We start from the raw sequence: 72,089 nt of genomic DNA, 5'->3' as shown, positions 1-72,089 counted from the left end.
TGTTAGGTGAGCACTCTAACATTAAGCCACAACCCCAGCCCCCAACCAAGAATCTTAATCCAGCAAAATCAAGCTTCAGATTTGAAGATGAAATTAAAAACCTTCCATGATAAACAAAAATTAAAAGAATTCACATCTAGAAAGCCTGCACTACAGAACATTCTCAGCAAAATATTTTACAAGGAGGAAATGAAAACCAGCAAAGACAGGAGCTACACTAAAGGAAAAGCCAATCAAAGGAGAAACTTAGTCAAGTTAAAAACCAAAAATAAACCGAAGTGACCAGGAATACAAAGGATATCTCAATAATAACCCTGAATGTTAATGGCCTAAATGCATCAGTCAAAAGACATAGACTTGCAGATTGGATTAAAGAAAAAAATATGCTGTCTTTAAGAGACTCACCTCCTAGGAATAGACATCCACAGACTGAGGTGAAAGGTTAGGAAAAAATATATCTGGGAAAAAACATATCGCTCATAAACAAGCTGCATAAACAAGCAGGGGTTTTCATCCTCATATCAGACAACGTGGACTTCAAACCAAAGTTAGTCAGAAGGGATAAAGAAGGATATTTTATACCGCTTAAGGGAATCGTATGTCAACAAAACATAACAATTATAAATATTTATGCCCCAAACAATGGTGCATCAACATACATCAAACAAATCCTTCTCAATTTTAAGAATTAAATAGGCCACGACACAATAATACTAGGTGACTTTAACACACCTCTTTCACCACTGGATAGATCTTCCAAACAAAAACTAAACAAAGAACCTATAAAACTAAATAATACAACCAATGATTTAGACTTAACAGACAATATATAGAGAGTATTTCATCCATCATTGAGTGAATCACCTTCTTCTCAGTAGAACATAAATCTTTCTCTAAAATACACTATATGTTATGCCACAAAGCAACTCTCAGCAAATAAAAAAAAAATAGAGATACTATCCTGCATTCTATGAGATCATAATGTAATGAAACTAGAAATCAGATAAAATAAAAAATAGAAGCTACTCCTCCAACACCCGGAGACTAAATAATATGCTATTGAAGGAACAACAGACAGCCAAAGACATCAGGGAGGAGATAAAAACATTCTTAGAGATAAATGAGAACACCGATAAAACATAAGAAAATCTCTGGGACACTATGAAGGCAGTGCTAAGAGAAAAGTTCATTGCATTGAGCTCATTCATTAAAAGAGTAAAAAAGTCAACAAATAAATTACCTAACATTGTATCTAAAGCCCTAGAAAAAGAAGAACAAATCAACACTAAAAGTAGTAGAATACAGGAAATAATTAAAATCAGAGCTGAAACCAATGGAATTGAAACAAAAGAAACAATTAAAAAAATTGACAAAACAAAAAATTGATTCTTTGAAAAAATAAATAAAATTGATAGACCCTAGCTACTCTAATAAAGAGAAGGATAGAGAAAACTCAAATTATTAAAATTTGTGATGAAAAAGGAAATATCACAGTGACACTATTGAAACACAGAAGATAATTAGAAACTATTTTGAAAATTTATACTCCAATAAAATAGAAAATATTGAAGACATCAACAAACTTTTAGAGACATATGCTCTCCACAAACTGAATCAGGAGGACACACATAATATAAATAGATCAATTTCAAGAAATGAAAAGCCTACCAACCAAGAAAAGTCCAGGACCAGATGGATTCTCAGCAGAGTTCTACAAGACCTTCAAAGAAGAATTAACATCAATACTCCTCAAATCATTCCATGAAATAGAAAAGGGAGGAACTCTTCCAAACTTGTTCTATGAGGCTAGTTATCACACTGATACCAAAACCAGAAAAAGACATAACAAGGAAAGAAAAATTCAGACCAATATCCCTGATGAGCACAGATGCAAAAATTCTCATTAAAATTCTGGCAAATCACATACAAAAACATATTAAAAAGATAGTGCACCACAATTAAGTGGAGTTCACCTCAAGGGTGCAAGGTTGGTTCAACATATAGAAATCAATAAACATAATACTTAATAGATGTAAAGACAAGAATCATATGATTATCTCAATAGATGCAGAGAAAACATTTGACAAAATGTAGCACCTCTTCATGTTCAAAACACTAGAAAAACTAGGGATAGTAGGAACATACCTCAACATTGTGCTAAGCCCAATGCCAACATCATTCTAAAGGAAGAAAATTGAAAACATTCCCTCTAAAAACTGGAACAAGACAGGGATGCCCTCTTTCACCACTTCTATTTAACATAGTCCTTAAAAATCTAGCAAGAGCAATCAGACAGAAGAAAGAAATTAAAAGTATGCAAATAGCTAAAGAAGAACTCAAACTATCACTGTTTGCTGTTGACATGATTCTATATTTAGAAGATTCAAAAAAATTCCACCAAAAAACTTCTAAAACTAATAAATAAATTCAGCAAAGTAGCAGGATATAAAATCAATACCCATAAATCAAATGTATTTCTATACACAAATAATTGAATCCACTGCAAGAGAAATTAGTAAAACTACTCCATTCACAATACCCTCAAAAACTAAATAAATAAAATACTTGGGAATCAATCTAACAAAAGAGGTGAAAGACCTCTACAATGAAAACTACAGGACACTAAAGAAAGAAATTGAAGAAGACCTTAGAAGATTGAAAGACTTCCCATGCTCTTGGATAGGCAGAATTAATATTGTCAAAGTGGCCATACTACCGAAACTGTTTTACAGATTTAATGCAAATCCTATTAAAATCCCAATTACATTCTTCATAGAAGTAGAAAAAGCAATCATGAAATTCATTTGGAAAAATAAGAGACCCAGAATAGCCAAAGCAATCTTTAGCAAGAAGAGTGAAGCAAGAGGCATCACAATACCAGAACTTAAACTACACTATAGAGCAATAGTAACAAAAATGGCATGGTATTGGCACAAAAATAGACATGTAGACAAATGGTACAAAATAGAAGACACTGAGACAAACTGATATAAATTGGGTTATCTTATTACTAGACAAAGGCACCAAAAACATACATTGGAGAAAAGATAGCCTATTCAACAAATAGTTCTGGGAAAACTGGAACTCTATATGCAGCAAAATGAAATTAAACCTCTATCTCTCACCCTGCACAAAAACCAACTCAAAGTGGATCAAAGACTTAGGCACTAGGACAGAGACCCTGTGACTAAAAGAAGAAAGAGTAGGCCCAAATCTTCATCATGTCAGCTTAGGACCTGACTTCCTTAACAAGACTCCTAAAGCAAAAGAAGAAAAAATAAGAATCAATAAATAGGATAGATTAAAACTAAAAAGTTTCTTTTCAGCAAAGGAAACAATCAATAATGGAAATAGAAAGCCTACAGAATGGGAAAAACTCTTTACCACACACACCTCAGACAAAGCACTAATCCCCAAGATATATAAAGAACTCAAAAATATTAGCACCGAAAAACCAAATAACCCAATTAATAAATGGGCTAAGGAATTGAACAGACACTTCACAGAATAAGAAATACAATCAATCAACAATCATATGGATAAATGTTCATCATCTCTGGGGCTGGGGTTGTGGCTCAGTGGCACAGTGCTTGCCTAGCATGTGTGAGGCACTGGGTTCGATTCTCAGCATTGCATATAAATAAATAAAATAAAGGTCCATGGACTACTAAACAATATTTTAAAAAATGTTAATCATCTTTATCAATTAGAGAAATGCAAATCAACACTACTCTAAGGTTTAACTCACTCCAATCAGAATGGCAATTATCAAGAAAACAAGCAATAATAAGTGTTGGTGAGGATGTGCTCAGTGGTTGAGCACCCCTAGGTTCAATCCCTGTAACCAATAATAAATGTTGGTGAGGATGTGTATCAAAAGGTACACTCATACACTGCTGGTAGGACTGCAAATTTATGCAACCACTTTGGAAAGCAGAATGAAAATTCCTCAGAAAACTTGGAATGGAACTACCATTTGACGCAGCTATCCCACTCCTCGGTTTAAAATCAGCATACTACAGTGATGCAGCCATATTGATGTTTATAGCAGCTCAATTCACAATAGCTAAACTATGGAACCAACCTAGTTGTCCTTCAACATATGAATTGATAAAGAAAATGTGGTACTTATACATAATGGAATATTACTTAGCTTTAAAGAAAAATGAAATTATGGCATTTGCAATAAATGAATGGAACTAGAGAACCTCATGCTACATGAAATAAGCCAATCCCAAAAAGCCAAAGGCCAAATGTTTTCTCTGATAAGCAGATGCTGATCCATTGTGAGAGGGGGAGATAGGGAAGAATCAAGGAACTTTGCATTGTGCAGAGTGGAGTGAGGGGAAGGGTGGGGTTGTGGGGATGGGAAGAACAATAGAATGAGACAGACATTATTACCCTATATATGTATGATTACACTATTGGTGTGACTCTACACCATGCACAGACAGAGGAATGAGAAATTGTATTCCATTTGTGTACACTGTGTCAAAATGCATACTACTGTAATGTATAACCAATTAGAACAAATTTTTAAAAAATAGAAAGGAGAGCAGCAGAATAGAAGAAGGGATCAGGGGAGGGAGGAGATGGAAAGGGGAGGTACTGAGGAATGAAATTGTTCAAATTATACTGTTTTATTGTGTGCACATATAAATATATTAGAACAAATCCCACTGTTATGTATAATTATAATGTGCCAATAGAAAGAAAAAATGATTATTATTATAATAAAATAATAATTCATGAGTTGAAAACTTAGAACACCACAAAGATTGAAAGTACAGTGATAACCAGGCATGGTGGTGCATTCCTGTGATTACAGCAGCTTGGGAGACTAAGGAGGAGATCCTCATCTCAGGTTCAGGGCCAGCCTTAGCAACTGGGTGAAGCCTTAAGCAACTTAGTGAGACCATGTCTCAAATTAAAAATGTAAAAAGGGATGGGGATGTAACTCAGTTGCAAAAAAAGCACCAGTGTTCAATCCCTGGTACCAAAAAAAAAAAAAAGTACAATGATAATTACTCATCATTTTTTATTCTAAGTATCACTTTGGCCATCTAACACAGCTTTTGATAAATTGTGTTTTTAGTTCAAGAAAGTAGGCAATTTCTGTTTCTACTTCTTCATTAACCTAAGAATTATTCATTTGATTGTTTTTGTTATTTTGGAAGCAGAATTTAACCCAGAGCCACATCTCCACCCTTTATATTTTTTTGTTTTTAGACAGGGTCTTACTGAGTTGCTTGGGGCCTCCTTGGGTTGCTGAACCTGGCTTTGGATTGGCCATCCACCTGCCTCAGCCTCCTGAATTGCTGAGATTACAGGCATACTCCAATACTAGCATATTCCAATACTGGTGCTAAGAATTATTTAGAGTTAACATATTCCAAGATATATGTTTAATTATTTTGATTATATTTTTATTTTTCATTTATTACACTGCATTTGGTGAACTTGTTTAAACAAGCTAAAATTTCCTTTATAAAATAGTACAACACAATTCATTAATATATAAAAGATCTTGTTTCTTATACTTGACCAAAAAACAATAAGATTTGGGCTTAATTCATAATTATTTGATTAGTAACAAGATTAAACAAGTTTTAGATGCAAAAAAATATTTTGAATATGTTGGATTAAATATATCATTAAGATAAAAAAAAAAAGAGGTGAGGCCTAGTGGAAGATGATTAGATCTTTAAGAAGGATTAATGCTTTTCTCTTGGGGGCATGTTTTACTCTTGAAGGACGTTCCATAAAAGAGGGTTGTTACAAGGGAGCCAGGAACTTCCCCTGAATCCCTTTTGCTTCCTTGCTTGTATACATGCTCCTTCCATATATTGCCCATTCCCTCTCCACTTCTTTGTCATGTTATGATGCAGCCAGGGGCCCTTGCCTGGACCCTCTCACCATGAGAATATGGAGCCAAATAAATCTCTTTTCTTAATAAAGTACCCAGCATTGGGTATTTTGTCATAGCAAAAGAAGATGGACTAAGACACCAAGGTACATGTATAACAGAAGTTCAGTCATATCAACTTTTTTCTATTATACAATAACATTTTATTACTTAGGTCTCTTCTCTATTACAGCTCACCTTGGATTGGGGTGGGAGATATTTGAATTGAGACTTGCTGCCATCAAATTAGTGCTAGTTAGATTGATGGGTGGCATTATCATACACCCTCCAGCATGTGGATCTTCTTTCATACCACTGGAGTTAGTGCTGGGATTGACAGGGTTTGATGGCTCATTGATTATAGGTTTTGTATCTTGACACACAGTGTGAGCATTTTCAGTTGCATCCTGTTGACCATGTCCACCTTCATACTCCATCTTTTTCAGTTCTGCAATATCTCCTTTTCCTCCTTTAACTTTAATAACTCTGACCTTGATCTCCTTGGGCTTTTTCTCTTTTTCTACTTCCTGAAATATACACATCCAAAATATGAGTCATGAGAATTTTTTTTCCATTAGAGGGATAATTATAAATCAATTATGTTGGCTGAAATGAAAAGCAAAGTTCTTACCTTTCCCAAAACTGAAGTACTTAGGAACGTATTGCTATAAATTGCTTTTCTTTCATCTTTCACAAGTTCGTTTTCTTTAGAATGCTCTTTTGGTTTTATGAATGAATTGACTTTTGCTTCTTGTAATAATTTAGCTCTCAGCTCTGGCAAGAATCTGATAAAACAAGCAATATCAACAATAATCGTTCTAAAGTTTATGTTGATATTTTATCTTTCAATAATCATTTAGCCAATTATTTCACATTTCAAGTATAGCATAAACAACGCTACATGATTAAAATGGGTGCTAAGAACTGCTTTGGGAGGCTAATGCAGGAGGATCATGAGTTTAAAGCCAGCCTCAGCAACTTAACGAGGCCCTAATCAACTTAATGAGACCTTGTCTCTAAATAAAATATTTTATTTAAAAAGGGCAGGGGACTAGGGTTGTAGCTCAGTGATAGAGTATTTGCCTAGCAGGTTGTGAGGCACTGGGTTCGATTCTTAGCACCACATAAAAATAAATAAATAAAATAAAGGTATTGTGTCTATCTATAACTGAAAAATAAATAAATAAATAAAGGGCTTGGGATGTGACTCAGTGATTGAGCACCCTTGGGTTCAATCCCTGGTACCAAAAAAAAAAAAAAAAAAAAAAAAAAGCACTCAAAGAGATGGCTCAATATTCACCTCTGAAATCTGCTCCCTGGGGGATGGGGATGTGGCTCATTGGTAGGATACTTACTTAGCATGTGTGAGGCCCTAGGTTCAATCTCGAGCCAACAAAAAAAGTAAAAATTTAAAACTTTGCTAGCCAGGCATTGTGATACATGCCTATATAATCCCAGCTACTCCAGAGGCTGAGACAGGAAAATCACAAATTCAACGCCAGCCTGGGTAACATAGCGAGACCCTGTCTCAAAAAAACAAAAATGACTGGGAATATAACTGAATGAAAGAGTGCCCCTGGGTTCAATCCCCAGCATTAAATATATATACATCTGCACATATATATGTATACACACACACACACACACACACACATAATTTCTTTGCTATTGGAATCTACTATGTAAAATTTTTACTAAACAGGTGATTTAGATTCCTTTTGTAATACAAACTCTATTCAATAAATTAAATTTTATTAATAAAAATTTAAAATTAATTTTTCATTTATCAAAAGTAAAGTTTTAATAAATATCTATTCTTTTCAAGGTCAATTCAGGCCACTTTGTGGTTTTTGTGGTTCCTTAAAGTAACAGGACTTAAAAGATGAACTACCTAGTTTCTGAAATATTACTCTGGAGAAATATTTTCAGTACAAAGTTACATAATACATCAAAAATGAAGGACGATTGTTTTGATTTTAGTTTGACTTTCTTTCTTTTGAGAAGTTATTCATTTTTTAATGGAAAATTTATTTCTATGGTTCAAAATTCCAAAATCGATATTCCAAAAGCCACTACTGCCATTGGTTTTGGAAAGTTTTGAAATACTAGTCCATAATGAATTGTTCCCTAGTCCAGTCCACTCTTGTCAGCTGGGCGTTGCACATGTCTAATAACAGGCAGTGTGAGGAGATGTAAAAAATCTCCTATTGGGGCTGGGGTTGTGGCTCAGTGGTAGAGTGCTCGCCTTGCATGCATGAGGCACTGGGTTGGATCCTCAGCACCACATAAATGTAAAAATAAAAATATTATGTCCACCTAAAACTAAAATATCCTGTATGTGCATATCTCCAGTGTGTGCCAGGTGCAGTTCAATCCCCAGTACCAAAAAGAAAAAGAAAGAAAAAAAAATCTCCAGTATGATTAGTTTGACTAAATTAGAAAATGTCACACTTCTGTTAAAATTCCTTGCACAGATGGGTGCAGTGGCGCATGCCTGTAAGCCCAGTGGCTTGGGAGGCTGAAGCAGGAGGATCACCAGTTCAAAGCCAGCCTCAGCAACTTAATGAGACTCTAAGCAATTCAGTGATACCTTGTCTCTAAATCAAATATTAAAAAAGGGTTAGGGATGTGCTTAGTAGTTAAGCACCCCTGGGGGTTCAATCTCTGGTACTTAAAAAACAAAGCAATAAAAACTCCCTTGCACTGAAGAAGGTCCACAAAGGAAAGAGGCGTCATATCAAAGGAAAAAGTCTTACCCAAACATTTTCTGAGAGTTCCATAATTTGAACTCAAGTTGCTTTCACCCTGTAATAGTAAAATCCTAATAGCTAAACACCTAGGAGATATCAACTTAATCTATATGGAATTTATATGAAGCAACTTTCTTATGTAATGATTGGTACTTTTTACCAATGGCATGTTCATTAATAAATCTTCTTATTTTTTGTTTTAGAGTAAAATTCTTAAAATGCTTGAAGTTCTAGTTACTCTCAAGGATTCTCTTTTCTTTGCCTTTTTTCTGTTTAGTGGCAGTTCTCAGACTTTTTCATCCCTGACCTTAACTCCATCACATTTAAATTGCTGTCCACATTTCTGAATTCATGTCCACAGGCAAACTGAGTGATTCTGCAATTAATAAGAAACCTTTCTTGTTTCTTTCAAAACCCAAATACAAAATAATGATTTTTAGAAATAAGGCTGAAGAATGAATCTTAATTGTCCATGTGTGACACACAAGATCTAAAGAATTATGGTCCCTATCTTCAGGGAACTTCAAATTTAGTGGGTAGGATCAGAAAGCAAGTCTCACAGCAGAGAATAAAGAAATAAAAAATAATTTGGGAAGTGCTAATTATAGTATAAAGATCAAAGATGCTATCAAAAGAGGAATAACCAATTATTTTATGACTGAGAGGCCCAAATGGGAGCTAAAAGGTATTGATTGTCTATTTAATGTTATTTCTGCTCTCTGATGACTCTGAAATTGTAGAATGGAAAACATATCACACTGCTTAGAATATTGTAAATGTGTTATGATGTCAGCTTTCATTAATTTTATTTAAATTTTCATCCATGATACCTGTAAGTCTATCATATAGTCTGTACCTGCAACAATAACTCATTACGCTTTTGTTAAGTTATTTCATAACATTAACCTATCCAGCAATTCTCCTGCTAGTAAAATTTCCTAAAGTATCCAAAACATTATTATCCAAAGTACAGGTATGAAGTAATGAACTGGTGTGAATATACTGTGTATACAACCAGAGATATGAAAAATTGTGCTCTATAGTGTAATAAGAATTGTAATACATTCCGCTGTCATGTATAAATTTTTAAAAAAACTTAAAAATACTTAAAAGACCACATTCACTCAAATGCTTACTTTTCAATAAATCCATCTCTAGTAAAATACTCATGATGCAAAAGATCAGTAGAGGATGTCCTCTCAGCAGGATCAATTTGTAAACAAGCCTAGAAAATAAAAAATATTTTGATAATCAGTGAGTTCTAACAGGGCAAAAATTAAATTTATTTGACAAATGATTCTTAGAAATAGTCAATTACCCAGAGATGAGAGAGAAAAGATGAAATTAAAGCTCAGGAATTTCTGACTGTATGTTCTGATCATTTATTTCCCTAAGAAATTTTTACTTGCAAAGCATTATTACAGGTTAAATATTCAATGATTCTAGCCAAAGCAAAGCTCAGTGTATTTCTGTGATGAACAGAAATTATTTAGCTCATTTTGGTCCTCTTGTCAGCCCTGTATGGTAGAAAGTTCATGGGAAATAATTTGCATTTGACAGATCTGGAAACATGATTAGTGATATGCTAAACTGGATAATTTTTTCTGTATATATGATACAGGGGATCAAACCTAGAGACTCACATGTGCTAGGCAAGTGCTCTACCACTAAGCTATATCTCCAGCCCTAAAGTAATATTTTTAAAAAGTATTATAATTTATGCAGATTCTCAGATATACATTATTAATCTTAACATACATGAACTATATCTGCCAGCAATCCATTAAGCTTTGGATATTTTTTCCTTGCGTTTTCGGGGTGTTGAACTTGAGGAAGGACTACCCCAGCAAAAATAGGACTCCTAGTAAAGATATTCTGCAAGTGAGGTGTCAAACTGCCTGAAAAGAGAAATACATACTTATAAGAAAACATAGAAATTATCTACAATCAAAATAATCAAATTGCCATGTGATCTCCACTAAATTACTAAAAACCCAGACAAGAAAGAGTAACAGTTTTTAAAATTTTTCAAAGTTGAACAAGAAATTATCTGAATGTCATAAAAAAATTGAGGTTTCACTAGTAAACTGTTAATAACACACAAGTAGCATAATATGGCACATCAGGTTTGTTTTCTTTTCCCAAACTGTAAGACATGTACTATTACCCCAAAAAGCATTTTTAAACTTTTACATATTTCCTTATTGGTATCTAAATAGTTGAACTACAATTTCATCAGCAAAACAGATTACAGCCTTACTCAAAACAGCTAAAACATTAAAATTATTTTAAAATCAAAATATTACATAAGATGAAACAAGACTACAGACTAGTAGTAGAGTGGAAAGAACTATAAATAAGAGTGGAGAGAACTAAGTCTAGCATCCGTTTTGCTATAACTAGTTCTGTGACTGAGCAAATCTCTTTGTTTTTTATGGCTGAATTTATCTGTAAAATTACGGGATTAATCTAATTTTCTCTAAGATTCCTTCTAACATTAATCTCCTAACCAGAACTTTAAAGAAGACACAAAAGAAGTTGATGTTTTAAGGCTCTGAACAGTATCTTAAGTCAGTATTTATCTAGATTTCATTGTTTTCATAATTGTTCCCAGTTCCTTCCTCATAATCCTGTAAAATTATGTTTATGTATATCTTTCCTACCACACAAAGCGCTCCTTGAGCTCTTCATTCAGAAATATTAAAAACAAATTGTTGAAATACCCTGTGCAAGGCTAACCACCAAAATATTTGAGTAATTAAAGCAGATCATCAAATAGTTAAAACTCTCATCAAATATATTTCTTTAATTTTTGTTTGTCATCAAATATATTCTTTTTCTGAGTGTTGTACTAGGGATGGAATCTAGGGCCTCATGTATGATAGACATGTGTTCTAACACTGAGCTATGCCCCCAGCCCTCATCAAATATATTCTTTTTATATCTTTATTTTTATTTATTTTTATGTGGTGCTAAGGATCGAACCCAGTGCCTCACACATGCCAGGCAAGTGCTCTACCACTGAGCCACCACCCCTGACCTCAAATATATTCTTGAATAATTTATTTTAACTACCCTGAGGTTTTTTGTTTTGTTTTAGTTTGGTTTGGTTGAAAAGAATGGTTTCTAAATAAATAATTGGTGTTTCTATTTCCAAATGCTTTAAAAAATTTTGACTCAATTCTATTGTTCAAAAGATCTTATTTTAAAAGTACAAATATTTGTAGAAGGCAAAAATTAACAACAACTTTTAGACAGTCTGAAATACATTCCTTTTGTACTGTTTTTCTTAGCACCAACCATCAACATATGGCTTAGCTATCTGCATCCTGGAAAAGAAAATATTATTTGTAAAAACAGAAAATTTTCTACCTTCTCTATCAGCCCCAGGCATCCATCTGCCATCATTTATCCAAACAATATGCTTCCCTGTTTTTAGGCAGAAAAACTAACTTTGAAAATCAAACAGAATTTATCTGGTAATATTTATTTAGGCATGTAATAGAATATTTCATTAATACCTACCTACTTTTAAAACAATTTTATGAAGTAAATCTAAGTCAGAACTGCTAGGAAGATAGGGATTTCCAGTGGCCATCTCAATGATCATACAGCCCAAAGCCCAGATATCCACTGGCCTGAAACAAACCCAACTAAATTACTTTTTCATCAAGATCATCTATTTTAAAAATACTTTTAAAATAAGATCAAGGCCAAAGAAACAAGAATGTTAAGTGGTATCATTAAAATTTTCACTGTAGCATCATATGCTAACTTTAAACATTAAATATTATCGCATTTTATTAATAACATTAAATAACTTGTATTTAAGTTGCACAAGAAGCCCTGAAATAATCCAGATAAAAAGTAACTAATTCTAAAATTTTTTCATATACTTATATAAGCATATTATCATAAGCGGTTTATGAATTAGATTTGAATACTAAAGTCTCATGTTTTTTTTTTTTTTTTCTGCAATTGCAGCTCCTATCTGACCCCTTGAGGACAGACAGTTGGAGACAAGGGAAGACTGAAGGGGGGGGGGCGGGAGGGGACACTGGTTTCACACCCTTCTTCTTTTTTTTTTTTTTTTTTTAAAGAGAGAGTGAGAGAAGAGAGAGAGAGAGAGAGAATTTTTAATATTTTATTTTTTAGTTCTCGGCGGACCCACATCTTTGTTGGTATGTGGTGCTGAGGATCGAACCTGGGCAGCACGCATGCCAGGCGAGCGCGCTACCGCTTGAGCCACATCCCCAGCCCCAAGTCTCATGTTTTAAAAGTAAAAATTAAAAGTCTCAAATATTTTACCCTTATTATTTTATTTATCTTAGCCCATTGTGAGTCAGCCATAATCCAAATTTTTTTCCACATGATGCTTTAAAAAAGATTGTTCTTATTCATAGGACTTGTAAATAAATAAAAGATACTCAATCTCACATTTAGAAGAAATATAAATAACCACTATGAGATTTATTTTTCACTGATCCAAATGACAAGGATTATAATAACTGATATGTATTATATTTGTGAAGCTATGGGAAATGAATATTTCCTTGTACTAGTCCAGGAGAGAAAACTTATACAACTTCTTTGGAAGGAAATTAACAAAAGATAACAAATTTTAAAATGTATATACTTTTGATTATATGACTTTATTTTGAGACATTTATTCTACGATATGTTCATCAGGGTAAATTACATGAAAATTTCACTGCAGCATTTTTTGTGGTAGAAAAAATATTGGAAGCAGCCTAAATATTCATCAATAAGGGAATGACTAAGTAAATTTTTGCAAAACCACATAATGAAATAATATTCTTCTCTTTAAAATGATGAAGTAGGTCTATCCATACTTGCCAAAATGGAATTATCTCCAAATTAAACTGGCAGGCACAACAAAAGCAAAATTCATGAAAGAAATCAAAGAAGATCAAATAAATGAAGATATATTCCAGGTTCATGGATGGGCAGACAATCTTACCAACATGTTATTTATTCCAAGCTTTATATAAATATTCAATGCAACCTGAATAAAAATCTAGCAAATTAAATAATTAAACTAGTACTATGGTACACACCTATAATCCCAGCTACTCCAGAGGCTAAGGCAGGAGAATTGTAAATTCAAGGCCAGCCTCAACAATTTAGTGAGAACCTCAGGAAATTAGTGAGACCCTGACTCAAAATAAAAAATAAAAACAGCCAGGGGTATAGCTCCCTGGTAGAGCACTCCTGGATCAATTCCCAGTTTCATACACCAATATAAAAAGATAATTATGTGGGGCCAGGGTTGTAGCTCAGAGGTACAACTGAGCGTTTGCCGGGCACGTGTGAGGCAATGGGTTCAATTCTCAGCACTGCATGTAAATAAATAAAATAAAGTTTCATCAATAACTAAAAAAAAAAAATTCAATAAAAAAGATAATTATGTGAGGTGATACATATGTTAATTAGCTAAATTTAGTTGTTCCACAATGTATATGTACATCATGTTATTGTCTATGATAAATACATATAATTTAATCTATCAATTTAAAAAAAATAATCTGTAGATTTTAACAAATTAATTGTAAAGTTTGTATGGAAAGGAAATAGACCCACCAGAACATTTTAATACAATGTTGAGAGAAAAGAATAAAGTCAGAGCATCAACTCTGCTGGACTTTAAGATATACTGTAAGGCCATCATATACTGTAAGGCCATCATACTGGTAAAACATACCAGTTTGAGGTATTGGTTAAAAAAAAAGACCAAGGTAACAGAATACAGAGCCCAGATACAGAACTCGCACAGAAATATAGTCAACTGGTTTTGGTTTTATTTGGTTGAGTTTTTTGTTTGTTTTTTGAGTTGCTGGAGATCAAACCCAGGGCCTTACATGTGCTAAACTACACTCCCAGCCCCTCAACTAGTCTTTGACAAGTAGTGCAAGACATCCATATGAAAAGAAGAAAACAATTTTGACTAAGATCTTGAAATTTTCCCCAAAATTAATCAAAATAGATGATACACATAATGTAAAAGGCAAAACTATAAAACCTCTAGACAAACATATAGGGAAAAAATCTTGGAGACCCTGGATTTGGTGATAAGTTTTTAGATATAAAGCATAGTTCACTCAGTAAAACCACTGATAAATGGACTTCATTAAAATTAAAACTTCTATTCTGTGAAAGATACTGTTAAGATAATGAAAAGACAAGCCATAGGTTGGGATAAAATATTCACAAAATTTCTGATTAAGGATTTGTATACAAAATATACCAACAAAACTCTTAAAACTCAACAATAAGAAAATAAACCAGTTTTACAATTAGCAAAAGATATAAACACATACCTCACCAAAGAGGACATACAGATGGCAAATGAGCATATTACAAGTTGCTCAACAGTATATACCATCAAGAAATTGAAAATTAAAACAACAGGGGCTGGGGTTATAGCTTAGTGGTTGAGCTCTTGCCTAGCATATGTGAGGCACTGGGTTCAATCCTCAGCATCATATAAAAATAAAAAATAAGGGGCTGGGGTTGTGGCTCAGTGGTAGAGCGCTTGCCTAGCACATGCAAGGCCCTGGGTTTGATCCTCAGCACCACATAAAAATAAATAAATAAAGATATTGTGTCCAACTAAAAAATAAATATTTTAAAAAATAAATTAAATAAAGGTATTGTGTCCTTCTACAATTAAAAATCAAAAAATAAGAAAACAGCTGGACACAGTAGTACCTACCCGTAATCCTAGTGATGCAAGAGGCTAAGGTAAGGGGATCGCCAAGTTTAAGGCCGTCTGGGCAATTTAGTGAGATTCTGTCTCAAAAAGTGAAAACGATTAAAGATGTGGTGTAAAACACCTTTGGTTTCAATCCCCAGTAGCTAAATAAATAAAACAATGTGATATCACTATATACCTATTAGAATGGCTAAAATCTAAAAATACTGACACCTCCAACTGCTGATGAGGATGTGGACCAACAAATTCTCATTCATTGTTGGCAGGAATGCAAAATTATGCAGCCTCTTTGAAGGACACTTTGGCAACTTCTTACAAAGCTAAATATAGTCTTAGCACACAATCTAGCAATTGTACTCCTTGGTAGTTAACCAGCAAGTAAAAAGTTTAGATTCACATAACAACCTGGACATGGATATTTATAGCAACTTGCTTCATAATTGCACAGACTTGATAGGAATTGAAGTGTCCTTCAATAAGTTAATGGATAAATTGTGGTATATGTATGCAATGAATATTATTTAGCAGCAAAAGAGAGAGAGAGAGAGAGAGAGAGAGAGAGAGAGAGAGAAATGAGCTATCAAGCCACCAAAAAAAAAAAAAAATCATAGAACATTATACATGTTGCCAAGTCAATGAAGCTTGTCTAAAAACTCTACATCCTGTATAATTCCAACTATATGGCATTCTGGAAAAAGCTAAAGTAAAATAATGATAAAAAGACCAGGGTTTGCTAGTTAAAGGAGAAGGAGAAAATAATAAAAAGATAGAGGTACAAACGGGGTGCCAGGGTGCCTGCTTGTAATCCCAACAATTTGGAAGCCTCAGAAATTCTTCTGCCTCAGGCTTCCAAATTGTTGGGATTACAGGCAGGTACCCTGGCACCCCGTTTAAATCCTAATGTAAACTATGGGATTTAGGATAGTAAAATTCTATCTCAAAATAAAAAAACATAATAAAAGCTAGGTGTGGTGGTCCAAGTCTGTGATCCCAGAGACTCAGAAGAAGGCCGAGGCATTAGGATCGCAAGTTCAAGCCAGTCTCAGCAAATTAGCAAGGACCTATACAACTTAGCAAGACCCTGACTTAAAATATACAAATAATAAAAAGGGCTGGGGATATGGCTCAGTAAAATACTCAGTTAAATACCCCTGAGTTCAGTCCCTAATACCAAAAAAAAAAAAAAAAGTAAGAAAGAAAGAAAAAGAAAACATAATATAAAGGGCTGTGGGTACAGTTCATTGGTAAAGTGCCTGTGAGTTCAGTCCCAGTACCAATAAGAAAAGGGAAAAAAAAAAGGTAAAATAAAACTATTCTCTATGATACTGAAGTTATGGACATGATATTATATATTTATCAAAACCCAGAAAGTTCAACACAGAAAGTTAAATCCTAATGTAAACTATAGGACTTAGTTGAGAATAATGTATCAGTATTGGCCCATTAATTGTAACAAATATACCATATAATATAAGATGTTAATAACATGGAAATGTAACCAGGTGCAGTGGAGCACACCTACAATCTCTGCAACTTTGAAAGCTGATGCCAGAACATCAAAAGTTCAAGGATAGCCTCAGCAACTTAGAGAGACCCTATCTCAAAATTAAAAAAAAAATTATAGGGTTGGGAGTGTACTTCAATGATAAAAGCCCTCTGGGTTCAATCCCTAGTACCAAAAGAAAATAATGATGATGATGTTATTGGTGATGATGATGATGATAATAATAATAATAATATTGATGAGGAGGAGAAAGAGAAAAAGGAAATGTTGTAGTAGTGAGGTATGAGGTGGAGGGGGTATATGATACCTCTGCACTTTCTGTTCAACTTTTCTACAAACCTAAAACTGCTCTAATTAATTTTAATGAGACACACACAACACTGGGGAGACAGCATGCCCACTGGCATCTGAAGGGTTCCCAAAGGGAACCTGAGAGGACATGGGGCCCTCTAGTTTAGGAATTTTATTATGGGGTTCAGCTCCAGAAAGCTAGATCCAGTTTTGAGGTTGTTATATACAAGGCTTAAGGTCCATTATAAATGTTTGTTTTGTAGAAACTGGAACTGATCATTTATAGGCTCCAACTCATCATGAGAAGTGGAAGGTATATGCTAGGGTACAAACAGACTCTGAAGATTATCAGACAAGGCAAAGCAAAATTGGTCATTGTGTTTGTCAGTTTTCTGTTGCTGTGACAAAATATCTGAGATAAACAACTTTAAAAGAGGCTAAAGATTAATCTGGGCTCATGGTTTCAAAGGTTTCAGTCAGTTGCTTTGGATCTGTGGTAGTGCAGCATATCATGGGGATGGAACACGGGTGTAGGAGATCTGCTCACCTCATAGTGGCCGGGAAGCAAAGAGAGAAGAGGAGGACAAGGGTTCCCATATCCCCTTCAATGGCACACCCCTAATAATGTAACTTCCTTTTACCTCCTGAAATTTCCATGACCTCCAAATAGTGATACAGATGGGCAATTAACACTTAGACATTAACACTTCAGATTTTGGGGGACGTTTCAAAGCTAAACTATAATAGTCATTCCTACCAAAAGCTTCCCAGCTTTGAATATATCCAAAACAGTACTACATCACATTGGCCAAACTAGGATCCATCGCTATGATGGCGATAATATTAAATTTGACACAAGCTGAAGAAAATACTTTTAAGTATGCACACTGGCTGAAATTCATGCAGGTGATTTTGATATCATGGAAACATGCTGAAATAGACTGGTGAAAAGTAAATTATACAAAATTTTTCTTTAATAAAATTTTCTAGAGCTTGTTTTTAAAAAGAGAGACAGATAGACAGACAGACAGACAAGCTTGGTCAATAAAAGCTGATCCAACCAAGCTTTGGTCTAACATGCAGGGGTGAGGGGGGATTAAAAGAACTAAAGCCAGGCACAGTGGCACTGCTTGTAATTCCAACATGAAAGACTGAGACAGGAGGACTGAAAGTTCAAAGCCAGATTCAGAAATTTAGTGAGACCCTCAGCAACTAAGTAAGACCTTGTCTCAAATTTTAAAAATAAAAAGGGCTGGGAATATAACTCAGTGGTAAAGTACTCCTAGGTTTAATCAAAGAAGAAGAAGGAGGAAGAAAGGAAGGAAGAGGAGAGAAAGAAGAACAACAACAATAACAACTGGGGATGGACTTCTTGCATGATATAATGAACAGGTCAGCTGGGCTACTCCTCATTGAAACCAGTGAAAATTATCTTTCTAAAAGTACAACTAGGGCTGGGAATGTAGTTCATTGTGGTCCTAGGCTCAATCCTCAGCATGCAAAAACAAAAACAAAACCCAACAACAAAACAAACAAAAAACTATGAAAATTCAGTAAGGAAGTAAGTGTATTCCCTCCTTCCCCAATCTCAGCTCTAAGTCTAGAGCTGTCTGGCTACCTCTTCACTAGCTCCCGTTTGAAGTTCTTTCTTTCCTGGAGAAACAGAACTTCAGCATTGCTCATACTTTTCCCAGCTATCTGTTGCTGAGGCTAAGTCCTGGGTGAATAAAGTTGAGAGATGAGGGTCAAGGGCTGGGATTGTAGTTCAGTAGTAGAGCACTCACCTAGTATGTGTGAGGCATTGGGTCTGATTCTCAGCAACACATAAAAATAAATAAATAAAATAAAGATACAAAAAAAAAAAGACGAAGGTCACATCTCCCACCAAGCCCCAACTCATGGAACAATGGCTGTACATTGGGTGTAGTACACCAAGAATACTAGGGCCACTCAACCTGGCTGGTGGGGTAGTGATTTCATGTTGGGAGAAGCAAGCTAAGGGGACCTCAGGCTGCTGCTCCTCCCAGTCACTGAGCACTCAGCTCCTAGAGGAAAGAGTATTGCTTAGAGATAAAATTTGCTTTAATCCAAAATAACTCCAGAACCCTACACTTCAGAGATTTTGCCTGGGAAAAGAAGAGGGCCATAAAATCAAAGGCTTCTGATCTCTTCCAAAGGAGTTGACTTTATTGGCTTCTCTCGGCCCGGGCCGAGCGAGCTGGCTGAGCCCCGTTCCTGCAGCTGCTATCTCCGAGCACTGCCTGCGGCACCCCTGCTGAGCGATTCCCTGCTGAGCTGTCAGTGCACGTGGGCTTGCAATCTTGCAACCCGGTTGGGCACAAAAACACAAGCCAGTCAAACTGAGACAAAGTTTTATTTTGAGAGAGGCCGTGTGCGTCCCCTAACAAGTGGGTCCACCACGTGTGTTCTACCTGAGCCGGGGGGCTTCCACTTCCCCCGGAACACCCTCCTATCATCCTTTCCCAACCAATGGGAACTCTCCCATTACAAGAGTGACATGAGTAACCTGAGTCCTGAAATGGGCCCAGCTAAACAGCATGAGTCCAATTACCATATGAATGTGAATTGCTGGCTGGCAGTCATTAAATCCAAAGGTGCCTGTATCAATATTTTTGCTGTGGCTCCTAACACCACCAAGCCCCAACTCATGGAACAATGGCTGTACATTGGGTGTAGTACACCAAGAATACTAGGGCCACTCAACCTGGCTGGTGGGGTAGTGATTTCATGTTGGGAGAAGCAAGCTAAGGGGACCTCAGGCTGCTGCTCCTCCCAGTCACTGAGCACTCAGCTCCTAGAAGAAAGAGTATTGCTTAGAGATAAAATTTGCTTTAATCCAAAATAACTCCAGAACCCTACACTTCAGAGATTTTGCCTGGGAAAAGAAGAGGGCCATAAAATCAAAGGCTTCTGATCTCTTCCAAAGGAGTTGACTTTATTTGCAACTAAGTGTAGAAAAGTTCAGGCCTAAAGGTGCTCTCTAGAACAGTGGAGGATGCAGTGAAAGACAACTGAGTAGAGATTCCTGCATTAAATGACAATTCAATCTAGACTATATCTCAGATAGTTTGTGGGAAAGAGCCATCAAATGAGCCAGTTGAGAGAAGCCTTCTCAAAATCAGAACAAACACTAAATACTGACCATCACAGAAATTATTCCTTCAAAGGAGCCACAGTGTGATTGGAATAGTTCATTGTGCAATTTAAGCCCCATGCCAATTCTGAAAGCAATAGAGCAATCAGCTTATCTTGTGGAGTTCAATGGCTAGGAACAGCAAGGGGAAGACAGAAAGATAACATTACTAATTCCATTGTCATCCCAGAGTGACCATGACTTATCCAAAGCTGTGACTCCCTGAGGAGCAACTATACAGATTTAATACTTTTGTGGGAGGAAACAGATTTCACTAAAATTCACAAAAATAACAATAGCAAGACCCAGAGTGGAAAGTCCTGTACCCAGAGTTTTTAGAATATGTTATCTAAAATACTGAGGTTCCAGCAAAAAAATTCAAGGCATGTAAGAAATCTATGAGAAATTATTCATATGCAAGAAAAAAAAAGCAGGCTGTCCAAACTGACTATAAGAGTAAACATATGTTGGATTGAACAGAAAAAGATTTCAAAATAAATATTAAAAGTGCATTCACACAACTAAGGGAAAGCATGATTAAAGAAGCATGGGAAGATACAATGACAATCTCATATCAAATAGAGAATATTAATCAAGAAACGAATTATATATGGAGAAAGAGGCAGGAGGGTAAGCAGGGAGAAATCTTGGAATTGAAAAGTACAATAACTGAAATTAAAAGTTCACTGGAGGGGCTCAACAGTAGGCTTGAACAGGCAGAAGAAAGAATTCATGGACTTAAAGACAGATCAATGGAGATTTTGCAAGCTGAAGAATAGAGAATAAAAAAATGAGAGTGGGGAGAAGAGACTCAAATGTGCAACACTATTAAACATACATACATATGTATCTGGGAATACCAAAATGAAAAGAGAACGAAAAAGAAGAAAAATATTTAATGAAATAATGGATGACAATTCCCAAATTTATTGCAAAATAATAATCAACAAATCCAGAAAGCCAAACAAACTCCAACTAGGATAAATACAAAGAGATCTACCACAAAGGAATATACCATAGTAAAAATGCCAAAAGTCAAAAACAAGAAGAAAAGCAAGAGAAAATGAATCATCACTTACAAGGAGATCCTCAATCAGACTAAAAGGAGACTTTTCAGTACAAACAATGGAGGCCCAGAAGCAATGACATAATTCAGAGTGTTCCGAAAAAACCCTGTCAACCAAAAATCCCATATTGAGGAAACCTATTTTTTGAAAATGGAGTAAAATTAAAATTTTTTTCCAAGATAAACAAAAAGTTGGAGAACATGTTGCTAGCCAACCTACCAAACAATGAGTAAATTAAATAACTTTGATTAAACAGATTGTTTCCTAGGAAAACACAAACTACTGAAACTGGCTTAAGAAAAAACAGACAATTTTAATAAACCTAAAACAAACAAAAATATTGAGTAAGTAATCAAAAACTATCCACAAACAAAAATCTAGGCCCAGATGGTTTCACTATGTAATTCTACCAAATATTTAAAGAACTCTTTAAGAACTATCAAACAACCTTTCAAGAGCAGGCATGGTAGCACACACTTGTAATCCCATCTATTCAGGAGGCTGAGGCAAGAGGATTGCAAGTTAGAGGCCAGCCTCAGCCATATGAGACCCTTTCTCAAAATAAAAAATAAAACAGGGTAAGAATGTAGCTTAGTGGTAGAATGTTTGTCTAACATGTATGAGACCCTGGACTCAATCCCCAGTACCACAAAAAAGAAAGGAGGAAGAGAATGAAGGAAGGAAAGAAGATAAGAAATGAGAAAGAAGAGAGAGGGAATATTTTCCAATTCATTTTTAAAGGACAGAATTACTTTGATACTTAAACCAGATAAAGGTATCACTAGAAAAGAAAACTACAAATATCCCTCGTGAATAAGGACACAAAATTCTCAATAAAATCTGTCGCGACCCCTTGCCCGCAAGGAAGACGCAACTCGGGAATCTTCTCTCAGCAGTTTATTCAGGTCCTTGATACTTTTTCTTCTTCCTCGGATGCCCCTCCCAGCCTTAATAAAGCACCTCAAGCCCCAATGCGAAGCTGCCACGTGGACTTTTCTCATAGGGTGCCAAGTCACAGCGTGCCAACTCATTCTGATAAGGAGTTGTTTGTCACAGACTACAGGGGAAACCAGCGCCATCTTGTAATGGCGGCCACAGTTCACAGAAACGGCTCACCACAAAAATCCAATAACACCTAAGAAGAATTACATATGACCAATTGGCATGTATTACAGGAACATGAGGTTGGTTTAATATCCAAAAATCAACAAATGCAATACATCAATAGAATAAAAATAACATTCATATTTTGATGATCTTAATAGACAAAAAAATTGATAAAATATAAAAGCACTCAACAAACTAAGAATAAAAGAAAATTATCTCAATTTGATAAAGGGCATCTATGACAATCTACATCTAATATCATAATTAATTATTGAAGACTGGAATCTTTCCCTCTAACATTGTGAATAAGACCAGGATGTTTGCTCCTGCCACTTCTATTCAACATTGTTGATTCCTTTTTGTGTGTGTGTGTGTGTGTGTGTGTGTGTGTGTATCACACATATAAAATTATAAGACAGGTACAGGAGCACTCGCCTGTAATCCCAGCTACTTGGTACAGGACTGAACTCTGGGGTGCTCTACCACTGAGCTATATCCTAAGCCTTTTTTATTATTTTGAGACAAGGTCTCACTAAGTTGCTGAGGTTGGCTTCAAACTTGTCATCCTCCTGCCTCAACCTACTGACACTGGAATTACAGGCCCTTACCATTGTACCCAGCTTCTCTCCAACATTGTGCTAGAGATTCTGGTCAGGGTAATTAGAAAATAAATGAATAAATAAGCAGTGACCCAACCAGGAAAGAAGTGAAACTGTTTCTGTTCATAGATGACATGATCTTCTGTATAGAAAACCCTAGGAAATTCACTAAATAGCTATGAGAACTAATAAACAAATCTATCCAGGTTGCAGGAGATAAGATCAATATACAAAAATCAGTTGTAATTTTACATATTTGTAATGAAAAAATCTGCAAATGAAGAAATCAACTCCATTCCAATAGCACCAAACAGAATGAAATATTTAGATATTTAGAAATAAATTTAACAGAAGAAGTACAAAATGTATTCTGTAAAAAGTACAAAATGTTGAAAGAAATTAAGGAAGATCTAAATAAGTGGGAAAAAATCCTCTGTTCATAGACTTACAATATTGTTAAAATAGCAATAATCTCCAAATTGATCCACAGATGTAATTCAATCCCTATCAGAGTCCCAGTGGCCTCTTATGCAAAAACTGAAGTTGATCCCAAAATTCATATGGATTTGCCAGGAAATTAGAATAGCAAAAACAAACTCATTTAAAAAAGGGAACAAAGTAGAAATATTCACACTTTATGATTTCAAACTTTCTATAAAGCAACAATAATTAAGACAACATGGTATAGACATATAGATCAAGGGAATAGAACCCACAGTTCAGAAATAAACCCTTATATCCACAGTCAATTGATTTTCAACAAGGGTGCCAAAACTATTCAAGAGAAAAGAAAGTCTCCTCAACAAATTGTATTGGGCCAAATGAATAGCCACATGCAAAAGAATGAAGTCGGACCCTTGCCTTATATCATGTACAAAAGTTCACTCAAAGTAAATGAAAGACCTTAATACAAAAGCTAAAGTTATAAGACAGGTACAGGAGCACTCGCCTGTAATCCCAGCTACTTGGGAGGCCAAGGCAGGAGGAAGGCAAGTTCAAGGCCAGCCTGAACAACTTAATGAGACCCTATTGCAAATAAAATATAAGAAGGGCTGGGTATGTACCTCAGTGGTAGAGTGCCCCTGGATTCAATCCCAAATACTGAGGGGAAAATCATATCATCAAGAAGAAAGTGTTGAAAATTCACAAATGAAGGAATGAAATGATTGGATCATGTGATAACTACGTTTAATTCACAAAAATATTTGCAAGTCATGTCTGATAAAGAATTGCATAAAGAACAGAATATATAAAGAATTCTTATAACTCAATAATAAAAAGACAATCCAATATACTCAAAAGATTCTGAACAGAAATTTCTCTGATAGCAAAGAGTCCATAAGCCCAGAAAAAAAAGGAATGTTCAGTATCATTAGTCAATAGGGAAATGTAAATCAAATATACAGTAAAATATGAGCTGCTGAGAAAAATAAATAAATTCCCCAGGATCTCTCTGTATTGAGTGGCAGAAACTTGAGTTTCTCCTAGCCCTGTGGTATCTCTAAGAATGATTTAGTTTATAGGTCTCTAGAAGATATTCTTTCATTGGCCTTATAAATTCACCCACTGTCCACTTTGTCAATTTGAGTAATTCAAAAAGCAGATTCCAAGAAGGGCATTTGACATGTAAGAAGTTTATTAAAGTAAATGCTATAAAGAAAAATGAGACAGGAGCCAGGGGAAGCTAGACAGTTATATGATTGCAATGCAGGTCTGACCCTTGTGAAAGAGGGATAAGAAAGAAAGGCTGAATGGAAGATATTTAAAGGCATTCTGCATTTCTCAAAAACAGGACCTGCCTTCCTATTCCTGAGAAATCCAGTCATTAGCTGGGATTAACAAGAAGTCTGGCCTGGGTGCAAATGTGGTAACAAATTCCAGAGTTCAGCAGTTAAGGACATTAGTCAATTATGCTCTTCACAGAGTTCTAAGAGGTACATTTCTCCTTTTTTTAAATTGGCGAATTATAATTATACAGGTTTTGGGGTTCATTTTGACAAAATTATACATAAAGGAATTTTTTTCCATAGGACAGTTTACTTAAGGTGAAGCCAACTGCTTTGGTTCAGTACTTGGTCTCTGAAGTACTTTCATTATTTTATGTGGTGCTGGGAATTGAACCCAGGACCTTATGCATGTTAGGCATGCACTCTACCACTGAGCTTCACCCCCAGCTCAACAAGGAATTTTATTTCAATCCCCATTCCCCCTCACTATTTTCCTCTCCTCCTCCCTACCCCATCTCCCCCTTTCTCCCTCCTCTACTGATCTTCCATTTATTTATTTGTTTATATACTGAGGACTGAACCCAGGAGTATTCAACCACTGAGCCACATCCCCAGCCTTTTATTTATTTATTTATTTATATTTTTTATTTTTAACTATTAAATCTGTTTAGTAAAGACAAATTCTTTCATACAAAATAACAGTTTACAACAGTCTGAGTGCTTGACACACCATCACAGACAAGGGCGGTGCTGTAGGCACCCAGGGCCCTGCCCCCAGACCCAGAGAAGACTCAGGGACTCTCCACCACCAGCCCCTGAGGGAGCCACCCCCTCCTCCAGAGGGAGGGAGGAATGTGGGACCATGGCACTGAGGACTCTCCCCACGCTGCTGCTCCTCAAATACTGGGGGCACCCCCTCTCGTCACAGGCTGAGTCAGGGGGATACAGTGACTAATGGGCAGGGGGCAAAATGGGGACATCTTTGATGCGAAGACTACCCCCACCCACTAGGCCACACAGTGGAAATTTGAGGGAGGGCCACAAAAGTGGTCCTACCCTTGCCCACAAAGGGTAGCTGGCTGATGCCCTAGAGCCCAGGAGAGACGCTTGAAACACAGAAGATCTGCAGTCTGACCTACCCGGGCTTACCCACATGACCTGAGAGGCAGCCCACTGAGAAATGGCTAAAAATTTAAGAAAAATCAACAAGAATGGATTAATAATGGCAAGAAGGGAAAACAGAAGCTGTTCCAGTAGGTCAGTGCCTCAAGCGGCCCTAGGACCAGCACTACATGGGCAGTAGTCCTTAGGGTCCAGACTTCCTGAGCACTGTGACAGTGCCCAAGTCGCTCCTCTCTGCCTCCAGGAACGCAGCTAACAGGCCACAGGGGCCTGGCTCTGGATCTGGACAGGCTTCCCAGGCACTTAGGCAGGCTCAGTGCAGGCAGGGACAGGGAAGTTCTGGAGTCCCACCTGCCCAGACCCTTGAATGCACAGTCCCAGACACAGATCTGGGCACGCGCACATGCACACACTCACACACTCACTCCTATCTGTCAAGCACACTGGTGACACCTGAGGACTCTCCAGGAGAGGAGGTGGGTAGCAACCCTTCCAAGGGTAGCCTTGAGTCCCCAGAATGCCTGAGCCAGTGGGGACCCAGGTACAAGCTTAGATCAATTATTGCTATGGTTTGATTGTCCTACAAAGGTTCATACATTAAAGGCTTGATTGTTAAAGGCCAGGCTGTGGCACTATTGGGAGATGTTGAAACCTTTCAAAGGTTGGAGTCTAGTTAAAGGAAGTTAGGTCACTAGGGGCATGTCCTTGTATTGTGACTTCAATCTCTCCTCTCTCTCTCTCTCTCTCTCTCTCTCTCTCTCTCTCTCTCTCTCTCTCTCTCTCTCTCTCTCTCTCTCCTTCCTCTGTTTTCTCTACCATGTGCTCCCACCAACATGCATAGCTCTTCCACGGGCCCAAAACAAAGGAATGAAGACATTATGTACTGAAACCTCTCAAACCATAAGCCAAAATAAACTTTTTCCTCTTTTAAAGATTCTTCTTCTCAGATTATTTTGTCATAATGATGGAAATTTGAGTAACACTTTGACATTAACCTTCATTTTTTTCTAGCAAATGTTTTTGTTGTTGTTGCTGCTGCTGTTGTTTTGCAGCACTGCAGATGGAACCCAGGGCTTTGTGAGGCTAGGCAAGCACTCTACCACTGAGCCATACTTCAGCCCTAGCATCTATGTTTAAAGATTTATGCTTCCTTCCAGCCAGTGTTTAACCTGTATTCCAGAAGTTCTGAAATGCCCTATCTTCATTATTATTCTGTTACAAATATTTTCTAATTTCTATTGTGTTCTCTCTCTTTTTTCCAACCTGTGGATTACTCAGAAATGTACTTCTTTTTTTAAATATCTTTATTTTACTTATTTACTGATTTTATGTGGTGCTGAGGATCAAACCCAGTGCCTCGCGCATGGGAGGCAAGCGCTCAACCACTGAGCTACAACCCCAGCCCTGTACTTCTTAATTTCTATTATTGAGTTCATTTTTATTATTGACGTCTGGCTTAACACCACTGTGATCAGAGAACACATTATAAACATTTCCAACCCTTTGGAACTCTGTCAAAGCTTGTTGTATTGTTCTCTTTGATAAATTAACCATGTACACTTAAAAAAACGATATATATCATATATTTCAAAACTATGTTATTTATTGCATATGTATTTAGGTTTGTTATATCTTCTTGTGGATTGACCTCTTTATTGTGAAAGAATATTCCTTGTTATCTTTAATTATGTTTTTTGCCCTAATGTCTATTTTTATCTTATAAAAGTATAGCAACATCAGCTTTCTTTGGTTGGCTTTTACATACTATATTTTTCCCATTTTTAATTTCAACATTTATGTCTTTAGTATAAGACATTCTTGGGGATGGGATTGTTGCTCATCAGTACAGCACTCGCCTAGCATGTGTGAGGTACTGGGTTCGATCCTCAGCACCACATAAAAATAAATAATTTATTGAAGATATTGTGTCCAACTATAGCTTAAAATTTTTTAAAAGTATAAGATTTTTTTTGTAAGTGCATATGGTTGGATAATTTTAAATCCAATCTGATAATGTTAATATTCACTTGGAGAATTTATTTATTTTTAATGTTTATTTATTTATTTATTTATTTCATAGATGACAATAGTGGAGTGCATTATATTCATAATTATCCACTCACAGCACAATTTTTTGTAACTCTGTATATAAAGTATGTTCATACCAAATTATGCCATTATACATGAGCTCTTATTTTTTTGCATATAATTCTTAATACACCTTTATACCACCATTTATCGTATCTCTCTTTGTATATAACGTATGTTAACACCAAATTCATATCTTCATACATGTATTTTGTAGAATGATGACCGTCTCCTTCTACCATCCTAGCTATTCCCCTTCTCCCTCCCTTTCCTCCCACCCCTATTCCCTAACTAGAGGTAATTTTCCTCCCATGCTCTCCCTTCCTACCCCACTTTGAGTCACCCCATTTATATCAGAGAAAACTTTCGGCGTTTGTTTTTTTGGGATTGGCTAACTTCACTTAGCATAATCTTCTCTAATGCCATCCATTTCCCTGCAAATGCCATGATCTTATTCTTTTTTAGTGCTGAGTAATATTTCATTGTGTATAAATGCCACATTTTTTTTTATCCATTCATCCACTGAAGGACATCTAGGTTGGCTCCACAGTTTAGCTATTGTGAATTGTGCTGCTATAAACATTGATGTGGCTGTGTCCCTGTAGAATGCTGTTTTTAGGTCCTTTGGGTATAGTCAGAGAAGAGGAATAGCTAGGTCAAATGGTGGTTCCATTCCCAGTTTTCCAAGGAATCTCCATACTGCTTTCCAAATTAGCTGCACTAATTTGCAGTCCCACCAGCAGTATATGAGTGTACCTCCCCACCTCGAATCCTTGCCAACACTTTTTGTTGTTTGTCTTCATAATGGCTGCCATTCTTACTGAGATGAGATGGTATCTTAGCTTTGATTTGCATTTCTCTGAATGCTAGAGATAATGAGCATTTTTTCGTATATTTGTTGATTGATTTCGTATATTTGTTGATGGCCCATTTATTGATTGGATTATTTGTTTTTTTGGTGCTTATCTTGTTGAGCTACTTATATACCCTAGAGATTGGAGCTCTATCTGATGTGTGAGGGGTAAAAATTTGTTCCCAGGATGTAGGCTCCTGTTCACCTCACAGATTCTTTCTTTTGCTGAGAAAAAAACTTTTTTAGTTTGAATCCATCCCATTTTTTGATTCTTGGTTTTAATGCTACAGGCGTCTTATTAAGGAAGTTGGGGCCTAGCCCCACATGATGAAGATTAGGGCCTACTTTTTTTTCTATTAGACGCAGAGTTTCTGGTTTAATTCCTAGATCCTTGATCCATTTTGAGTTAAGTTTTGTGCATGATGAGAGATAGAGATTCAATTTCATTTTGTTGCATGTGGATTTCCAGTTTTCCCCGCACCATTTGTTAAAGATGCTATCCTGGAGAATTTATAATATTTGTTATAAACTGAATACATTGGAAATTAAATCTACCATCTTTTTTCCTTAAATACAAATAATTACTTTCACTACTTCCTTGATAATGCTAAAACCTTAGAAACTTTAAGCTTTATTAACCCCCCTCCTGCTTTTTGTTTTATTGTGGTCAAACACTGTAATTCTGCATATATTATGTTTTATTTTTTTGTGTATTGTGTATGTGTTGCTGGGTATTGAGCCCAGGGCCCTACACATAATAGACAAGCACTCTATCACTGAGATATGAGCCCAGGCTTCTACAGGTATTTTAAGTCCTCTTATCACCATTATTGATTTTTGCATTCAATGTTCATTTATATTAACCCACACATTTCCCCCTTTTGTTATTTGTGATTGTTTTTCTTTTGCCTAAAGCTGAAGCTTTTTTCTTAAGGTAGATCTGCTGGCAAGTAAAGTTCTTTTGCTTTTGTTTGTATAGACAAAAATCTTTATTTTGCCCTCATTTTTTAAATGTAATTTCACTGGATATAGAAAAGTGTTTGGTAGTTATTTCTTTCAGCACTTCAAAGATGTCATTTTAGGGGCTGGGGATGTGGCTCAAGCGGTAGCGCGCTCGCCTGGCATGCGTGCTGCCTGGGTTCGATCCTCAGCACCACATACCAACAAAGATGTTGTGTCCGCAGAGAATTAAAAAAAATTCTCTTTCTCTATCTCTCTCTCTCCTCTCTCACTCTCTCTTTAAAAAATAAATAAATAAATAATCCTTAAAAAAAAAAAGATGTCATTTTATTGGCTTCTAGATTTCATCCTTCGTTGAGATGAGCCTTTGAAGAAAACATGTCTCTCTTTTTAAGAATATTTTTTTTAGTAGTAGATGAATACAATACCTTTATTTTTATTTATTTATTTATTTATTTTTAATGTGGTGCTGAGTTTTAAACCCACTTCTTCACACATGCTAGGCAAGCGCTCTACCACTGAGTCACAACTCCAGCCCCATGTCTCTCTTTTTCTTCTTGCTTTTTAGATTTTTAATCTTCTGTATTCAGCAGTTTTACTATGACATGCCTAGGTGAGATTTTTTTAAATTTGATTCCATTTTGGGTTTCACAGCTTCTCTTATACATAAGTCTTTATCTTTCATCACCTTGAGAATATTTTTGGATGTTTTCTCTTTAAATGAGGCTTCTGCCTTATTTATCTTTCTAGTACTTATGGGAACCCAGTTACATGTACATTATATCTTTTCACTCTTTTTTTTTCTTGATAAGCATTTTGTTTTCTCATGTATTTTTTTCTCTTTCCACATTTTTTATTGGTACATTGTAGTTGGACTATTGTTGTTACACATTTTCTATTTTGTTTTGAAGGTAACACTGATCACCCATTTGAGAGCTTTTATTTTTACAAAGTTTTCTCTTTACCCAGTAGTGGCCCTCTTCCAGAGCCAAATTTGAACTCTCTGTTTCTTCCCTGTTTCAAGAATTAGTATGTACCCTCTTGGGGAAAAGCCACCATAAATCATCAGCTAAATTCTCTAGAATTATCCCTTCAAGTCATTTTTGTATCTTCGCTTTTAAAACACATTGTATTTTCTCCAGTTTCAGTTGTTCAGTGGATGTTTAATTTTGTTGCAAATGACTTTACCCTATCCAGAAGCACATCTTCTGTTCCATAGGTTTTGAAATTTGATTCTTTTCTATGTGTTTCTAATTTCCATTGTTCTTTATTCTTTTACACTTTCAGAAAGTACATTTTAAAAATTCATTCTATGAGTTATTTTTATTTGGGGGTATAATAGTTTCTTATATTTCCATTAAATCAAATTTAAACATTGTGTGTTATTCAAATATACATCTATATTTGGGTTTGTTTTTTGTCTACTTGTTTTGACAGTCACTGAAAGAAATGTTAAGAATCTCACCCTACAATCAGGCATGGTGGCACATGCCTATAATCCTGCTGAGGCAGGATGATCACTAGTTCAAGGCCAGCCTGGGAATCTTAGTGAGACCCTGTCTCAAAATTTTAAAAGGGCTGAGGATGTAGCTCAGTGATAAAGCATTCCTGGGTTCAACCTTCAGTCTCTCTCTCTCTCTCTCTCTCTCTCTCTCTCACACACACACACACACACACATGCACAAAATGAAATAAAACAAACAGAAAACTCACACAATGATAACAGATTTTTCAAGTTCTCATTAGGTTCACTAAATTTGTCTTTCATATATTTTTAAGGTATATTATTTGATGCAAAACTTTTGTGTTTTTGGTGCTGGGGATAGAACTCAGGATCTGTGCATTCTAACAACGCATCCTACTTCTATACCCCCAGTCTGACACTTCAAAAATTTTTAGCTTTTAAATCTTCTTGGTGAATTAAGTAAATCATCATATGAAATGACCTTTATAATTGTTTGCTTTACAATATTTTTCTAATATTAATATACCTACAAAAGCTATTTTTTAGTATTTTCTTTATATATCTTTTCCAACATGTTTTCACTATTTTGGGGTATTTTATGAATAATAACAGTAGCTATATTTTCATTCATTACATTTTTAAATTGTGCTGAACTACATTCCTAGTTTTGGTATTGTTGTTAAGGATTTTTTGTTTGTTTTAAGACCAGGTCTCACTAAGTTGCCCAGGTTAGCCTTGAATTTGCCATACTACTGCCTCAACTTCCTGAGTAGCTAAGATTACGGGTATGCACCACTGTGCCTGGCTAGATCTCTGTCTCTTTTTTTTTTTTTTTTTTTTAGGATTACTGATATATTTTAATTTATTTGTGTCATGTTATTTTGTGCTTATTTCTTCTTTTTCTATATTCTTTCTTTATAAATCTGTCTTTATAAATCTGTCTCTTCTTTTGGAGAACGTTGCAGTTTATTTTGGTTGCCAACTTGGCTGGGTTAAGGGATGCCTAGATAGAAAAGCATAATTGTGGGTGTGTCTGTGGGGTATTTGCAGAGAAAATTGGCTCATGGGTCAATGAGCTGTAGGAAAGACCTATCCTGAAGAACATGGACAGTTCCATTGAATAGGCTAGGGGCCCAGATAGAATAAAAAAGTAGAAGGAAGAAGTGCATGCACACACTTGATCCTTCTCGAATGGATGTGGTTTTTGCTGCTGGTGGTGGCCTTGGTCTCCTGATTCATCAGCCTTTGAATGAAGACTTACATCAACAGCTCTACAACAGAGGCTTTGAGGCCTTTGGCGTCAGATTGCAACCACATTATTGGCCTATGTCTTGTTCTGAGTTTTCAGCCTTCTCAAACTGAGCAATTACCAGTTTCCCTGAATCTCTAGGCTGCAGACAGTCATTGTGGGACTATTTGACCTCTGATCACAAAAGTCAATCTAATAACCTCCTATTGGTTCTCTTTCTCTGGAGAACTCTAACTAATACAAAACTAAATATAATAATGTGAAAGTATGTTTCACATAAACAAAATAAAGGTTTATTTTGGCAGTGACAGTCAAGAACCCAGTTTCCAACTATTTTGATGTTCTACCATCCTCTGTGTGCTACTTTTGGTTCACAATGGCTGCTTGAGGTCCGTCTTCATGCTTGTCTTATAACCAGAAGAAAAGGGCAAATAAGGGCTTTTTATTTTATATTTTTATTTTTTGGTACTAGAGATTGAACCCAGGGGTACTTTACTACTGAGTACTTTTTACTTTTTATTTTAAGATGGGGGAAGGGGTGTCTCACTAAGTTGTTGAGGCTGGTCTTGAACTTGTGATCCTCCTGCCTCAGCATCCAGTGTCACTGGGATCACAGGCATGCACCTCCATACCTATCAAACATCACTTTCTTTTACATTTCATTGATCTTAATGAAGTAAGGCATATGACCAAATCTAACTGTAAGGAAGGGTAGGAAAATTTTTTTTTTATTCCAGGAATTCTTGTGCTCAGTTAAAAGTTAGGGATTTTATATTACACAAGAATAATGAAGAACAGATGTTAGTAGAAAACTATTAAAGTACCACACTATTTCAGGTTTACAGTTATTTTTCTCTTGGTCCTTGAAAGATATTATTTCACTGTCTTCTAGCTTCCATTGCTTATATGAGAAGTCAGCTGTCATTCCACCTGTCACTCATTTATAGTAATTTATCCTTTTCTCTGATTGCTTTTAATTTCCTCACTTCTTGGGTGTTTTATACTTTCATGATGATTATCTGATAATGGGCTTCAATTGGGTTATTTGCTTAGGGTTCTTTGGGATTGATTCTTGTGTCATCAATTCTGGAAAATTATCAACAGTTACTTCCTTTAATATTGTCTTCTCTCATTCTATTTCTCCCTTTTGAATTCTAATTATTTCATATGTTAGCTTTTCTCACACTTTACCCATGTCTCTTAACCTCCATTTTATCTTTTCCACTTCTTTGTCTACCTGGAATAGAATCTGGGTAATTTCTTTAGATTTTTCAGTTCACTAACTTTCACTTTAGCTCTGTATAATATGCTATTTAATCAATCCACTAGGATTCTAATTTCAATTATTACATTTAAAAAATCACCTGGTATATAGTATAGGCTAATTTTAAAAAAATTTTTTTAGTTTGAGATGGACATGATATCTTTATATTTATATGGTTCTGAGGATCGAATCCAGTGCCTCTCGCTTGACAGGCGAGTAGTCTACCACTGAGCAAAAACCCCAGCACTGTCAATTATTACATTTTTGTTTCTAGATGTTCTATTTTTGTGCTTTTTCCAAACTTTTAATAACCTATTTCTTCCCCACTCCATCTCACCCCTTTTTTCCCTTTCAATGTTGGGGATTGAACCCAGTGCCTCACATATGCTAAGCAAGCACTCTTCCTCTGAGCTATACTCTCAGGCCCTGAAAGTCTGTTTCCTATTCATGTGTTCAATATTTTGGGATGAAAGTATAGCTCAGTGGTAGAGCATTTACCTAGGACAACTTGAATTTGCCCCAAGACTAAATATATATATATATATATATATATATATATATATATATATATATATATATATATTTACATACAGTAAATAAACTTCTGTATGTTATGTATCTGACAAGCTTAATTTATGAAGTTTCTGTAAGTTTGAGTCTGTTAGTTCTGCAAACTCTCATTCTAGTTGGCTTATTTCTTCATGTGTTTTGTGAATCCTCTCTGTGGGATTCTGTCAAACCCTAGTTTACATTCCTCTGGAAGAGGATTTGTGTTAGTTTATAGAAGGTACTTGGTTTTGTACCTATCTATTATGACTTTATACTACATTTTGGATCACATAGCTATTGAGAATTCTGATGCCAAACCTGCATGAAGGATGGTTTTTAATTTTCAGGGGAAAGGTTTTGTTTTGTTTATTTCTTCCCATCCAGAGCCATGAACAAGAAAGGTAAATTTCCATGCCATTAATGATTTTTTTTCTAATTCACTCTTTACTAAGGATATCACTTTTTTTTCAGAGTAATAGGCAGGAATTTATTACAAGGAAAGGAAGATGGGGAAACAGACACTCAAACAAGTAAGGGAGAGAATGGGTGGGACCTAAGGGTATAACTTTTTCTTTTATTAGAGCATTATAGCTATACATAGTAGTTGGGTTCATTTTGAAAGGGTATCGATTTAAGGACTCAATCAGTGGGTTGTGTCTTTTTGTTTTTGTTTTATTTTGTTTTTTGAGATGGGGGTTCTCACTCTATTGGGTAGGCTAGCCTCAAACTCCTGGGATCAAGCAATCCTCCTGCCTCAGCCTCCAAAGAAGCTGGGATTAACAGGTGTGAGCCATGGTGCCCATCTCAGGATTCAGCTTTATATACAGTCTCCAACATAACTTCCCACCTTTCTTGGTCTCTTATCTTACTTTCTTCCACCTGAGTGGCATGTTCAAACCAATGTGGTAAGCCACTGTAACTTCTGTCCTTTAATGAGAAGTTTTATGATTGGAGTTTTCTAGGATACACAATACATATATTGTCAGATATCTACTACCTTATGGCCAGAATGAAAAAGTAGATTTGCTTTTTATCTAAGAAATTGAAAAATCAGAAGATCTTCAACTACACCTTCCTAAAAGTCAACAGAACTGTGAGTGTCCTGAAGTTTAAAGAGGAAGTACATCACGGCAGTATTGTACCAAGATTTCTTCTGGCAAGCTCACTCAGCAATATCCATGCCTACTGTTCTTTTTTTTTTTTTCCTTCAGTGCTGGCGATGACCCAAGGCTTCCTAACGTGCCAGGCAAATGCTCTACTTCTAGGTTATAACCCTACACCTTACTGATCATTTTTAACATGATTCACTAAGACTTCAGTAAGAGGGCCGGGCATGGTGGTGCACACCTGTAATCCCAGATGCTCGGGAGGCAGAGGCAGGGGATGTGGCTCAGTGGTTAAGTGCTCTTGGATTCAATCCCCAGTAACCTCTCCCCTCTCAAAAAAAAAAAAAAAAAAAAGACTTCGGCAAGTCTCTAAACAAAAAAGTTTATTTTGAATTTAATTATCTGTTCCATATATATTAAGGAACATAACTAGAGGCTGGGGTTGTGGCTCAGTGGTAATGCGATTGCCTGGCATGCGGAGGCACTGGGTTCGATTCTCTGTACCACATACAAATAAATAAAATAAAGGTCCATCAACAACTTTAAAATATTAAAAAAAGGAACATAACTATATAAAGATATTGGGGGAGGGATGATAAAGGTATGAAGCTATTTATGGAGGACACACAGAAATTAAGAGAACTGATATCACAAAGCAGAATGTAAAATGTAGTATAAACAACAAATAATATGGGATTCTAGGGAGTAGAGATCACCTGATATGAGAAGAGTCCAGGCCATACAAGGCAGCCTACATAAGCTTAAACACAAAATATTTAATACAATTGAGGAGGATCAAAATGTGCTACAAAGAATAAATTAAGCTGGGTACGGGCCAGTAATCCCAGTGGTTCAGGAGGCTGAGTCAGGAGGATCACAAGTTCAAAGTCATCCTCAGCAACAGCAAGGTGCTTAGCAACTCAGTGAGACCCTGTCTCTAAATAAAATACAAAATTGGGATGGGATATAACCATTGGTTGAGTGCCCAATCCCCAGTACAAAAAAAAAAAAAAAAAGATTAAATTTAGTAGGCCTGGTGTCTGAATGGCTGATACACGGAGGCTGAAAAAATCAAGTTTAATTCAAGTTTCAAGCCAGGAAATATCATGGTACCACATTTAAAAATGAGAAAAGCTAGGATGGAAAGATGGTTTGGGGAGAAATTAATCCAGTTCAGATAAATGTGAGGGGATAGCAAAATTATAAAGTGGAAATACATATATGTGTGTATGTATGTTTCTAGGGATTAAACCCACTGGGTTACATCCCCAGGCCTTCTTTTTTCATTTTTTATTTTGAGATAGGTTCTCACTAGATTGCTGAGGCTGGTCTTGAATTTACAATCCTCCTGCCTCACCCTCCCAAATTGGTGGGATTACAGGCATGTGCCACTGCACCTGGTTCATAAAGTGGAAATATTTAACAAACATGTAGAACTGGGGCTTCAGAAAAATGTCAGTGTCAGAACTACAAATTTTGGGGTACTAGCCTCAAATACTCTCAGGGGTGGTAGTCAAGCTGTATCTCTCAAAGAAACAGGGAAGAATAGATAATTTAAGAACTGAACTCCAGATGATAACAAGGTAACAGGTGGGAAGATAAATTATCAGTAGAGCAGAAAAGCATTTGAAGATGAGAAGAAAATGATGACATGTGACAAAAAAGAGATCTCAAGAATTAAAAGATGATTCATAGTGTCAAATGTGACACAAAGCTCAGAGGAAATAAGGACTAAAGAAAGCCAGTGAATTTGATAATTAGGAGATAATTAGAGCCCATCAGAAGCAAGGTTTTATTACTCTGGTGAAAAAAAGAAGCCAGGTTTGATTATTTAATGGCTCAAATTTTAATTTTATTTTTTAAGTTGTTAATGCAGTAGGGAGCTTGTTACTTCATTGTGATTTTCTGTTTCTTTTTCCAAATGAAAGGAAATGAGTGCCACATAGCAGCAACTCACTGGCCAACCAGTTGCAATCCCTTTCACTTATAACAACTCCATATGGTCAAAGGACTGGAGCCTGGACTCCTACATCATCACATGGATGACTACCCAATTGATTTTAAAACCCGAACACTTGATTACCAATTCAGCTGTCACTGCCACTGTCATAACCCACTTTGCTGAATGACTATTGGTTGTCACAGAGATAAGTCGCCATAATCCTATCCGCAGAGAAAGCAATTAGCTCCTTCCTTGTGCAAGCTCCTTCCACAGCCATGGAAGCAAACCTAGCAAATTTGCACTTGAAATCTTATATTGTTTTTCTCAAAAAGGGCCCTCATTTAAAAGTTTCAGCATCCATATAACCTGGATCTACCAAAATTAACTAGTAACTCATCTTCTCAACACTACCATTGTCATGTTTGTAACATCACCTTACAAAATCCATGAGTGCACAAAGATTCTGAGAAAATCCAATGTAACCTCAAAAGTAAAAATTGTGAACTACTGGTCTAGATTTGATGTTTCCAGGATGAAAAATAACTATATCACTAGTGTCTCCTCTTTGATATGGGGTACAATTCTAAAAAGTGCTACCAGGTCTCTGGAGATTAATTTTCTTCCCATCTGAAATACAGGACACTTTAGATAGTTCTCTTTCAAAATTCTAAATACCATGTTTGTTCCTTTTTTTTTTTTTTGGCACTCCTGAGATTGAACCCAGGACCCGGAACATGCTAGGCAAGCACTCTACAAGAACTCTATCTCTGGGCTACACTCTCAGTCCCCTATTTATTCTTGTATTTAATGAAACATTTTGAATATGCTTAGCAGATAATGAATGTATTTGTCACTCACACTAACTTCATGTCTGAATAAATGAAGACCAGTGCACAGACACCCTCAGAACTATACAGGTAGTATGTAACAAGAGTAGAGGGCATCTCTAGACTTAATTTATTCCAGAGGAATCAAGTCAGAATTAACTCAGACAACTGGGACAACAGAACTAAAATAAAGACCTTAATTCTTATTCTTTTTTTTTTTTTTTAGTATTGGTGAATTGAATCTCTCTTAGTTGCTTAGGGCCTCATTAAGTTGCTAAGGCTGGCTTTGAACTTGCAGTTCTCCAGCCTCAGCCTCCCAAATTGCTGGGATTATAGGCATGCACTCCCATGCCCAACTCTCCTAATTCTGCATTCTTGAAAGATGCTCTACAAACCATTAAATTTCATCAGTACAAATCCACTATTCTCTGTGCATAAGTCCTCACAATATCTCTAAAAGATAAGCTTTTCTTGTCTCCCTTTTCCAGCTGGGAAAACTGAGGCAACAAAGCACCACACATACAAGCACTCCCCAGTTTAAAAAAAAAAAAAAAGTGGTAAAGATAGTAACTACTTAAGCATCTGGTTTTTTTAAAAAAAATTATTTATTTATTTATGTATCTTTAGTTTTAGGTGGATACATTAGTTTGTTTTTATGTGGTGCGAGGATAGAACCCAGTGCCTCATGCATGCCAGTCGGGCACGCTACCACTGAGCCACCACCCCAGCCCCAGCATCTGTTTTTTTTAACTCAGGCAATCTAATATTAACTCAAACACTAACAGTTATGCTACATTCCATTTAACAAAAGTAGAATGTGCATTCATTAAACCTTTTTTTAAAATGAAAGAATCTCCCAGAGTCTATTGGCAGTTTCAATAACTATTCTGGCACACATCTGAAATCTCAGTGACTGGGGAGGCTGAGGCAGAAGGATCACCAAGTTCCAGACCAGCCTTGGCAACTCAGTGAGGCCCTGTGTCAAAATAAAAAAGGTCTGGAGCTGTAGCTCAGTTGTAGAGTGTCCCTAGGTTCAATCCCCAGTACAAAAAAAAAAAAATCAATCATTCAAATAAAAATAAATAAATAATTATTTTGATGCTACAAAATGTTCTCTGGTGAACAGAAAGAAATTAAAGAAAATGACTTTCCAAATTGAAAAACAATCCAAGGAAGACTACTGATGGCAGAATTATTCCATAATCTCGTTTTTCATGAGGAATCAGATCTTTTTAACATTGTAATAATACTGTTCAATGTAATGATTAGTAGCCAAAAAGAAATTACTCAAAGGAGAGGCTGAAGAGTAAATGTTCCTAAAATGTGCTTAAATATTCCAGGGATTGGTTTGAATGTTCTAAGATATTCAGACAAAGAAACCCAATTCTTGCTTTGCATTTTTATGGCATCTCTCACCTAGGGTATTTAGAGCAAAAATCACTGCCAAAGAAACACCCTATCTTCATAAATTAGTTCAATCCAACAACCAAATGACTTGTCCTGTTAGACATGGGAAGAAACTGGCTCCAGGTCCTGAAAATGCTGGCCTTGGGCTCCCTCTGGAGGAGACTAGGACTATATGATTTTGAAGAGAACTTCAGAGCATCCTTACTCTCAGAGGATAGGGCACATAGACCATGTAATAAGTACCTGTGATTTATATACTGCAATCCATAAAATGAAATTAATACCAGTATAATACCAGCACAGTAGTATGTGCCTATAGTCCAAGCAACTTGGAGGTTGAGGCCAGGAGAATCACTGGAGCCCAGGACATTCTGGTCAGCCTGGGCAACATGGTAAGACCCTGCTTCAGAAAACAAAAAGAAAAATCTAGTATGCTACAGAAAGCATACTCTATACCACCAGTAAAATTATCCCATATTCATTTTTCTCAAGTGACTTAACAGGTGGGTTTTTTAAATCAATTCACTCACTCACAAAGCAAATGTTGTTGAGTGCCAATATATGGTAGGCACTATTCTTTTGGGTGGGAGCAAGTACTTGGAATTGAACCCATGGGCATTTTACCATTGAGCCACATACCCAGCCCTTTTCATTTTTTTTTTTTTATTTTGAGACAGGGTCTCGATAAATTGCTGAGGGTCTTGATGAATTCCTGACACTGGCTTGCTACTTTAGTCTCCCAAGGCTAGGATTAAAGACATGCATCATCAGACCAGGCTGCTAGACACTCTAAGCATGAGAAATGCAGAAATTGAACAAAGCACTAAATACTAAATCCCTGCCCTCATGGGGCCATATTTTAATGGCAATTAATGAACAAGATGAAAGAGACGGCTTATCAAATAGGAAGATGCTATTGAAAAAATAAAACAGGAAAGAGGAATAGGAATGGAAAGTTATGATCTTATGTAAGATGGTAGTGAAGGGTTTATATATAAGTAATGACCAGTAAAGAGGCTGTTTTGAACAATTGGAAAGAGATGAAGGAGGAAATCATGCAAATACCTGGGGAAAGAGTTGTCTAGGCACCGGAAACAGCAAAAGCAAAGGTTCTGTGGCAGGAACACAATTTGTGTACACTAAGAACTGTAAGGGGGAAAAAAAACTGTAAGGGAGACAGTGGGCCTGGAACAGAAAAAACAATAGAGAGAAAAGTAGAGAATTGTGTCAAAGAAGCAGCAGAGGCCTACTATGTGGGGTCTTATAGGTTACGGTAACATCTGGTTTTTACTCTGAAACGAGAAGCCAGGGCTGGGGTTGTGGCTCAGCGGTAGAGTGCACGCCTAGCACATGCGTGGCCCTGGGTTCGATCCTCAGCACTACATATAAATAATTAAAATAAAGGTATTGTGTCCAACTACAGCTAAAAAAGAAATGAGAAGCCATCAGAGTTTTGAGCAGAACAATGACATCATCTGATTTAAATTTTATTAAGAACACCTAGGCAGAGCATTTATAAGAAAATGAAAGTTGGACATTGGTAAAAAACAGAGAGACTGGTAAGGGGACTTCTACAAAATCTGGACAAGAGATGTGAATAGAAATGGAGAGTTAAAAAGTGGTCAGACCCTGAAAATAAGTCAAAGATAGAGCTGAAAGAATGTAGGAAGAGGGAAATAGAGATTGACTCCAAGATTTTTCTCTCTGAGCAACTGGAGAAACAGAGTTGTCCTTAACAAAGATATGGAAAATAATGAAGAGAACAAGCAGGAGTAGGGAAGAGAGCAGGGACCTCAATTTTAGGTGCATTAAGTTTGAGCTACCTCTTAGATGTCTTACTGGAGCTGTTGAATGGGCAACTGGAAATCTGAGTCTGGAGTTTGAATATGGAGTTCAGGCTAGAGCATATAAATGGTATATGCTACTTTAGCCTCCCAACAGTCTGGATCAGATTGCTGAGTGAATATAGACAGGAAAGAGCAGCCCAAATTCTTGTTGATTATTCAAGTTACAAAAAATCATCTTTTGCTTTCCCACAGAATCATTAAATTATTATAAAGAGAAACTAATCAGACTTTTTAAAAAAAGATAAAATACCAAATTTAGGGCTGGGGTTGTGGCTCAGTAGTAGACCACTCACCTAGCACACGTGAGGCCCTGGGTTTGATAAATAAAATAAAGGTACTGTGTCCAACTACAACTAAACAATGAATATTAAAAAAACCAAATTTATAGTGATTATGAACTCAGTAATTCTTTCTAGAGCTCCAGGTTTCAAAATTAAGGTGAATAAGCCTATTTTTTCTTTGTCCAAGTGCATGTGTGTGTGTGTGTGTGTATGTGTGTGTGTTACTAGTTATTGAACCCAGGGCTGTGTGTGTGCGTGTGTGTGTGCGCGCAAGCGCTACTAGGTATTGAACCCAGGGCCTTGCCTCAAATATGCTAGGTAGAATGCTTGCTGAGCTACATCCTTAACCTTTCTTTCTTTCTTTTTTTTTTTTTTTTTTTTTTTTTTTAATTTTGAGTCAGGGTCTTGATAAATTGCCCAGACTGGGCTCGAACTTGCAATCTTCCTGCCTCAGTCTCCCAAGTAGCTGGGATTATAGGCATGTGCCACAGTGCCCTGCCAAAGACATATTTAAGAAGGGTTGTCTGCCCTGAGATTTCTCAAATAATAATTCAAAACTAATCAATAACAAGCAACTACTGTATAGCAAATCTAGGATGAATGGCAATATATTGTACAAGTTTGAATAGAATATAGCCTAATGAACACTTTCATCTTTCTTCCTTTTAGTTTGGCTTTAATACCCATAAGGACATTCCTCTGGGTATCTGATCTCAGAATTACTTTTTTAGAAAAGAAAAACAATGGTTATAAACCTGTCTCTGCAGGAGAGAATATACAGGAAGTTAGTAGAATAGCAGGACATTTTGTTTGTATACTTTCACCTTTTATTAAATAAAAGAATGCTTTACTGACATTTTACATGGTGATCCATTAATGGGTACAATTTTGTTTATTATTATTTATTTTTATGTGGTGCTGAGGATCAAACCCAGTGCCTCACATGTGTAAGGCAAGCACTTTGCCACTGAGCCACAACCCCAGCCCAAATTTTAAGAATTAACTTAATTTAAAATTTTTTGTTTAAATGCTAGCTTGTTGCCTTTAATATGCTTGTAACTAAAGGCTCCCACATCACCTAAGATCTCCTGATCACTTTCCTATGCAATTCTGCTAATTGTTTTAGTAACCTAGCCTAACTTTAATTTAGACTTTATTTACAATTTAGACTATTTTTGGCAGCTGTATGATTTTGAACTTAACTTTTCCTCTTCTCGGTATTCCTATGTACTATTATAATTTGGTTCCTAGATATACAAAACAATGTATGTGCTTTAAGAGGTATGATTTCCTTAACGCCTGAATTTAAAGAAAATGTTGATTTTTTCACTCTGTCACAACCATGGCCTTACACTATTTTTACTCAGATCCTGGAAATAAAATTTATTGAGAACAGTTGATAAAAAGGCTGCAAGAATGAAATACAAATGAAAAAACAAAATATCTTCTTTCAATGACTCCTGGCTTATCCTAATGTTATCATGTTCTAGCCAATATAGGTCATTTTCATTTTTGACGTAAGCAACTCATTACTTCAACCACTTGCTTTTTAAAAAAGCACATTATAACAAATAACATGAAGTCACATGTGAAAATAGACCAGAAAAAGAACTCAGATACATTTACCTAATAATACATTTTGACAAATGTTATTAGCCAATAAAATCTATCCTACCATCAACAATCACTGATGAAATTTCCTTTTACTATTGGCAAGAAGTTAACATGTAATCACCAATTATTTTTTTATCGTATATGATAATTATAATAACTAGAATAAGGATAAAAAATAAAGTATGAATAAGACCCTACCTTTATAATAAGAGGAAGCTGGAAGGTACAGTGCAGTGGAAGTTCACTTGCCTACCATGCACAAGACCCTAGGTTCAACACCTAGCATCACAAAAATACATTATTAATTAAATATTTATAACAAGGGGACAAATTCCTGTTCCATATCCATACCCTTAGGTATGGTCATTAATTAAAACATTGTTCAATCAAGGGCAATTTATATAAAACAGAACTATAACTTTTACTAATGACTCTGGGGATTTTTTTTAATTCTTAAGATAAATGTCAGTGCGTTATTCAACAGATTTCCATTATTCAAAACAGTCACTAAATACTCTTTAAGTACTTTTTAACTGAACTTCTAGTTCCAGCAATAATGGAGTAATAGTATTTTTGTCTTAATCTCAAACAAATATAAAACTGTTTTCAGGCAGTATATAGCAGATAAGGATCATTTTCATTAGAAATATAATAGTCCTAAATATATATGTACCTATTAACAGAATTTCAAAATACATAAAGAAACTATTGATACAGATGAAAGGAGAAACATATAAATCCAGGATTATAGTTGAAGATTTCAATATGCCTCCCTCAGTAATTTATAAAACAAGTAGACTAAAGATCAGTAAATAAGCAGTTGTGCATGCCTGTAATCCCAGCAACTTGGAAAGCTGAGGCAGGAGGATCACAAATTCAAAGCCAGACACAGCAATTTAGCAAGGTCTTAAGCAACTTAGCAAGACTCTGTCTCTAAATAAAATATTTTAAAAAGGGTTGGGAAGTTGGGGCTGGGTCTTAGTGGTAGAGCACCCTCCTGGCATACATGAGGCACTGGGTTCAATCCTCAGCACCACATAAAAATAAAATAAAGATATTGTGTCGACCTACAACTAAAAAATAAATATATTTTATTGGGGATGTGGCTCAGTAGTTGAGTGCCCCTAAGTTCAATCCCCACTCCCCCCCCCATATCAGTAAACATATCAGACCTAAAGGTGCTATTGTAAAAGTAAAATTTCTAAGCTGATTCTAAGTTGCAAAAGTCTGAGTTAAAGTGTAAAAGACCAGGCATTGTAAAGTTTCTAAATTGCAAGGCCTGGGCTAAAAAGTAATAGACCAGGTATTGTTAAAATTCCTCTGCTACCCCCAGAACCTGTAATCTCTGTAGCTGTTAGGACAATAATGGAACTGCCCAAAATATTTCTTTTTTTTAATATTTATTTAATTTTTAGTTATTGGAGGACACAACATCTTTGTTTGTATGTGGTGCTGGAGGATCGAACCCGGGCCGCATGCATGCCAGGCGAGCACGCTACCGCTTGAGCCATATCCCCAGCCCCCCCCAGTAAATATTTCCATTGATTCCCTTGTTGTTTAATAGCTAAGAGCTCCAAGTAGCTCGGCACGTAAGCATCCAGGCCACAAAACCAATCAGTTTAAATGTGTACCCCGCTTAGGAGTGACCAATCACCCCTGCCCAGACTGTTCCCGCCAATGAATGTACTAATCATGTCTCAGAGTTGTTGTTCAATTTTCCCGCGCCTCATGATGATTTGTTCTGATGTATGCAAAGCCCCCTGCCCTCTCCAAAAAGTGTACTTAAGCTCTGCTTGACCTCTGCTCTGGGCTCTGGGCTGCTCTCCTTTCTTGAGTGGGCACAGAGCCCCAGCATGCTGGTTCAATAAAATTCCCCCCTGCTTATTGCATGAAGTTGGTCTCTTTTTTTTTTTTTAAGTGAGAGAGGAGAGAGAGAGATAGAGAGAATTTTTTTAATATTTATTTTTTAGTTCTCGGCAGACACAACATCTTTTGTTGGTATGTGGTGCTGAGGATCGAACCTGGGCCGCACGCATGCCAGGTGAGCGCGCTACCGCTTGAGCCACATCCCCAGCCCCTGAAGTTGGTCTCCTGTGGTCTTTCTCCGATGCTCCGCCGGACCCTTACACTATCACTAACTCAACTTAGTTGCAGTTTTGTTTATTTTGTGTGGGTTTTTTTTTTTTCAGTACTAGTTTTGCATCACTGATATAATACCTGAGATAATCAACTTAAAAAAGGAAAGGTTTATTTTGACTCACAGTTTTAGGGTTTATGGGATGTAGGAGAAGAAATTTAAAGTTTTAGTTGCTTATATTAGAAAATAGAATGATCTCAGCCTCCACTTTCAGAAGTCAGCAAATTAAAAAAAACATAATAGGAAGAAATAATAAAGATAATATTCAGTAGAAACAATCAGTAAAACCAAAAGCTGGTTGTTTGGAAAGATTAGCCAAATTGATAAATCTCAATCTAAACTTACAAGGGAAAATAAAAGAAAGAAATAGAGAAAACATAGATTATTAAGAACAGGAATGCTAAAGATAACATCACGGGGCTGGGGATGTGGCTCAAGCGGTAGCGCGCTCGCCTGGCATGCGTGCGGCCCGGGTTCGATCCTCAGCACCACATACAGACAAAGATGTTGTGTCCGCCGAGAACTAAAAAATAAATATTAAAAAAATTCTCTCTATCTCTCTCTCTCTCTTTCCTCTCTCACTCTCTCTAAAAAAAAAAAAAAGATACATCACTATAGGTGTCAGTAACTGTAAAGTGGTAACAAAGAAAACAATGAATAATTGTATGCCAATAAAACTAGCAACTTAGATGGAATGAATAAATTCCTTGAAAGAGGCAAATTATCAAAACTGACAAGGAAAACTAACTAACATGGAAATTTAATTTATATATAAAAATCTTTCCACAGTGAAAACCCTAGTACCTGTTGGCTTTACTGTTGATTTCTAACAAATAGTTAAGGAAGAAACAAAATCAATACTACATAAATTCTTTCAAGAAACAGAAGAAGGATGTATTGGTCAGTTTTGCATCACTGTGATAAAAAAAACTGAGGTAATCAACTTAAAAAAGGATAGGTTTATTTTGACTCAGTTTTAGTGGTTTTGTTCCATAGTTGGTTAGCCCATTACTATTGAGCCTCAGGGTGAAGCAGCACATCATAGTGGGAGCAAGTGGTGGTAAAGGCTTGTTCACCTTATAGTGATCAAGAAGCAAAAAGAAAGACAGTGGGGGGGGGGCTTGGGTTCCGATATCCCTTTCAAAAGCACATCTTAATGATCTAACTTTCTTCCACAGTTCCACCTCTTAAAGGTTCTTCTACAGACTGGGGAATCAAACCTTCAGCATGTAGGCCTTTGGGGAACATTTAAGATCCAAATTATTAGGAGAAATAATTCCTAACTCATTTTATGAAGCACAATAACAAATATAACAAAACCAGATAAGGAAAATATAAGGAAAATGGATAAACAGACAAAAAAATCCTTCATTAACATAGATGCCAAAATCCTTACTAAAATTTTAGCCAATTAAATTCAACAATACATACAAAAAATCAGGTGGAGTTTATTCTTAGGAATTCAGGGTTGTTTTGCTATTGAAATATCAATCACTGTCATTCACATTAACAGAATGAAGGAAGAGAATCATTAAGAACAACTCAATAGAGACAAAAAGGCATTTGACAAAAGTCAACACCCATTCATGGTAAAGACTTTCAGAAAATAGGAATAGAAGGAACATTCCTCAGTTGAACAGAGGTTATCTACCTAAAACCTCACAATCAATAGTACACTTAGTGGAAAAGAGCTAAGTACTTACTCTGTAGTATAGGAAAACAAGCAAGATTGTCCACTCGCTACTTTTACTCAATATTTTACCACATGTTCTAGGGAATGCAATAAAGCAAGAAAAAAATAATAAAAGACATAAACATTGGAGAGAAAAAAGGAAAACATTTTTGACTACACAGGTTGCATGTCCCTTACTTGAAATATTTGGAACCAGAAGTGTTTCAGATTTTAAAGGTTTTCAGATTTTAGATTATTTGCATAGACCGAACCAGCTAAGCATTCCTAATTCCAAAATCTGAAATCTGAAGTTTGAAATGCTGTAAAAAAAAAAAAAAAAGAAAAGAAAAAGAAACACTTTTTGAGTGTAATGTAGTTGCTCAGAAAGTTTTGAATGCTAGAGCATTTTTTATTTTAAATTTTCAACCATTTTGGATTTTGAATTTCTGGATTGGGGATTCTCAACCTGTAAAGAAAATCCTGAAAAATATACAAAAAAAAAAAATAAGGAGGAAAGAAGGGAAGGACAGAGGAAGAGAAGAACAAAGGGAAAGAGAAAAGGAAAGAAAGAAACCTACTACAACTAGTAATTGAATTTATTAAGGTCTCAGGACACATGATCAATGTATAAATAGAAATTGTATCTCCATGTATTAGCAACAAACAACTGAAAGTTGAAATTAAAAAGTAATGCCATTTATAAGTATATCAAAATTAAAATATATAGAAAACAAATATATACAAAATATATATGAATAAATTTAACAAGTGATGTATAAGACTGCTACATTGAAAACTACAAAACATTGCTGGAGAAAGAAGATCTAAATAGATGGTTCATATCATGCTTGTAGATTGTAGATATTGTTAATATATCCCTTCTCATCCAATTGATATATAGATTTAACACAGTCCCTTCCAAAATCCCAGGAAGCATTTTTGTAGAAACTGGTGTAAGGATAGACAAATATACAAATCCAACAGGCTTGGACAGACATAGACATACCTGTTGACGTACCACAAGAAACAAATGTTAATTTCTATGCTAAAGCTAACAAGAAATTGATTAGAAAGGTCTATTATATATAATAATCTCAGTACTAATGCTAATTTTTTCTGAAATGAAAAAAGATCACAATATGTAATAAAGAAATTATGTTTTCTGCTGGATGTAGTGGTGCATGCCTATAATCCCAGATATTCGGGAGGCTGAGACAGGAGGATTACAAGTTCAAGGCCATTCTCACCAATTTAGCAAGACCCTTTCTCAAAATAAAAGTAAGTCTACATCATGTTCGGCCAAGGAAGGAGAAGTTATGTTCCATTTGTGCACAATGTGTCAAAATGCATTTTATTGTCATGTATAACTCATTAGAACAAATTAAAAAATAAAATTAAAAAAATACAGGTACCCCTGTACATATACAATTATACAACCAGTGTGATTCTATATCATGTACAACCAGAATAATGAGAAGTTATACTCCATTTATGTATAATATGTCAAAATGCATCCTACGGTCATGTATATTAATTAGAACAAATTAAAAAAAATTATTGATGATGCCAAAATAGGATGATCAAACCTCTAGAAAATAAGCATAAATTGTAATAAATGAAACCCATTATAATAAATGAAAAGGATAAATTATAATAAATGAAAGTGAAAAGGATTGATTTAAAAATAAATAAAGGAATAGAGAGGAAAATCACTGGCAGAGCACTTGCCCAGCATGTGCAAGACCCTGGGTTTTATCCCCAGTCCCGCAAAAATGAAATGAACTAAAAATTTCAAAAAAAAAAAAAAAACATAATAAAATTATGTTTTCCTTTATTTCCGTGTTGATTCAGTAAATACAGAATCAGGTAGAATCCTGGTAAAACATCAAGTAGGACAATTGTATTAACTTTTCTTGAAGAGTAGAAAAATCCAGAATTTTGGTAGCGCCAAGGTTCAAATATATCCCTCAAAAGTTCATGTGTTGAAGGGTTGGGAATGTAGCTCTTGGTATAGTGCTTTTCTAGTGTGTTCAACATCCCATGTTCAGTCCCCAGCACCACACACACACACACACACACACACACACACACACACAGTTCAGATATTGGAAACTCAATCCCCAAATTTATATGTTCAGAGATTTGGAAATTGGAGCCTTTAAAGGAAATTAGGATTAGATGAGGTCATACTAGTGGGTCCCCTATGATGACATTAATGACTTTATAAGAAAAGTAAGAGTGACTAAACTAGCATATTTGCCCTGTCTCACCATGTAATGACCTCTGCCATGTTTATAATACAGTAAGAAGGCCCTCCCTCATCGGCTGCCTTACAGATGCAAGCACCATGCTCTTAGGCTTCTTAGGGGCCAACCCCCCCCTTTTTTAATAAACTATCCAATCTGAGTTGTTTGGTTACAGCAATAGAAAAGTCAGATAGTATACCATCTCTGGGTTGTGCACAGTTTATTTTATGAAATAGAAAAAGTCCTTACCACATAAAAGTACTATTACATGGAACTAGGAAACTGGAAGAGTGTAGCCAATTATTTAAAATGATAAAAGAATTAACATCTCAAAGTCATATTATCTTTAGATATTTTATAAGTATTATATTTTTATTGCTGACCAATAGAAGACATATTTCATCATGTAATGGTAATGATTAGCTTTTAAAATAATGGGAGTCTGAGGCAGGAGGAACACAAGTTCAAGGTCAACCTCAGCAATTCAATGAGGCCCTAAGCAATTTAGTGAGAACTTGTCTCAAAAAAAAAAAAAAAAAAAAAAAAAAAAAAAAAAAAAGGGCTAGAGCTCACTTGTAATACTAAAAATAAAATAAAATAAAATAATGGATTAGTTATTTCATTAAGAATATGTTTTCAGGAAACTGGAGAGTTCTAGGAGATAATTGACTTTTGAAGTTCTGTGACTCTCAGTATAAGTATAATGTGTGTCATGTAACAGGGAATGTTACCCACTCAGTAATCATGGCAAGTAAAAAACAGACAGAGAGGAGATGACTTTATAATTCCAAATCAAAGCATCACAACAACAGAGTTCTTAGAAGAAAGAAGAAAACAGTGAATATTTTCCTAACAAAACAAAAACAATTGGATGAGGCTAATGCAGATGGATGGATGGCTCTCTTAGCAACAGCTCAAGGTACATTTCTATTGTATATAACATTAAAAAGGGAAGTTGTCAGTTTGTATTTTTACCATTATTTAAAAGACACTACCAGAAAAAAAATCTGTTCCTCTTCGAATTCTTCCCCTCACAATGGCCATCTCCACCCTAAAATTAGAAACCAAGCTAGTAAGAATCAAAGATAAGAATGTAAATATATGCTGCTAAAACCTTGACTGTGTTAACGTTATATTATATGTAAAAAACTAAATTATAAATACGCTGGTCAGGCCAAAAGAATTGCTTCCTTGCTTTATCCAGTTTCCATCTTTTTAAACAATTTCTCAATCTGTTTAAATGCTGTTTCAGAGCGTACAGTGTGGAACCAAACCCATGTTTCATGTTTATCAAGTATACTTGTTTGCCCACAAATGTTTGGTGCTCTCAGACATTGGGATCTCACTTTATGACGTATTTAGAAACTCCCTTCTGTAATTATAAAACTCTGAGCCAAAGCTGAGATTGACCACTAATCAAACATGCCTGAAATAACAGATGTTCAAATAAAATTATTTGACTTAATGTAAATTGCAATTTTATTAGAATATACAGATCAGGCAATTTTTTATAAATTAATATTCAAGTTAAGACAACAAGTAATTCAAATTTTATAAATTTCAAATTTAGGTGAATATACACATAACTATACAAGATTTTTGATTAATCTGTATGATCCTCTGGTCAACACTTTTGTGTATGTAACATTAATAAAAAGCATTCTTGGGCTGGGGATGTGGCTCAAGTGGTAGCACGCTCACCTGGCATGCGTGCGGCCCGGGTTCAATCCTCAGCACCACATACAAACAAAGATGTTGTGTTCGCCGAAAACTAAAAAATAAATATTAAAAAAAAATTCTCTCTCTCTCTCTCTGTCTCTCACTCTCTTTAAAAAAAAAAAAAAGCATTCTCTTTAAACCATATTATAATTCTGATATTCCCTGAATTTTCAGCTGCTGCATTTTCTACTCTACATCTGGCAGGTTCTTCTTCCTTTCAGTCTGTGCATTTCCTGTATTCTAAAAGTAAATAGAAACAGGACCTTAACTGAGGAAACAGTGAGTCTTTGGCTAAGGAAATGCAAGCAGAGATAGAATACTGTATTTTGCATCTGGGGTTTGTTTCTAACAAAGTATTCCTCATTATCACCATCAAACAGAACTAAAGGTGGCCTTTGTATGGACTCATCCGTCTTGCCCAAGTTACTCATTCACAGTAATTTAGGGTTTCTCCCTAGTTGTAGAGCCTCTTCAAGGGATGCATGCCTATTTCAATATGCCAGAAACAATTTAGTGTACATTTAGGAAATACTTTGATCCTATTTGCTATTCCTGTTTTTATGGGTTTTGTTTTGTATATTGTTGTTGTTTATTTGGCCTTGCTGAGGATCTAATCCAGGCCCTCGTGCATGCTAGGCAAGTGCTACACTCCCAGCCTCCTATCTTATGTTGTTAAAAATGTATCATATCATATTCTCTTGTACTCTCTAAAACTACAGACTCAAAATATCTTTTTTTTTAAATGGAACACTTCATGAATTTGCTGTCATCCTTGTGCAGGGGCCATGCCAATCTTCATTGCACAGTTCCAATTATATAGTATATGTGCTGCCGAAGCAAATGAAGAAATTTTTTTTTTTTTTTTTTTTTTTTGGTACTGAGGATTGAACCCAGGGGCACTCAACCACTGAGCCATATACCCAGACCTATTTTTTTTTTCTTTAGAGACAGGGTCTCACTGAGTTGCTTAGCACCTTGTGGTTGCTAAGGCTGGCTTTGAACTCAAGATCCTCCTATGTCAGCCTCCCCAGTCGCTGAGATTATAGGTGTATGTCACTGTGCCCGGGCTAGAAATTTTCTTAATTTGTATATTAATTTATTAAAAGTGTTTGAACTAGCCTTATGATATACCTAGCCTAGTTCTCTCTTCAGATCAGAAGCCAGCTTGCCACAAGTTATGAAGGATTCATTTCTGTTTTCTGTAAAAATATTAGGATGTCTGTATAGCCTGGCCATTAGTTGATGTTGTAAAGCTGATTGGAATGCCTGCCCATGCCCTGAACTCACCCATGCCTGGTTTTCCCTGACCAGATAACAACCCTTTCCTAAACCTTAGTGATGCCTCAAAAGTTCTGGTCTTCCCTGGCCAGATAATGACCCTCTCTGAGTCTCTAAGACCTCCATAAATTCTGATGTCGGGGCCAGCAAAAATGTAAACTATGTTATGCTCCTCAGAGTTTTGTTATCTGTAACCCCCCTTTGTGTAACTTTTTGGTCTATAAAACTGGGCTGCAAGGAAGCTTCGTGGCTGTCCTTGGCTCCCATGATTTTGATGGGAAAGGCAGCCCGGCCGGTCGAAATAATAAGCTTGCTTTAATTTGATTTTAATTGGAGTCAGTGGTCTTTTCTTGCATCATGGTCCAACACCTTATATGCCATTTCAGTCACCTGTCAGAACTACTTTTGAATAGACAGTACCAATAAACTATAAACAACTGACTTCTGGTTATTTCTAATAATGATTTGTTTTAAGGTCACTCTTTTTAGAAGATCATTTTAGCTGGGTGTGGTGGAGCACACCCATCTTTGATCCCAGTGACTCGGAATTGTAATCCTCCTGCCTCAGCCTCCAAAGTAGCTGGAATTACAGAAGCGTGCCAACACATCCAGCAAAATGGAATTTTAATAGTAAGTACCAAGATAAAGATAAAAAATCTAAACAGGCTCCTTTCCTAAAGTGGGGTGGGAAGCAATGTCAAGGTTGGGAAACGGGTAGCTCAGTGGTCTAGCCTTTGTCTGGTATGTATAAGGCTCTGGGTTTGATCGTCAGCACCACAAAACAATGACATGATTTTCTGGAGAACAAAATAGCATAATATGTTTTCAAGAGAATAAGTAGCCAGGCACTGTGGCCCACACCTGTTATCCCAGTGGCTGGTTTGGCTGAGACAGGAGGATCACGAGTTCAAAGCTAGCCTCAGCAATTTAGTGAGATGCTAAGCAATTCAGTGAGACCCTGTATCCAAATAAATAAAAACACAAAATAGGACTGGGATGTGGCTCAGTGGTGGAGTGCCCCTGAGTTTAATCCCTGGTACCTCACTCCCAAAAAAGTCATCTTTTTAGGAGCTCTATATCACGTGAGGAAGAAAGGGCTCTCCTTACAGTTTCCTGTTTATTTACTATCCTAAAATTGAATTAAGAATTTCTTTTGTTTTATCATTAAAATGGTTTTGTTCCTGGGGCCTTTCATGGAACAGTAAGATAAAAATCTGTAATGCTAGTCTACACAAGTTCAAGAGCTCTAATTCACCCAATCATTCAAAATACATGTAGATGGTGTGCTGTGCAACAAGCTGTAACATTAGTAAGTCACCAAAAGTATAAGTTTAAAGCCACCTTGTTACTTTTATAATGAACAAGCAGATGACCATTAGTGGCTTTCTTGTTTTATTATCTCTTTTCTGCAAAGTGGATTGTGGAATTCTTAACAAGTTCGAGATCAAGACTAAGGCATAGCCCTAATTGCCACAGGGAGCATACATCTAATAGTGTCTAATAATATTGTTCTCCAAATTATGAGTAGCTTTAGTTAAAATGCCTTCTTACAGTTTCAGATAAAAATTTCTGTATTTTTAATTTCTTCAAATTTCCTTAGTAAGTATGTAAAATTTTATCATGAATAAATGTAGCCAATTTTTTTTAAAAAAATAGAGATAATAAAGTTGATAAATAATTTACAGATTTGACCTCAAAAGGGCAGCTAGGAGGCCACCTACATTATTAAACTCACTGGGTTCTCAGCACAGGCTCTTTTTCTTAAAAGAGTACCTTTAAAGGATATTCATTTGGAGTTGAAAACTTCAGAATTTCCAAATAAAATTCAAAAATCTTTCTGGTGAATAGGGGTAGGGGATATTTTAAGAAATTACCTGATAGCTAGCTGAGAGCAAATATTTGTGAAAATAGGACATGTGGGTAAATAGCAGAGATGGGGAATAAATTGGAGAGAAAACAAAAAGAAGCTAAATCGAATATATATGCTGGTGGCCCATGTAACCAGATGTTTATATCTGAACTGTCATTTTCATTGGTATGGATTAATTGCTTGATGTTTGACAACACACATAACACAGTTGCTATTTTCCCTAAGTACTGTGTATTCTTGTCATTCAAAATTCAAATGAGAGCTGATATGCCAGGCATATTTTTTAAAAGTAGAATAGAATACCATTAATACTCCCATATTAATACCATTAATACTGGGGAGGCTGATATGGGAAGATTACTTGAGCCCAAGGGTTCCAGACTAGCCTGGGCAATATAGCAAGGCTCCATCTCAAAAACAAACCAAACATAAAAAATGAGGGCTGTTAATTAATACCCCCCAAAATAACTTTTAGAAACATTTATGATTGGTTATTCTAGAAAGATATAGTTCTCTTTCCAGAGTTTGAAGATTACAGAATTCTGAATTTTTATATAGCTTTCCATTAGTAACAACTGAATTTATAAAGAATCAAGGACTTTAAATAACATTGCTTAGTAAAAGCTGTAAGCAAAAAAGTTTTACCTCTTGTTTTTCTTGGTTTTGACCCATATTAAATAAAGCTGGTATTTTAGATGAATCTGTATTCCTTGACTCCCCTTTCAGCACTTTTATCTGTTTAACTTTTGCAAAAATATATAAAACAATGAAAATTTGTTATTCCTACTTGGAAATTTTACTCTCCTTTTCAAGAATTTCAAATGGAAATTCTGAAGTCCACTACAGTTGGTTTCTTAGTTTATTACAAAGGAAATAAATGAATCATGAGTTATAATAATAAAATACGGTAAACTGTTTTATAATTCAGAGTCTAGTATTAAAGGAATATATTTTTATCCTAAGTATTACTAAGCAGATCAGGTAATTCCTCATAAGCGTACAAGTACTACAGTCTTGCTATTATATCATATTTTCACAAGGTGTCACTATTCTTCAAAAAACATAACTTGGCAAAAAAAAGTTTCATTTTAAGATAAATCTTAAATTTATAAATCAATCTATGAAATCCTTGGGTGCCTAAAGCACATATAACATTCCTGGTCAAATAAATATAGAAAGGTGATTTATTCCAGGTCATTTACTGAACCAAAACCACCTTCTTTGAATGCTGTCCTAACATTTCAACATTGAATGAATTAAAAATTTACCTTTTTAAGCTGTCTTAACACCTCTTTAACCCATTGTGTCCCATTGTACTATATAGAATTGAAAACTTGGGATGTAATGGGTTTTTAAATTATCTCATTTGTATCATCCTTTATTTGAAATCTCAACAATGGAAAATGTTTTTCTCAATAATTTACCATTTTCAAATCATACTATAACCTGTATTACAAAAAAAAGTCCTGTACATGTTATCATCCGAAGATTTATGCAGCTAAGCAGCAAATGTATACCTTCCATTCCTTTCATCTCCTTTGACTGTATTGTGAAAGGCAATTCAGGGAAATGGAATTCTTTCCTGTCAGATCTGGAAAAATTCAGCTTCCGTTTGTTCCCACTTGCCATTTGGTGGCTTGGACCTATTCGCTCATTAAATACATGCTTCTCCATTTGGCTCTAAACAAACAAATGAGAGCTAGTTTAAAGAAATGTGTGTAACTATTGTAGAATGACAAGCCTAGAATTGCTAACCATTTGGATGATGCAAAATATAACAACAATTATTTAAAATTAAGAAGTAGAATAGAATACCATTAAACATATAAACAGATCAAACTCCAATGTAAGTTTCAAAAAACAAACTTTTAGTATATTTATTATTCTGAAAATAACAGTCTTGCTCCAGAGAACCAGAATCTTAACTTTTAAGTTCTAGTACCATCTATTGCATTCTTTGGAAAAATTACTTCAGTTCACTTTCCTATTTTATAAAATTACACACTTTGTGAACACTGGGAAAACTCAAAGAAAAAAAAAACTACTTATGAATGGCTTTTGGAAAACATTTGTCTACCTATTTTTGATCATTTGGTAAAAGATCAAAAAACTTTGTTAAGGCAGTGTAATTGTGCAGTATCCCACTCCACAAATGTACAGAAATGTACTTAAAACACCTACTCTTAGATAGGTTTGTGTTGACATCATTTTCATTATTAAACTGAGCCCGTGCTTCAATTGTGAATAAACCACTTTCCTATGTAAAAATTGGTGAGGGTGGATGAACTACACTGACTATTTTTTTCTAGTGAAAGTAAGTAGTATATATTTGGCAGTTGTTTTTAATCCAGAATAAAATATTTAAAATATTTTTGTGACTTTTAAAGGTAGAAATTTTAATTTATTCTAAGTCTCACGTTAAATACAAAACTTAAGATAAAGAAAATTAACTAAAATTGTGAAAACAATAAGGAAATAATGGCCTATTATCAACTCAAGAACATGAAATCTGGAGATGTAGCTCAGTGGTACATTGCATGTTTACCTTGTACAAGGTTCTGGGTTTAACCCCCAGTATCATTAAAAAAAATAAGTAAATGAAAAAAACTAAAAGCATATTTTTTAAAATGTTGGAATCCCAAAAACAGAGAAAAGGAAAAGGGGACTAATGTTAAAAGAGGCCACATTTTAATGACTAGCTTCTTGTCTTACTTGAGTGGGACCTGTGTCCTCTTGCCTGCTATTAGACATAACTTGTCCAACATATTGTGAAGAAGTGCGTCTCTTTTTTGCTCTTTCAGTTAACCTATTATTTAAAAATAAATGAGAAGTTATTAGAACTCCCCAGAAGTGCCTCTGTTTTAGTTTCAAGATGTGTAAGTTACACCATGGATGTCTACTGTCAGAACACTGAGGACCAAAAAGTGATTGGCTGTCTTTAAGTACCAAGAGCTCTAAAGAGAGAAGTGGTAATGAGGAAAACTAATGCATGGCTAACATGTGGTAATGAATATGTCATGGAGTTACTACTGCTGGCCTAATTGATCTCTTCTGACTGTCCTGAACTTGGATCTCATATGAGCTTACTGTCTAAGACTGGCTTATAATCACAATTATGACACCATGGTTTTGGGATCAAGATCAATTGGGCTATTATAGTGTGTAACCTACTGCACCTTTGGATGGACATGTTCACTTGTTCATGTCTGCAGACCACTAATCCTTAGGATCTGCCAGTCCAAAAAAGTCTGCTAGAATCTGCTTGGATTGCTAAGTATGGTGACGCATGCCTGTAATTCCAGTAACTTGGGAGGCTGGGGCAGGAAGATGGAAAGTTTGAGGCCAATCTCAGCAACTTAGCAAGACCCTGTTTTAAAATAGGGACTAGGCAAGTAACTCAGTGGTAAAACACCCAAGTTCAATCCCCAGGTAGGCCCCCTCAAAAAAAAAAAAAAAAACACTAAAAGAATCTGCTTGAACTAATTAATAAAGCTTGTCTCCTTCCTTACATACAATCACAATAGATGAATTTATAAATAATCCTAATGATTTGCTAGACAGTCTCTCACCATTCAATATACTGTCCACAATTAATCAGACTCAAGATACCAGTCTCTCATCAGAGGTTAAATCTAAAACTGGCCCAATATGCTGTTTTCCTGCCAAAACATTTGACCTTAAAATGCCATTTGACTAACAAAGATTATTTCTTATTATCCTTTCTATATTTAGAGAATTTGTTATGATATAGAACAAAGCTTACTTTGTTGTATCACCTGCTATGGTTCAGATACGGTTTGTCCCCCAAAGTCCATGTGCTGGAAGCTTGGTCCCAATGTGATTGTGCTGAGAGGTGGTGAAACCTTTAAGAGGGGAGGCCTAGGAGGACCCAAGATGGCGAACTAGAGGGAAGCTTCATTCCTCGTGGCTCCATAACTCAGGATATGAAGAGAGGAACTACTGTTTCTCTGCAAAGTAGCCATCATTGCCCACTGATACCCTGCTGTTTATCTCCCTTCTGGTGTCTACCAGCATATCGCCTGCCTTTCTAGCACAGACTGCTTGTTTACTGCTGCCTATCATCCGCCTTTTGGCCATTTGCCTGCCTCTTGCCTGCCCATTGTCCACCAGCCAACCTCCAGGATTGCTGCTGTTATCTTAAAGACTACCCACAGACTGCCTGCTGCCCCCTGGAAGCTCATTACAGTACCTGCAGATGAGGTATTGGAAGCCTTCAAGGACACTATAAGACTACAGGATAGAAACTGTACTGCCTCAGATCCATACTGCTAGATGGGAAGACACCCAAAAAACATGAAAAAACAAGGAAACAAAGTGCCTCAAATAAACCAAGATTTTCCAACAATAGAAGCCATAGATAACACAGTAGAAGAAATGCCAGAGAAGCAATTTAGAAGGTACATAGTTAGGCTGATCTTCAAAATAAAGAATGGTATCAGAGGGAAAATATAGGAAGTGAAAGATCACTTCAATAAAGAGAGATTATAAAAAGGAATCAAGCAGAAATCCTCAAAATGAAGTAAACAATAAACCAAATTAAAATTTCAATTGAAAGTATCATCAACAGCCTAGACCATTTGGAAGTCAGAGCCTTAGGCAATGAAGACAAAATACATACTCTTGAAACTAAAGTCAACGGCACAGAGAAGATGGGAAGAAACCATGAAAAGAACTTCCAAGAAATATGAGATAACATGAAAAGAGCAAATTTAAGATTTAAGTGAATACATGAAGATATGGAGATATAAACCAAAGGAATGCACAATCTTTTCAAAGACATAATATCAGAAAATTTCCCAAATCTAAAGAATGAAACGGAAAGTTATAAGAGGCTTATAGGACCCCAAATTATAGCAGACCCATACCAAGGCACATTATAAGGAGAATGACTAACATACAGAATAAGAAAAGAATTTTAAAGGCTATGAGAGAAAAAAATCAAATTACATACAGGAGGAAATCAATTCGAATTTCAGCTAATTTCTTAAACCAGACTCTCAATTCGAGGAAGTTCTAGAACAACATATATCAAGCTCTAAAAGAAAATGAATGCCAACCAAGAATCTTTTGTTGTTGTTATTGTTGTTTTGTTTTGTTTCTAGTTGTAGTTGGACACAAACCCTTTATTTTATTTATTTATTTATTTTTATGTGGTGCTGAGGATCGAACCCAGCACCCCGAACTGTTAGGTGAGCACTCTAACATTAAGCCACAACCCCAGCCCCCAACCAAGAATCTTAATCCAGCAAAATCAAGCTTCAGATTTGAAGATGAAATTAAAAACCTTCCATGATAAACAAAAATTAAAAGAATTCACATCTAGAAAGCCTGCACTACAGAACATTCTCAGCAAAATATTTTACAAGGAGGAAATGAAAACCAGCAAAGACAGGAGCTACACTAAAGGAAAAGCCAATCAAAGGAGAAACTTAGTCAAGTTAAAAACCAAAAATAAACCGAAGTGACCAGGAATACAAAGGATATCTCAATAATAACCCTGAATGTTAATGGCCTAAATGCATCAGTCAAAAGACATAGACTTGCAGATTGGATTAAAGAAAAAAATATGCTGTCTTTAAGAGACTCACCTCCTAGGAATAGACATCCACAGACTGAGGTGAAAGGTTAGGAAAAAATATATCTGGGAAAAAACATATCGCTCATAAACAAGCTGCATAAACAAGCAGGGGTTTTCATCCTCATATCAGACAACGTGGACTTCAAACCAAAGTTAGTCAGAAGGGATAAAGAAGGATATTTTATACCGCTTAAGGGAATCGTATGTCAACAAAACATAACAATTATAAATATTTATGCCCCAAACAATGGTGCATCAACATACATCAAACAAATCCTTCTCAATTTTAAGAATTAAATAGGCCACGACACAATAATACTAGGTGACTTTAACACACCTCTTTCACCACTGGATAGATCTTCCAAACAAAAACTAAACAAAGAACCTATAAAACTAAATAATACAACCAATGATTTAGACTTAACAGACAATATATAGAGAGTATTTCATCCATCATTGAGTGAATCACCTTCTTCTCAGTAGAACATAAATCTTTCTCTAAAATACACTATATGTTATGCCACAAAGCAACTCTCAGCAAATAAAAAAAAAATAGAGATACTATCCTGCATTCTATGAGATCATAATGTAATGAAACTAGAAATCAGATAAAATAAAAAATAGAAGCTACTCCTCCAACACCCGGAGACTAAATAATATGCTATTGAAGGAACAACAGACAGCCAAAGACATCAGGGAGGAGATAAAAACATTCTTAGAGATAAATGAGAACACCGATAAAACATAAGAAAATCTCTGGGACACTATGAAGGCAGTGCTAAGAGAAAAGTTCATTGCATTGAGCTCATTCATTAAAAGAGTAAAAAAGTCAACAAATAAATTACCTAACATTGTATCTAAAGCCCTAGAAAAAGAAGAACAAATCAACACTAAAAGTAGTAGAATACAGGAAATAATTAAAATCAGAGCTGAAACCAATGGAATTGAAACAAAAGAAACAATTAAAAAAATTGACAAAACAAAAAATTGATTCTTTGAAAAAATAAATAAAATTGATAGACCCTAGCTACTCTAATAAAGAGAAGGATAGAGAAAACTCAAATTATTAAAATTTGTGATGAAAAAGGAAATATCACAGTGACACTATTGAAACACAGAAGATAATTAGAAACTATTTTGAAAATTTATACTCCAATAAAATAGAAAATATTGAAGACATCAACAAACTTTTAGAGACATATGCTCTCCACAAACTGAATCAGGAGGACACACATAATATAAATAGATCAATTTCAAGAAATGAAAAGCCTACCAACCAAGAAAAGTCCAGGACCAGATGGATTCTCAGCAGAGTTCTACAAGACCTTCAAAGAAGAATTAACATCAATACTCCTCAAATCATTCCATGAAATAGAAAAGGGAGGAACTCTTCCAAACTTGTTCTATGAGGCTAGTTATCACACTGATACCAAAACCAGAAAAAGACATAACAAGGAAAGAAAAATTCAGACCAATATCCCTGATGAGCACAGATGCAAAAATTCTCATTAAAATTCTGGCAAATCACATACAAAAACATATTAAAAAGATAGTGCACCACAATTAAGTGGAGTTCACCTCAAGGGTGCAAGGTTGGTTCAACATATAGAAATCAATAAACATAATACTTAATAGATGTAAAGACAAGAATCATATGATTATCTCAATAGATGCAGAGAAAACATTTGACAAAATGTAGCACCTCTTCATGTTCAAAACACTAGAAAAACTAGGGATAGTAGGAACATACCTCAACATTGTGCTAAGCCCAATGCCAACATCATTCTAAAGGAAGAAAATTGAAAACATTCCCTCTAAAAACTGGAACAAGACAGGGATGCCCTCTTTCACCACTTCTATTTAACATAGTCCTTAAAAATCTAGCAAGAGCAATCAGACAGAAGAAAGAAATTAAAAGTATGCAAATAGCTAAAGAAGAACTCAAACTATCACTGTTTGCTGTTGACATGATTCTATATTTAGAAGATTCAAAAAAATTCCACCAAAAAACTTCTAAAACTAATAAATAAATTCAGCAAAGTAGCAGGATATAAAATCAATACCCATAAATCAAATGTATTTCTATACACAAATAATTGAATCCACTGCAAGAGAAATTAGTAAAACTACTCCATTCACAATACCCTCAAAAACTAAATAAATAAAATACTTGGGAATCAATCTAACAAAAGAGGTGAAAGACCTCTACAATGAAAACTACAGGACACTAAAGAAAGAAATTGAAGAAGACCTTAGAAGATTGAAAGACTTCCCATGCTCTTGGATAGGCAGAATTAATATTGTCAAAGTGGCCATACTACCGAAACTGTTTTACAGATTTAATGCAAATCCTATTAAAATCCCAATTACATTCTTCATAGAAGTAGAAAAAGCAATCATGAAATTCATTTGGAAAAATAAGAGACCCAGAATAGCCAAAGCAATCTTTAGCAAGAAGAGTGAAGCAAGAGGCATCACAATACCAGAACTTAAACTACACTATAGAGCAATAGTAACAAAAATGGCATGGTATTGGCACAAAAATAGACATGTAGACAAATGGTACAAAATAGAAGACACTGAGACAAACTGATATAAATTGGGTTATCTTATTACTAGACAAAGGCACCAAAAACATACATTGGAGAAAAGATAGCCTATTCAACAAATAGTTCTGGGAAAACTGGAACTCTATATGCAGCAAAATGAAATTAAACCTCTATCTCTCACCCTGCACAAAAACCAACTCAAAGTGGATCAAAGACTTAGGCACTAGGACAGAGACCCTGTGACTAAAAGAAGAAAGAGTAGGCCCAAATCTTCATCATGTCAGCTTAGGACCTGACTTCCTTAACAAGACTCCTAAAGCAAAAGAAGAAAAAATAAGAATCAATAAATAGGATAGATTAAAACTAAAAAGTTTCTTTTCAGCAAAGGAAACAATCAATAATGGAAATAGAAAGCCTACAGAATGGGAAAAACTCTTTACCACACACACCTCAGACAAAGCACTAATCCCCAAGATATATAAAGAACTCAAAAATATTAGCACCGAAAAACCAAATAACCCAATTAATAAATGGGCTAAGGAATTGAACAGACACTTCACAGAATAAGAAATACAATCAATCAACAATCATATGGATAAATGTTCATCATCTCTGGGGCTGGGGTTGTGGCTCAGTGGCACAGTGCTTGCCTAGCATGTGTGAGGCACTGGGTTCGATTCTCAGCATTGCATATAAATAAATAAAATAAAGGTCCATGGACTACTAAACAATATTTTAAAAAATGTTAATCATCTTTATCAATTAGAGAAATGCAAATCAACACTACTCTAAGGTTTAACTCACTCCAATCAGAATGGCAATTATCAAGAAAACAAGCAATAATAAGTGTTGGTGAGGATGTGCTCAGTGGTTGAGCACCCCTAGGTTCAATCCCTGTAACCAATAATAAATGTTGGTGAGGATGTGTATCAAAAGGTACACTCATACACTGCTGGTAGGACTGCAAATTTATGCAACCACTTTGGAAAGCAGAATGAAAATTCCTCAGAAAACTTGGAATGGAACTACCATTTGACGCAGCTATCCCACTCCTCGGTTTAAAATCAGCATACTACAGTGATGCAGCCATATTGATGTTTATAGCAGCTCAATTCACAATAGCTAAACTATGGAACCAACCTAGTTGTCCTTCAACATATGAATTGATAAAGAAAATGTGGTACTTATACATAATGGAATATTACTTAGCTTTAAAGAAAAATGAAATTATGGCATTTGCAATAAATGAATGGAACTAGAGAACCTCATGCTACATGAAATAAGCCAATCCCAAAAAGCCAAAGGCCAAATGTTTTCTCTGATAAGCAGATGCTGATCCATTGTGAGAGGGGGAGATAGGGAAGAATCAAGGAACTTTGCATTGTGCAGAGTGGAGTGAGGGGAAGGGTGGGGTTGTGGGGATGGGAAGAACAATAGAATGAGACAGACATTATTACCCTATATATGTATGATTACACTATTGGTGTGACTCTACACCATGCACAGACAGAGGAATGAGAAATTGTATTCCATTTGTGTACACTGTGTCAAAATGCATACTACTGTAATGTATAACCAATTAGAACAAATTTTTAAAAAATAGAAAGGAGAGCAGCAGAATAGAAGAAGGGATCAGGGGAGGGAGGAGATGGAAAGGGGAGGTACTGAGGAATGAAATTGTTCAAATTATACTGTTTTATTGTGTGCACATATAAATATATTAGAACAAATCCCACTGTTATGTATAATTATAATGTGCCAATAGAAAGAAAAAATGATTATTATTATAATAAAATAATAATTCATGAGTTGAAAACTTAGAACACCACAAAGATTGAAAGTACAGTGATAACCAGGCATGGTGGTGCATTCCTGTGATTACAGCAGCTTGGGAGACTAAGGAGGAGATCCTCATCTCAGGTTCAGGGCCAGCCTTAGCAACTGGGTGAAGCCTTAAGCAACTTAGTGAGACCATGTCTCAAATTAAAAATGTAAAAAGGGATGGGGATGTAACTCAGTTGCAAAAAAAGCACCAGTGTTCAATCCCTGGTACCAAAAAAAAAAAAAAGTACAATGATAATTACTCATCATTTTTTATTCTAAGTATCACTTTGGCCATCTAACACAGCTTTTGATAAATTGTGTTTTTAGTTCAAGAAAGTAGGCAATTTCTGTTTCTACTTCTTCATTAACCTAAGAATTATTCATTTGATTGTTTTTGTTATTTTGGAAGCAGAATTTAACCCAGAGCCACATCTCCACCCTTTATATTTTTTTGTTTTTAGACAGGGTCTTACTGAGTTGCTTGGGGCCTCCTTGGGTTGCTGAACCTGGCTTTGGATTGGCCATCCACCTGCCTCAGCCTCCTGAATTGCTGAGATTACAGGCATACTCCAATACTAGCATATTCCAATACTGGTGCTAAGAATTATTTAGAGTTAACATATTCCAAGATATATGTTTAATTATTTTGATTATATTTTTATTTTTCATTTATTACACTGCATTTGGTGAACTTGTTTAAACAAGCTAAAATTTCCTTTATAAAATAGTACAACACAATTCATTAATATATAAAAGATCTTGTTTCTTATACTTGACCAAAAAACAATAAGATTTGGGCTTAATTCATAATTATTTGATTAGTAACAAGATTAAACAAGTTTTAGATGCAAAAAAATATTTTGAATATGTTGGATTAAATATATCATTAAGATAAAAAAAAAAAGAGGTGAGGCCTAGTGGAAGATGATTAGATCTTTAAGAAGGATTAATGCTTTTCTCTTGGGGGCATGTTTTACTCTTGAAGGACGTTCCATAAAAGAGGGTTGTTACAAGGGAGCCAGGAACTTCCCCTGAATCCCTTTTGCTTCCTTGCTTGTATACATGCTCCTTCCATATATTGCCCATTCCCTCTCCACTTCTTTGTCATGTTATGATGCAGCCAGGGGCCCTTGCCTGGACCCTCTCACCATGAGAATATGGAGCCAAATAAATCTCTTTTCTTAATAAAGTACCCAGCATTGGGTATTTTGTCATAGCAAAAGAAGATGGACTAAGACACCAAGGTACATGTATAACAGAAGTTCAGTCATATCAACTTTTTTCTATTATACAATAACATTTTATTACTTAGGTCTCTTCTCTATTACAGCTCACCTTGGATTGGGGTGGGAGATATTTGAATTGAGACTTGCTGCCATCAAATTAGTGCTAGTTAGATTGATGGGTGGCATTATCATACACCCTCCAGCATGTGGATCTTCTTTCATACCACTGGAGTTAGTGCTGGGATTGACAGGGTTTGATGGCTCATTGATTATAGGTTTTGTATCTTGACACACAGTGTGAGCATTTTCAGTTGCATCCTGTTGACCATGTCCACCTTCATACTCCATCTTTTTCAGTTCTGCAATATCTCCTTTTCCTCCTTTAACTTTAATAACTCTGACCTTGATCTCCTTGGGCTTTTTCTCTTTTTCTACTTCCTGAAATATACACATCCAAAATATGAGTCATGAGAATTTTTTTTCCATTAGAGGGATAATTATAAATCAATTATGTTGGCTGAAATGAAAAGCAAAGTTCTTACCTTTCCCAAAACTGAAGTACTTAGGAACGTATTGCTATAAATTGCTTTTCTTTCATCTTTCACAAGTTCGTTTTCTTTAGAATGCTCTTTTGGTTTTATGAATGAATTGACTTTTGCTTCTTGTAATAATTTAGCTCTCAGCTCTGGCAAGAATCTGATAAAACAAGCAATATCAACAATAATCGTTCTAAAGTTTATGTTGATATTTTATCTTTCAATAATCATTTAGCCAATTATTTCACATTTCAAGTATAGCATAAACAACGCTACATGATTAAAATGGGTGCTAAGAACTGCTTTGGGAGGCTAATGCAGGAGGATCATGAGTTTAAAGCCAGCCTCAGCAACTTAACGAGGCCCTAATCAACTTAATGAGACCTTGTCTCTAAATAAAATATTTTATTTAAAAAGGGCAGGGGACTAGGGTTGTAGCTCAGTGATAGAGTATTTGCCTAGCAGGTTGTGAGGCACTGGGTTCGATTCTTAGCACCACATAAAAATAAATAAATAAAATAAAGGTATTGTGTCTATCTATAACTGAAAAATAAATAAATAAATAAAGGGCTTGGGATGTGACTCAGTGATTGAGCACCCTTGGGTTCAATCCCTGGTACCAAAAAAAAAAAAAAAAAAAAAAAAAGCACTCAAAGAGATGGCTCAATATTCACCTCTGAAATCTGCTCCCTGGGGGATGGGGATGTGGCTCATTGGTAGGATACTTACTTAGCATGTGTGAGGCCCTAGGTTCAATCTCGAGCCAACAAAAAAAGTAAAAATTTAAAACTTTGCTAGCCAGGCATTGTGATACATGCCTATATAATCCCAGCTACTCCAGAGGCTGAGACAGGAAAATCACAAATTCAACGCCAGCCTGGGTAACATAGCGAGACCCTGTCTCAAAAAAACAAAAATGACTGGGAATATAACTGAATGAAAGAGTGCCCCTGGGTTCAATCCCCAGCATTAAATATATATACATCTGCACATATATATGTATACACACACACACACACACACACATAATTTCTTTGCTATTGGAATCTACTATGTAAAATTTTTACTAAACAGGTGATTTAGATTCCTTTTGTAATACAAACTCTATTCAATAAATTAAATTTTATTAATAAAAATTTAAAATTAATTTTTCATTTATCAAAAGTAAAGTTTTAATAAATATCTATTCTTTTCAAGGTCAATTCAGGCCACTTTGTGGTTTTTGTGGTTCCTTAAAGTAACAGGACTTAAAAGATGAACTACCTAGTTTCTGAAATATTACTCTGGAGAAATATTTTCAGTACAAAGTTACATAATACATCAAAAATGAAGGACGATTGTTTTGATTTTAGTTTGACTTTCTTTCTTTTGAGAAGTTATTCATTTTTTAATGGAAAATTTATTTCTATGGTTCAAAATTCCAAAATCGATATTCCAAAAGCCACTACTGCCATTGGTTTTGGAAAGTTTTGAAATACTAGTCCATAATGAATTGTTCCCTAGTCCAGTCCACTCTTGTCAGCTGGGCGTTGCACATGTCTAATAACAGGCAGTGTGAGGAGATGTAAAAAATCTCCTATTGGGGCTGGGGTTGTGGCTCAGTGGTAGAGTGCTCGCCTTGCATGCATGAGGCACTGGGTTGGATCCTCAGCACCACATAAATGTAAAAATAAAAATATTATGTCCACCTAAAACTAAAATATCCTGTATGTGCATATCTCCAGTGTGTGCCAGGTGCAGTTCAATCCCCAGTACCAAAAAGAAAAAGAAAGAAAAAAAAATCTCCAGTATGATTAGTTTGACTAAATTAGAAAATGTCACACTTCTGTTAAAATTCCTTGCACAGATGGGTGCAGTGGCGCATGCCTGTAAGCCCAGTGGCTTGGGAGGCTGAAGCAGGAGGATCACCAGTTCAAAGCCAGCCTCAGCAACTTAATGAGACTCTAAGCAATTCAGTGATACCTTGTCTCTAAATCAAATATTAAAAAAGGGTTAGGGATGTGCTTAGTAGTTAAGCACCCCTGGGGGTTCAATCTCTGGTACTTAAAAAACAAAGCAATAAAAACTCCCTTGCACTGAAGAAGGTCCACAAAGGAAAGAGGCGTCATATCAAAGGAAAAAGTCTTACCCAAACATTTTCTGAGAGTTCCATAATTTGAACTCAAGTTGCTTTCACCCTGTAATAGTAAAATCCTAATAGCTAAACACCTAGGAGATATCAACTTAATCTATATGGAATTTATATGAAGCAACTTTCTTATGTAATGATTGGTACTTTTTACCAATGGCATGTTCATTAATAAATCTTCTTATTTTTTGTTTTAGAGTAAAATTCTTAAAATGCTTGAAGTTCTAGTTACTCTCAAGGATTCTCTTTTCTTTGCCTTTTTTCTGTTTAGTGGCAGTTCTCAGACTTTTTCATCCCTGACCTTAACTCCATCACATTTAAATTGCTGTCCACATTTCTGAATTCATGTCCACAGGCAAACTGAGTGATTCTGCAATTAATAAGAAACCTTTCTTGTTTCTTTCAAAACCCAAATACAAAATAATGATTTTTAGAAATAAGGCTGAAGAATGAATCTTAATTGTCCATGTGTGACACACAAGATCTAAAGAATTATGGTCCCTATCTTCAGGGAACTTCAAATTTAGTGGGTAGGATCAGAAAGCAAGTCTCACAGCAGAGAATAAAGAAATAAAAAATAATTTGGGAAGTGCTAATTATAGTATAAAGATCAAAGATGCTATCAAAAGAGGAATAACCAATTATTTTATGACTGAGAGGCCCAAATGGGAGCTAAAAGGTATTGATTGTCTATTTAATGTTATTTCTGCTCTCTGATGACTCTGAAATTGTAGAATGGAAAACATATCACACTGCTTAGAATATTGTAAATGTGTTATGATGTCAGCTTTCATTAATTTTATTTAAATTTTCATCCATGATACCTGTAAGTCTATCATATAGTCTGTACCTGCAACAATAACTCATTACGCTTTTGTTAAGTTATTTCATAACATTAACCTATCCAGCAATTCTCCTGCTAGTAAAATTTCCTAAAGTATCCAAAACATTATTATCCAAAGTACAGGTATGAAGTAATGAACTGGTGTGAATATACTGTGTATACAACCAGAGATATGAAAAATTGTGCTCTATAGTGTAATAAGAATTGTAATACATTCCGCTGTCATGTATAAATTTTTAAAAAAACTTAAAAATACTTAAAAGACCACATTCACTCAAATGCTTACTTTTCAATAAATCCATCTCTAGTAAAATACTCATGATGCAAAAGATCAGTAGAGGATGTCCTCTCAGCAGGATCAATTTGTAAACAAGCCTAGAAAATAAAAAATATTTTGATAATCAGTGAGTTCTAACAGGGCAAAAATTAAATTTATTTGACAAATGATTCTTAGAAATAGTCAATTACCCAGAGATGAGAGAGAAAAGATGAAATTAAAGCTCAGGAATTTCTGACTGTATGTTCTGATCATTTATTTCCCTAAGAAATTTTTACTTGCAAAGCATTATTACAGGTTAAATATTCAATGATTCTAGCCAAAGCAAAGCTCAGTGTATTTCTGTGATGAACAGAAATTATTTAGCTCATTTTGGTCCTCTTGTCAGCCCTGTATGGTAGAAAGTTCATGGGAAATAATTTGCATTTGACAGATCTGGAAACATGATTAGTGATATGCTAAACTGGATAATTTTTTCTGTATATATGATACAGGGGATCAAACCTAGAGACTCACATGTGCTAGGCAAGTGCTCTACCACTAAGCTATATCTCCAGCCCTAAAGTAATATTTTTAAAAAGTATTATAATTTATGCAGATTCTCAGATATACATTATTAATCTTAACATACATGAACTATATCTGCCAGCAATCCATTAAGCTTTGGATATTTTTTCCTTGCGTTTTCGGGGTGTTGAACTTGAGGAAGGACTACCCCAGCAAAAATAGGACTCCTAGTAAAGATATTCTGCAAGTGAGGTGTCAAACTGCCTGAAAAGAGAAATACATACTTATAAGAAAACATAGAAATTATCTACAATCAAAATAATCAAATTGCCATGTGATCTCCACTAAATTACTAAAAACCCAGACAAGAAAGAGTAACAGTTTTTAAAATTTTTCAAAGTTGAACAAGAAATTATCTGAATGTCATAAAAAAATTGAGGTTTCACTAGTAAACTGTTAATAACACACAAGTAGCATAATATGGCACATCAGGTTTGTTTTCTTTTCCCAAACTGTAAGACATGTACTATTACCCCAAAAAGCATTTTTAAACTTTTACATATTTCCTTATTGGTATCTAAATAGTTGAACTACAATTTCATCAGCAAAACAGATTACAGCCTTACTCAAAACAGCTAAAACATTAAAATTATTTTAAAATCAAAATATTACATAAGATGAAACAAGACTACAGACTAGTAGTAGAGTGGAAAGAACTATAAATAAGAGTGGAGAGAACTAAGTCTAGCATCCGTTTTGCTATAACTAGTTCTGTGACTGAGCAAATCTCTTTGTTTTTTATGGCTGAATTTATCTGTAAAATTACGGGATTAATCTAATTTTCTCTAAGATTCCTTCTAACATTAATCTCCTAACCAGAACTTTAAAGAAGACACAAAAGAAGTTGATGTTTTAAGGCTCTGAACAGTATCTTAAGTCAGTATTTATCTAGATTTCATTGTTTTCATAATTGTTCCCAGTTCCTTCCTCATAATCCTGTAAAATTATGTTTATGTATATCTTTCCTACCACACAAAGCGCTCCTTGAGCTCTTCATTCAGAAATATTAAAAACAAATTGTTGAAATACCCTGTGCAAGGCTAACCACCAAAATATTTGAGTAATTAAAGCAGATCATCAAATAGTTAAAACTCTCATCAAATATATTTCTTTAATTTTTGTTTGTCATCAAATATATTCTTTTTCTGAGTGTTGTACTAGGGATGGAATCTAGGGCCTCATGTATGATAGACATGTGTTCTAACACTGAGCTATGCCCCCAGCCCTCATCAAATATATTCTTTTTATATCTTTATTTTTATTTATTTTTATGTGGTGCTAAGGATCGAACCCAGTGCCTCACACATGCCAGGCAAGTGCTCTACCACTGAGCCACCACCCCTGACCTCAAATATATTCTTGAATAATTTATTTTAACTACCCTGAGGTTTTTTGTTTTGTTTTAGTTTGGTTTGGTTGAAAAGAATGGTTTCTAAATAAATAATTGGTGTTTCTATTTCCAAATGCTTTAAAAAATTTTGACTCAATTCTATTGTTCAAAAGATCTTATTTTAAAAGTACAAATATTTGTAGAAGGCAAAAATTAACAACAACTTTTAGACAGTCTGAAATACATTCCTTTTGTACTGTTTTTCTTAGCACCAACCATCAACATATGGCTTAGCTATCTGCATCCTGGAAAAGAAAATATTATTTGTAAAAACAGAAAATTTTCTACCTTCTCTATCAGCCCCAGGCATCCATCTGCCATCATTTATCCAAACAATATGCTTCCCTGTTTTTAGGCAGAAAAACTAACTTTGAAAATCAAACAGAATTTATCTGGTAATATTTATTTAGGCATGTAATAGAATATTTCATTAATACCTACCTACTTTTAAAACAATTTTATGAAGTAAATCTAAGTCAGAACTGCTAGGAAGATAGGGATTTCCAGTGGCCATCTCAATGATCATACAGCCCAAAGCCCAGATATCCACTGGCCTGAAACAAACCCAACTAAATTACTTTTTCATCAAGATCATCTATTTTAAAAATACTTTTAAAATAAGATCAAGGCCAAAGAAACAAGAATGTTAAGTGGTATCATTAAAATTTTCACTGTAGCATCATATGCTAACTTTAAACATTAAATATTATCGCATTTTATTAATAACATTAAATAACTTGTATTTAAGTTGCACAAGAAGCCCTGAAATAATCCAGATAAAAAGTAACTAATTCTAAAATTTTTTCATATACTTAT

General features: G+C 35.4%; 2 protein-coding genes and 1 non-coding gene across 3 annotated transcripts in view; all 3 read right to left on the bottom strand.

Moving 5' to 3' along the window:
* LOC144254319 (cyclin-dependent kinase-like 3) overlaps positions 1-12,265 on the bottom strand; it is a 20,437-nt gene extending 8,172 nt beyond the window's left edge. The window contains exons 1-5 of the mRNA XM_077797324.1: positions 12,181-12,265; positions 10,414-10,553; positions 9,792-9,880; positions 6,537-6,690; positions 6,104-6,432 (exon numbers count right to left, since the gene is read on the bottom strand). Coding sequence (XP_077653450.1) covers positions 6,104-6,432; positions 6,537-6,690; positions 9,792-9,880; positions 10,414-10,553; positions 12,181-12,265 — 797 coding nt within the window. The remainder of the gene's footprint in view (positions 1-6,103; positions 6,433-6,536; positions 6,691-9,791; positions 9,881-10,413; positions 10,554-12,180) is intronic.
* A 39,106-nt stretch (positions 12,266-51,371) lies between these two features.
* On the bottom strand, positions 51,372-71,799 carry LOC144254317 (cyclin-dependent kinase-like 3). Its single transcript, XM_077797323.1, has 9 exons — positions 71,715-71,799; positions 69,948-70,087; positions 69,326-69,414; positions 66,074-66,227; positions 65,641-65,969; positions 57,046-57,139; positions 55,851-56,013; positions 54,979-55,076; positions 51,372-51,425 (listed from the first exon to the last, which is right to left on the bottom strand). Exons 1-9 carry the CDS (start codon positions 71,797-71,799, stop codon positions 51,372-51,374), a joined length of 1,206 nt encoding a protein of 401 aa, XP_077653449.1.
* Positions 51,922-52,027, bottom strand: LOC144249247 (U6 spliceosomal RNA). The gene has a single exon (XR_013342199.1). It is a non-coding gene; the product is annotated as a U6 spliceosomal RNA (small nuclear RNA).
* Positions 71,800-72,089: the final 290 nt, after the last annotated feature.

The sequence above is a fragment of the Urocitellus parryii genome, chromosome 1 (assembly GCF_045843805.1).
Source record: "Urocitellus parryii isolate mUroPar1 chromosome 1, mUroPar1.hap1, whole genome shotgun sequence".
Lineage (NCBI taxonomy): Eukaryota > Metazoa > Chordata > Mammalia > Rodentia > Sciuridae > Urocitellus > Urocitellus parryii.
This window is presented reverse-complemented; position numbering and strand designations above follow the sequence as displayed.

Bases quoted from the DNA above. Each gene is read 5' to 3' on its own strand.
- LOC144254317 (XM_077797323.1), bottom strand. From the start codon at position 71,799: ATGATCATTGAGATGGCCACTGGAAATCCCTATCTTCCTAGCAGTTCT. The intron at 66,228-69,325 runs GTAAGCATTTGA...TTGTTTTATCAG, and splicing joins AGAGATGGATTTATTGAAAA to ATTCTTGCCAGAGCTGAGAG. The intron at 51,426-54,978 runs GTAAAACTTTTT...ATTTACTTTTAG, and splicing joins AAAACCAAGAAAAACAAGAG to AATACAGGAAATGCACAGAC.